The 72,089-nt window shown below is 41.9% G+C and overlaps 1 protein-coding gene across 2 annotated transcripts; it reads left to right on the top strand.

Moving 5' to 3' along the window:
• The first annotated feature begins 14,969 nt into the window (after nt 1-14,969).
• On the top strand, nt 14,970-64,001 carry scamp3 (secretory carrier membrane protein 3). Of its 2 annotated transcripts, none has more exons than XM_060904930.1 (9): nt 14,970-15,419; nt 15,530-15,607; nt 22,835-22,951; nt 39,705-39,828; nt 54,244-54,372; nt 56,345-56,504; nt 57,293-57,394; nt 57,509-57,626; nt 62,232-64,001. In XM_060904930.1, exons 1-9 carry the CDS (start codon nt 15,366-15,368, stop codon nt 62,379-62,381), a joined length of 1,032 nt encoding a protein of 343 aa, XP_060760913.1. In that variant the 5' UTR covers nt 14,970-15,365; the 3' UTR covers nt 62,382-64,001. The 2 variants fall into 2 exon arrangements, with proteins under 2 accessions (XP_060760913.1, XP_060760912.1); XM_060904929.1 differs by having other exon boundaries at nt 15,530-15,616.
• Nucleotides 64,002-72,089: the final 8,088 nt, after the last annotated feature.

The following is a 72,089-nucleotide window of genomic DNA, read 5'->3' as shown; positions in this document are numbered from 1 at the left end:
AGCACGCGTAGAAACTTGTCCATGTTGTCATAAAGTCGCCGTCTGATGTTTTGTTCTGAATCTCAAAATAGGGACCTGTTTTATACAGTTTGTATTCACAGGAGGAGGGTTTGCTAACAACAATATCAGAGCAATCCAACAGATTGGAGGGCGGGGAGCGATTATGGAGTGAAAGGGGGTGATTGGGTTCTATTGAGGTATTTCACCTGATGTCACAGGGTCACGTGACGCCCCGGTGTCTGCCATTTTGGATGTCAAGCTAGCTAATGTCAACAACAGTAGCTGGTATGTTACTGTAGCAATGTTTAAGTTCAGTCATTTGGATGACTGTTAAAACCTTTCAGTCTCAAGTTTTTCCTTTACTGGATTTACTAGTTTACTGAGCTAGCGCGCTAGCTCGGGCAGGCTGGGAGCGAGCGCGCTAGCTCGGGCAGGCTGGGAGCTAGGGTGCACCGGCCGGCGAGCGCGCTAGCTCCCAGCCTGCCCAAGCTAGCGTGCTAGCTCCCAGCCGGCCCGAGCTAGCGCGCTAGCTCCCAGCCTGCCCAAGCTAGCGCGCTAGCTCAGTAAACTAGTAAATACAGTAAAGGAAAAACTTGAGACTGAAAGGTTTTATCAGTCATCCAAATGACTGAACGTAAACATTGCTACAGTAACATACCAGCTACTGTTGTTGACATTAGCTAGTGCTAACAGTGCACTGCTAGTGCACTGCTGCAACTACACCGACCCTAATAATACAGTTCTTAGTCATTGCCTGGTAACAGCAAATTTATAACGGGCCATGTCTCAACAGACTAAGAAGTTATTTCAATGACATTTAATAACATTTTGTTTATCCTGAAGACCGAAAGTAAATGAAAATGTGAACAAACCTTAGCTGTAATCAGATGGCGACCACCGGCTCCAGGGACGACCCGCTGATGTAGGCATGTTACCCAGCCTGACACAAAATATTTGTAGGTATCCAAACTCGTATACGCTTTCAGATCAATACCTGTGTATGGCGACGGGTTTTTAACGACATAGGTATACAGATCATGTGGGCCGAAGTCAGGTAAAGACGAGGGCTTCGTGTACTTCCGTACGTCAGTGAACAATCCTGGTGGAAGCAGGTAAACGTCGTTCTCTAAGCCTGCTAACCTCAATTTTTGCAAATACCTCTCCCTCTGCTCGCCCTGTAAATGCCCTACGTCGCTGGATAGTGAAGGTGTTTTCTGCATCTCGCTCCTTTTTCTTTTATGTTTTTCGTTTGTCGCCTTCCTCGCATTCAAACTGATTCGAGCCGTGCCGTCCAAAATGGCAGCATCACATGACTTGGTCACGTGAGTGAAATACCGGCTGATGCATTACCAACATTCCGACGCCATTCAAAACATTCCAATGCCCGTTTTTTTTTTCTGTGTTATGCAAACAGTCCCGTCTCTCCGCGACCCCCCTGGAGTCCCTCCGCGACCCCCAAAGGGGTCGCAACCCCCACTTTGGGAACCGCTGATAGATGAAGATAAAATTCAGCTCTATTATCTCTTTATTCGTCTTTTTTTTATTTCAATACCAATGTCGTTTAGTGTATCGCAAAAACAAAAGAATTGGCCTAGCCATTCCAGTACTTTTGGAGGGGAATGCGTCAGCCCAAAACATGGTTGCTTCTGCCAGGAGATTCAGACTTGTTCAAAGATAGAGGTTTCAAACATGATGTTGAGCCAAACATAGTGCTTCAGGAGGAACCCCAAGCATAGGAAAGGAAGTTTGGGGTCCACCTGGGGATGGTTTACGTTACTAAGAAGTGAGATGTTGGAAAATTGAGCTTTTACATGGCTCTCAGAGTGAGGTCCAGAGACTCCCAGGGCTGCAAGAAACATATATATGGAAGTTGCTACATACCTCAATAATTTATGTGAACTGCAATTTTATTAAACCCAAGAAATCTGCTGTTCATATTATATAAAAGGTTTAAAGTTGGCTAACTAGGTTAGGTTGTGTGGCTATAAAGTACAGGAATAAAAAAAAATTCTGATAAGTACAACAGTACATGGGCAGCACGGTGGTGTAGTGCTTAGCGCTGTCGCCTCACAACAAGAAGGTCCGGGTTCGAGCCCCGTGGCCGGTGAGGGCCTTTCTGTGCGGAGTTTGCATGTTCTCCCCGTGTCTGCGTGGGTTTCCTCCGGGTGCTCCGGTTTCCCCCACAGTCCAAAGACATGCAGGTTAGGTTAATTGGTGACTCTAAATTGACGGTAGGTGTGAATGTGAGTGTGAATGGTTGTCTGTGTCTATGTGTCAGCCCTGTGATGACCTGGCGACTTGTCCAGGGTGTACCCCGCCTTTTGCGCATAGTCAGCTGGGATAGGCTCCAGCTTGCCTGCGACCCTGTAGAAGGATAAAGCGGCTAGAGATAATGAGATGAGATGAGACAACAGTACATATGTCCCTTATGCGCCTAAGGCAGATTATGGTCAGAAAATAATAAGAGATTGTAATGAAGTTTGTGAGTGGAAATGTTTCCTAACTGCAGTCTGAAAAAAAAAACCCACCCACAATCATTATGATACTACTCCGAGAAACTGTAAAATGGCATGCATACACTCAGAAGACTCAGAATATTTTTTGAGCAAGACATTCAGTGTAAAGATGTCTCCAGTGAATTTGAACCCATATGTCAGATGAGGTGACTCTTATATGATCAGAAAAAAAACAATGCATCTCAAAAAAGAGAACATGATAAAGTGATACAGCAGATTTTTTTTTTGCAATTGCTTTTCATTGAAATTATATCTGAGAAATATGCCACTTGTGTTTCTCATACAGACATCGAGAATTACAACCGTGACATATCCTCACTCATGAGGATATTGATGAATTGTTTTGATAGATTTGGATACTGGGTGACACGGTGGTGTAGTGGTTAGCGCTGTCGCCTCACAGCAAGAAGGTCCGGGTTCGATCCCAGCGGCCGGCGAGGGCCTTTCTGTGTGGAGTTTGCATGTTCTCCCTGTGTAAGCGTGGGTTTCCTCCGGGTGCTCCAGTTTCCCCCACAGTCCAAAGATATGCAGTTAGGTTGACGTGGGGCAGCCTTGGGCTGAGGTGCCCTTGAGCAAGGTACCTGACCCCTGACTGCTCCCTGGGCGCTGTGTGTGGCTGCCCACTGCTCTGGGTGTGTGTGCATGTGTTCACTACTTCAGATGGGTTAAATGCAGAGGATGAATTTCACTGTGCTTGAAGTGTGCATCTCATCTCATTATCTCTAGCCGCTTTATCCTGTTCGACAGGGTCGCAGGCAAGCTGGAGCCTATTCCAGCTGACTACGGGCGAAAGGCGGGGTACACCCTGGACAAGTCGCCAAGTCATCACAGGGCTGACACATAGACACAGACAACCATTCACACATCTGTTTGTCAGTCTGGAAGCTGAAGTCCCACAGAACCTTGGCCCTGTTGTTCTCAGCCACCTTCTGTGGTATGGCCCATTGGGACTTGGGTACTTCTATTCCATACTGGTTGCAGATGTTCCTGTATACTTGGTTGTGCCTCTCCATGTACGCTGATCCAGCTAGCATCTTACACCCTGCTACTATGTGCTGGACTGTTTCAGGGGCTTCTTTGCACAGTCTGCATCTTGGGTCTGATCTACTCTGGTAGATCCTGGCCTCTATGGCTCTTGTGCTTATGGCCTGTTCTTGTGCTGCCATGATTAGTGCCTCTGTGCTGTCTGTCAGTCCTGCATTATCCAGCCACTGGTAGGATTTCTTGATATCAGCCACTTCCTCTATCTGACGGTGGTACATGCCATGTAGGGGTTTGTCCCTCTAGGTTGTCTGTTCCTCCTCCTCCTCTGCACTCTCATCAGGGTTCTGCTGCCTGAGACATTCACTTAGCAGTTCATCCTTTGGGGCCATCTTTCTGATGTATTCTCGGATTTTCGATGTTTCATCCTGGACCATGGTCTTGATGCTCACTAGCCCTTGGCCTCCCTCTTTCCGCTTAGTGTATAGTCTCAGGGTGCTGGACTTGGGGTGGAACCCTCCATGCATGGTGAGGAGCTTTCTAGTCTTGATATCTGTGGCTTCTATCTCCTCCTTTGGCCAGTTTATGATACCAGCGGGGTATCTGATGACTGGTAGTGCGTACATGTTGATGGCTCGGACCTTGTTCTTACCATTCAGCTGACTTTTCAGGACCTGCCTTACTCTCTGGAGGTATTTGGCTGTGGTTGACTTCCTTGTGGCCTCTTCATGGTTTCCATTAGCCTGTGGGATGCCAAGGTACTTGTAGCTGTCTTGGATATCACCTATGTTGCCCTCTGGTAGGTCAATCCCCTCAGTCCGGATCATCTTGCCTCTCTTTGAGACCATCCGGCCACACTTGTCCAATCCGAATGACATCCCTATGTCATCGCTGTAGATCCGGGTGGTGTGGATCAGTGAGTCTATTTCTCGCTCGTTCCTGGCATACAGCTTGATGTCATCCATGTAGAGCAGGTGGCTGATTGTCGCCCCACTACGGAATCGGTACCCGTAGCCGCTCTTCGTGATGATCTGACTGAGGGTGTTCAGGCCTATACAGAACAGCAGTGGTGATAGCGCATCTCCTTGGTATATGCCGCACTTGATGTTGACTTGGGCAATGGGTTTTTTTGAGTTGGCCTCTAGGGTTGTCTTCCACATTTCCATTGAGTTCTGGATGAAGGTCCTTGGTAGGTCCTATACAGTTCCAGATATTCCAGTATCCATGTGTGTGGCATTGAGTCGTAGGCTTTCTTGTAGTCAATCCAGGCAGTGCACAGGTTGGTCTGTCTCTTCTTACAGTCTCGGGCGACTGTTCTATCAACCAGTAGCTGGTGCTTGGCTCCTTTGGTGTTACTGCCAATTCCTTTCTGTGCCTTGCTCATGTATTGAGCCACATGCTTACTCATTTTTGCCACAATGATGCCTGACAGGGCCTTCCATGTTGTGCAGAGACAGGTAATTGGCCGGTAGTTGGATGGGATGGGTCCCTTCTGGGGGTCCTTCATGATTAGGACTGTCCTGCCTTGGGTTAGCCATTCTGGGTGGGTCCCATCCCTCAGCAGCTGGTAGGTCAATCCCCTCAGTCCGGATCATCTTGCCTCTCTACCGGCCAATCCCATAGGTAATTGGCCGGTAGTTGGATGGGATGGGTCCCTTCTGGGGGTCCTTCATGATTAGGACTGTCCTGCCTTGGGTTAGCCATTCTGGGTGGGTCCCATCCCTCAGCAGCTGGTTCATCTGTGCTGCTAGGCATTCATGGAGTGCAGTTAGCTTCTTCAGCCAGTACGTATGGATCATATCGGGGCCTGGTGCTGTTCAGCTCTTCATCTTTGACACTCTTTCTTGGACGTCTGCCATTGAGATGGTTACTGGTTCTTGTTCTGGGAGGTTGCTGTGGTCAGCTCTTAGGTCCACTAACCATTGGGCATCGGTGTTGTGTGATGCCTTTCTTTCCCATATATCTTTCCAGTATTTTTCCACCTCAGCTCTTGGTGGGTCTGACTGGTTGTCATCTACTAGTAGATCTTCTGAAGGTACTTGGCAACTCAGCTTCGGTATTCATCGGGGGCTCCAGGTTTCCAGTTGGGTCACGATCTTCCTTCTGTTGTTGTATTTCATTAATCTCTAGTTGTGATAGTAGATTTCGATTACGGATGTTGGATCTTGTTGGAAGGGGTCTTGTTGGAACACTGGGCAAATAGCTGTTTCTTTGTTAGCCTTGATTGTGGGTTTCGAAGTATCCAATGCATGTATCCTCTCTCTGGGATTGCATTCCAGCAAATCCGTATTTTCTGTCCTCGTCCATCGATGTCCTTGTCCATCGATTTCTCATCACCTGGTTCCCTAGCAACAGACCTTGTTGACCCAGGCGACGTCTGAGCCAGTATGACTCTATCAGTTATGTCTTCACTCATTCCTGAGGTAGGCTGATATATCATGAGGGGTCTTGCCTAAGAACCCTTACTGGATGATGTTTTGCCCCAACCGGGATTCGAACCCCAATCTCCTGCGTCGTAGTCAGTGAGCATTACCACTGTACTATCCAGCTGATAACCCTAACCATATATATATATATATATATATATATTCTCCCCATTTGTTAAACTGCCAATTCCCACCCACCATCAGCTTATCGCTACCAATCAAGGAGGGCAAAAGCTAACAGATGCTTCCTCTGAGAAATGTGAAGCCAGTCAACTGCCAACAGTGTAACACATTTGGAAGAAAGCACCATCTGGATGATACCCATGATCAGCTAGTGTCACTGTGACTGACAGATGAGAGGAGCACCATCCCTCCCAGCCAGACAGCACAGGCAATTTTGCTCCCTTCACATGACTGTGGTATTGTCTGGACTTGTGATCTTTCGTCAATAGGCCAAATGCTTTTTTTCTGCCAATTGGGAGCCAACTGGCATTGAGGGATTTTTTTTTTTTACTCAATTTGATCTGACGTCATCACTTTGGCATTGTAATGATAGACATGGTGTTGATTTAGCCAACATCCACAGAGTTAAGTTGGAGTTGCCTCTCCTGCCCTGGCCTTAATTGTCCTCTTTTGAATCCTGCATTTGAATGCAAACCTTGAATCTCTTTCCAACAGCCTTATTGAAATGTTTTATCTCTTATTTGTCTCCTTTTGTGCTGGAGGAAGTGGTTGGCAGTCAGCTGTGGGATCATCTCAATCTGAACAAACTGTATGAAAAGTTCAAGTTAGCCTTTTGTTCTGTACATAGCACAGCCTTTGACACAATAGATAATGGTCAAGTCAAGTTTATTTGTATAGCGCTTTAAACAATAAACATTGTCACAAAGCAGCTTTACAGAATGTGAACGACTTAAAACATGAGCTAATTTTATCCCTAATCTATCCCGAATGAGCAAACCTGTGGCGACGGTGGCAAGGAAAAACTCCCTCAGACGACATGAGGAAGAAACCTCGAGAGGAACCAGACTCAAAAGGGAACCCATCCTCATTTGGGCAACAACAGACAGCATGACTATAACATTAACAGTTTTAACATGAAGTCAGTTTTGTTGATGTTATAACTCTTCATTGATGGAAACTTGAGTGCAAAACTGTTCATGACAACTGCAGTCCTAAAGTTAGCAAGTCAACTGTAGTCCTCAGCCATAAAAGCATTACTGTAAGTGTCCAGAGCATCTTCCAAGTGTGACTTTCAACTGTCCATATGGGGCCGTCCTCCACAGGAGCGATGCGATGAGACTCCAACCAGACACAGGGCACCAGGATGGATCAGGCAGGTCCGAAGAGCAGAAGAGGTCAGCATCTCGATCCCAGGACCGACATGTAACTCAGAGGGACAGATTTGGGGGGGGGGGGAAGAGAGAGAGAAAACACAGGTTGTTAGGTATGCCCAATGTCACCTGAATAAGTAGGAACAGTATACATATTGCACTGAGTACAAGCAGGGACTCCGGCAAAACTAACTATGACAGCATAACTAAAAGGGGAGAGCCAGAAGGTAACACAGGCATGAGGGAGCCCTGGGACATAAAGCAGCCAGCCACTACACTGTCAAAAAACTCGAGTGAGCAAGTGAGTGGGGGACTGACAGCATCCATACATCCCAGTTTACCAAAACACACTATGTCTGAGGACCCTCCAGATCTACTCCTTTACCTCATAAACACCATTAACAAAAGGCTTGACTAAACAGATATGTTTTCAGCCCAGACTTAAATGCTGAGACTGTGTCTGATTCCCGAACATTACTTGGATGGCTGTTCCATAACTGTGGGGCTTTGTAAGAAAAGGCTCTGCCCCCTGATGTAGCCTTCACTATACGAGGTACCAGCAGATAGCCTGCACCTTTTGATCTAAGTAGGTGTGGCGGGTCAAAGAGGAGCAGAAGTTCACTCAGGTACTGTGCTGCGAGACCATTTAGTGCTTTAAAGGTCAATAGTAGTATTTTATAATCAATACAAAATTTGATTGGGAGCCAATGCAGTGTGGATAAGACAGGGGTGATGTGGTCATATTTTCTAGTTCTAGTAAGGACTCTTGCTGCTGCATTTTGAACTAAGTGGAGCTTGTTTATGCACTTATTGGAACATCCAGACAGTAAGGCATTACAATAATCCAACCTGGAGGTAACGAAAGAATGAACTAGTTTTTCCGCATCATGTAGTAACATTGAATGTCTTATCTTAGCAATATTTCTGAGATGAAAGAAAGCTATCCGGGTAATGTTATCAATGTGAGTTTCGAATGAAAGACTGGGGTCAATAATCACTCCGAGGTCTTTTACTGCTGCACGTGAAGGAACAGAAAGGCCATCCAGAGTTACTGTGTAATCAGAAAATTTACTTCTAGCTGCATGTGGTCCTAGTACAAGTACTTCAGTCTTGTCAGAGTTAAGCAGAAGGAAGTTAATAAGCATCCAATGTCTAATGTCCTTCACACATTCCTCAATTCTATTAAGCTGGTGTCGCTCATCAGGTTTTGCAGAAACATACAACTGTGTGACATCAGCATAACAGTGGAAACTAATACAATGTTTATGAATAATATCACCCAGAGGTAACATTAATAATGTAGCTATATAGATGATATTACACAGTTACACGAAGATATGAAGTCTTCGAGTGGTGAATATATTCACGAGTGAGTGAAGCAAATGAGTGAAAATATTTTCAACACGAGAAGATGTACTTCATATCTTCGTGCCACCATATAATGTTCTTTATATTATATAGACACATCCACAAAAAAATATGCAAGTTAATCAGAAGAATTTTGAACCTGTTTGCCATTTAGAAAACGTGCGTCCAGTCAGCGGGAAAACACTGGGAGTGAAACATCGGGAAATATGTCACTCAGATCCGCAATGTGAAATGTGAATATGAAAAATACGAGTTTTTCAACATGATAAACTTCATATCTTCAAGCCAATGTGTGATTTTCTTTTATTATATCGACACATTCACAAACAAAAAAGTACCCAAATTTATCAAAGCAATTCATCAATTTCCTCACAAGTGACATATAGAGATTAATGTCATGGTTTTGGTTCTCCATGTCCCCGATGGAGCTCGTATGAAAAATACGAGTGGCATATTTCCCAGTAAAACACTTGTCTCCATATAATAATATATTAAAATGAGCGCATTAATATTAACCAAGGATGAGCGTATCAATACCAAAGTATCAATACTTCTAATCCTGATTGTTCAGCTTGAGAATCAATCCTCATATTAACCCCTTCAGACACAAGGAAAATGCTATGGAACTTCATACTATGGAATTTCATGTGTACAGTTATGTACATTATGTCCGAAGGGGTTAAAAACCTATAACAGGTACTGTCTTTAGGTCACCTTTTTATTAACTTCATTTTATTTCATGTCCAACTCCATGTTAAAAAAATTTTTGTTGGACATTCTTGAACCTGATTGAACATGTTTTATAATTGCTGTTATTAAAATTAAAACAAAATAGAGAAGTCTGCCCTGCAATGACCCAGCGACTTGTCCAGGGTGTACCCTGCCTCTCGCCCATAGTCATCTGGGATAGGCTCCAGCTTGCCTGCGACCCTGTAGAACAAGATAAGTGGCTACAGATAATGGATGGATGGATGGATGGATGGATGGATGGACAGAGAAGTCTTATGTTTTATTAGCCTGGGCCCGCCCATCCTAAGCGTGACGCAACACGAGGGCCTGTTGCGAGCTTAGTCTGGCCAGGCAAGCTATCTACAGCTCTTCCAAGCTCCCGAAAAATCAGGAGCCAGTCAACTTTGAGCATCTCCAACGGCCCTGGGTAGAGGCGTGTTCAAGGCACTGACGTAGTAGAACTGCGACCGGAAGCCATAGATTGTTTACAGAATCTATGCCGGAAGCGCTTCATTCACTAGAAACATTACGAACATGGAGCAAGTTCTCATTGAAAACGGAGCAAAGAGCAGCCCTGGAGGTACAACCCCGATTCCAAAAAAGTTGGGACAAAGTACAAATTGTAAATAAAAACGGAATGCAATAATTTACGAATCGCAAAACCTGATATTGTATTCACAATAGAACATAGACAACATATCAAATGTCGAAAGTGAGACATTTTGAAATTTCATGCCAAATATTGGCCTCCGTAGCGTAACATCAGCTGATAAGGCACGTCACCACTCGACATCTGGTGACTGTTTTGAAGAAGGCGGAAGATTCTCGCTGAAACTGTCAACAAGGTAACATCTTAAAAAATCCTTGTCTTAAGAAACGAACTTAAAATAGTTAAAATCACCTCATTTTTCCCTTTAAATGATACATTTTCTCAGTTTAAACATTTGATATGTCATCTATGTTCTATTCTGAATAAAATATGGAATTTTGAAACTTCCACATCATTGCATTCCGTTTTTATTTACAATTTGTACTCTGTCCCAACTTTTTTGGAATCGGTGTTGTATTTATCGAAAGGAAGGACGTTTTCGCCTTGCTCCCGACCGGCTTCAGTAAGAGTTTAATCTACCAGTTAGCCCCGTCGCGTCACATACGTCAGAGGAAAGAGTGATGTGATTGGTTTAAGCTTCGTCACAGCCTTTTCTGGCTTCGACCAGTAGCAAACTGAGGCATTTCAGGGAGGCGGGTCAACCACGCACTTTGGGAAACGGTTGGGCTTAATATCTTTGCCAGACCAAATGCTCGCAGAGCTTTGAAGTCGCGTTAGCCAGACTAATGTTTTATAGTTTTTCATACTACTTCTAAAGCTTAAAGTACAACTTTTGATGTCTGAATGTACCAGTTTTCACTGTAGAAATCCTGTTTTTGTGTATACTGAAAGACTTTTTAAAGTATCAGTATTGATACTTGGTATCGGATCGGGGAAAAAAAAAAATCAGCGGTATCGTGCATCCATAGAAACGTTATAGCAGGCACTACTTTCCTAGTCGTGCTGTTCTACAAAAATAACGCACACATTCTGACCAATCAGATTCGAGAATTCTACCGCGCCGTAACAACGTTATAGCAGGCACTACTTTCCTAGTCGTGCTGTTCTACAAAAATAACGCACACATTCTGACCAATCAGATTCGAGAATTCTACCGTGCCGTAACAACACGAGATACGCCCAGCTAAGTTTTAGTATTACTTGGTATCGGATCGGGGAAAAAAAATCAGCGGTATCGTGCATCCATAGAAACGTTATAGCAGGCACTACTTTCCTAGTCGTGCTGTTCTACAAAAATAACGCACACATTCTGACCAATCAGATTCGAGAATTCTACCGCGCCGTAACAACACGAGATACTTTTAGCATCACGATACTTTTAGTAACACGAGATACGTTTTAGTATTACTTGGTATCGGATCGGGGAAAAAAAATCAGCGGAATCGTGCATCCATAGAAACGTTATAGCAGGCACTACTTTCCTAGTCGTGCTGTTCTACAGAAATAACGCACACATTCTGACCAATCAGATTCGAGAATTCTACCGCGCCGTAACAACACGAGATACTTTTAGTATCACGATACTTTTAGTAACACGAGATACGTTTTAGTATTACTTGGTATCGGATCGAGGAAAAAAAATCAGCGGTATCGTGCATCCATAGAAACGTTATAGCAGGCACTACTTTCCTAGTCGTGCTGTTCTACAAAAATAACGCACACATTCTGACCAATCAGATTCGAGAATTCTACCGCGCCGTAACAACACGAGATACTTTTAGTATCACGATACTTTTAGTAACACGAGATACGTTTTAGTATTACTTGGTATCGGATCGAGGAAAAAAAATCAGCGGTATCATGCATCCATAGAAACGTTATAGCAGGCACTACTTTCCTAGTCGTGCTGTTCTACAAAAATAACGCACACATTCTGACCAATCAGATTCGAGAATTCTACCGCGCCGTAACAACACGAGATACTTTTAGTATCACGATACTTTTAGTAACACGAGATACGTTTTAGTATTACTTGGTATCGGATCGAGGAAAAAAAATCAGCGGTATCGTGCATCCATAGAAACGTTATAGCAGGCACTACTTTCCTAGTCGTGCTGTTCTACAAAAATAACGCACACATTCTGACCAGTCAGATTCGAGAATTCTACCGCGCCGTAACAACACGAGATACTTTTAGTATCACGATACTTTTAGTAACACGAGATACGTTTTAGTATTACTTGGTATCGGATCGAGGAAAAAAAATCAGCGGTATCGTGCATCCATAGAAACGTTATAGCAGGCACTACTTTCCTAGTCGTGCTGTTCTACAAAAATAACGCACACATTCTGACCAATCAGATTCGAGAATTCTACCGCGCCGTAACAACACGAGATACTTTTAGTATCACGATACTTTTAGTAACACGAGATACGTTTTAGTATTACTTGGTATCGGATCGAGGAAAAAAAATCAGCGGTATCGTGCATCCATAGAAACGTTATAGCAGGCACTACTTTCCTAGTCGTGCTGTTCTACAAAAATAACGCACACATTCTGACCAATCAGATTCGAGAATTCTACCGCGCCGTAACAACGTTATAGCAGGCACTACTTTCCTAGTCGTGCTGTTCTACAAAAATAACGCACACATTCTGACCAATCAGATTCGAGAATTCTACCGCGCCGTAACAACACGAGATACGCCCAGCTAAGTTTTAGTATTACTTGGTATCGGATCGGGGAAAAAAAATCAGCGGTATCGTGCATCCATAGAAACGTTATAGCAGGCACTACTTTCCTAGTCGTGCTGTTCTACAAAAATAACGCACACATTCTGACCAATCAGATTCGAGAATTCTACCGTGCCGTAACAACACGAGATACTTTTAGTATCACTATACTTTTAGTAACACGAGATACGTTTTAGTATTACTTGGTATCGGATCGGGGAAAAAAATCAGCAGTATCGTGCATCCATAGAACCGTTATAGCAGGCACTACTTTCCTAGTCGTGCTGTTCTACAAAAATAACGCACACATTCTGACCAATCAGATTCGAGAATTCTACCGCGCCGTAACAACACGAGATACTTTTAGTATCACGATACTTTTAGTAACACGAGATACGTTTTAGTATTACTTGGTATCGGATCGGGGAAAAAAAATCAGCGGTATCGTGCATCCATAGAAACGTTATAGCAGGCACTACTTTCCTAGTCGTGCTGTTCTACAGAAATAACGCACACATTCTGACCAATCAGATTCGAGAATTCTACTGCGCCGTAACAACGTTATAGCAGGCACTACTTTCCTAGTCGTGCTGTTCTACAAAAATAACGCACACATTCTGACCAATCAGATTCGAGAATTCTACCGCGCCGTAACAACACGAGATACGCCCAGCTAAGTTTTAGTATTACTTGGTATCGGATCGGGGGAAAAAAATCAGCGGTATCGTGCATCCATAGAAACGTTATAGCAGGCACTACTTTCCTAGTCGTGCTGTTCTACAAAAATAACGCACACATTCTGACCAATCAGATTCGAGAATTCTACCGCGCCGTAACAACACGAGATACTTTTAGTATCACGATACTTTTAGTAACACGAGATACGTTTTAGTATTACTTGGTATCGGATCGGGGAAAAAAAATCAGCGGTATCGTGCATCCATAGAAACGTTATAGCAGGCACTACTTTCCTAGTCGTGCTGTTCTACAAAAATAACGCACACATTCTGACCAATCAGATTCGAGAATTCTACCGCGCCGTAACAACACAAGATACTTTTAGTATCACGATACTTTTAGTAACACGAGATACGTTTTAGTATTACTTGGTATTGGATCGGGGAAAAAAAATCAGCGGTATCGTGCATCCATAGAAACGTTATAGCAGGCACTACTTTCCTAGTCGTGCTGTTCTACAAAAATAACGCACACATTCTGACCAATCAGATTCGAGAATTCTACCGCGCCGTAACAACATGAGATACTTTTAGTATCACGATACTTTTAGTAACCCGAGATACGTTTTAGTATTACTTGGTATCGGATCGGGGAAAAAAAATCAGCGGTATCGTGCATCCATAGAAACGTTATAGCAGGCACTACTTTCCTAGTCGTGCTGTTCTACAAAAATAACGCACACATTCTGACCAATCAGATTCGAGAATTCTACCGCGCCGTAACAACACGAGATACTTTTAGTATCACGATACTTTTAGTAACACGAGATACGTTTTAGTATTACTTGGTATCGGATCGAGGAAAAAAAATCAGCGGTATCGTGCATCCATAGAAACGTTATAGCAGGCACTACTTTCCTAGTCGTGCTGTTCTACAAAAATAACGCACACATTCTGACCAATCAGATTCGAGAATTCTACCGCGCCGTAACAACACGAGATACTTTTAGTATCACGATACTTTTAGTAACACGAGATACGTTTTAGTATTACTTGGTATCGGATCGAGGAAAAAAAATCAGCGGTATCGTGCATCCATAGAAACGTTATAGCAGGCACTACTTTCCTAGTCGTGCTGTTCTACAAAAATAACGCACACATTCTGACCAATCAGATTCGAGAATTCTACCGCGCCGTAACAACACGAGATACTTTTAGTATCACGATACTTTTAGTAACACGAGATACGTTTTAGTATTACTTGGTATCGGATCGAGGAAAAAAAATCAGCGGTATCATGCATCCATAGAAACGTTATAGCAGGCAGTACTTTCCTAGTCGTGCTGTTCTACAAAAATAACGCACACATTCTGACCAATCAGATTCGAGAATTCTACCGCGCCGTAACAACACGAGATACTTTTAGTATCACGATACTTTTAGTAACACGAGATACGTTTTAGTATTACTTGGTATCGGATCGGGGAAAAAAAATCAGCGGTATCGTGCATCCATAGAAACGTTATAGCAGGCACTACTTTCCTAGTCGTGCTGTTCTACAAAAACAACGCACACATTCTGACCAATCAGATTGGAGAATTCTACCGCGCCGTAACAACACGAGATACGCCCAGCTCTCGTCACTGCCCACGTGCTTTGCAGCTGCAGTCACATGACTGTGTTTCCTTATTCTGTTCTTTTCTGCGAGACGATTAAAAAGATTCTAATGTTCGTCAGGTTTAACAGGATAGTATGATCCGGCACATGGGATTAATTACACCCCCGGGGCAAACAGGAGGATTTCTGGATCTGTGAGATTTATTAGTTTTCTTGATGAGGAGTAAACAGGGCGGTGTGATTTGACGCATCCTTGGTGGGTTAGCTAGCTTAGCTCAGCTCAGCTCAACTCAGTTCTCCGAATCAAAAGCAGGTATCAATCTGGTAAAGAAAGAGATCAGATAATGACCCAGAGATCCTTGTAGGCGTTTCTGTTCTCACTGAAATCCCCTTCAACAAGTTCACTCTGCCCGCCTGTGAGAAAGTAATCAGACATGTCTAAGTACACAAGTTTTCCCGAACCCACTGAGGATCACAATCCATTCCAGGTGATCTGATTATTTATTTTTTAATTTGTGGATGATCTGTTGGTCGTGTTTTTTTTAATAAGGTTGATCCTGTAACTGTGTGTGTGCTTTTTTTTTTTTAATGTTTACAGGATCCTTCAGTGACCCAACACAGCAGCAGCAGTACAGATTACCCCACACTGGACCTGTACAACCCCTTCGACACCAGGGCGAGTAGGGTAAAGGAGAAAGCACACGCATTTCTTGCACACAAATCACACATCTGATCTACACTGATTTAGCCCGTGCATTGATTTCTAAAATAATATTCCTTCCATTCATTCAGTCTCGAACCAGTGGCGGCTGGTAGTCTTTCAAACAGGGGAGGCTGGTCGGTTACGATATTTCCAGATTTTAAAAGAAAAAACATCAATTTTGCCCATACTCTTGCCTCTGATCTGGCTGATTGTTGGCAGCGTCACAAACTGTGAAATAACAGGTTCTTTTGGCCCATTAGCCTACTGTCCAATATACATGATGGTGGTGTTGGGGGGGAGGGGTATATTTTAACATTTTATATTTTAAAATTGTGGCATGTTGTTTAAAAATTGATCATTATTGAAAGCAGCTCTTTGGCTACGTTCACACTGCAGGCTGAAGTGACTCGAATCCGATCTTTTCGCCCATATGTGACCTGTATCCGATCTTTTATTGACAATATGAACGACACAGATCCGATTTTTTCAAATCCGACCCAGGCCGTTTGGATATGTGGTCCTAATTCCGATTCCTATCCGCTCTTTTCATATGCGACTTCAGTCTGAACCGCCAGGTCGCATTCATCCGACTTACACGTCATCAACAAGCCACAAACGTCACTATTCTGCGCTGAAGTAGGCGGCGGGTCTCTCAAAAAAAGTTACAACAACATGGCGCATAATCACGGGCGCAGATAGAGGGTGGGACGAGTCATATTTAAATTCACCTCGTTCGGTCCCCCCCACTTATAGGGAGGAAAAAACGTCTATGCTGTCTTTCTTTGCATAAGGCAAACCTCACGGAAAAATCAAAAGACTAATTACCATTTGGTTTATTGAGGTGCACAGCAGTGTATACATAGTTGCAACAACTCACATAAAACAAAACAAAGACTGATATTCGGTTGGTTGAGCTGCGCAGACTGCACAGATTGCGAGCTCGAGCTTGGTTGCTATGGTTACTAACAAGAAGTTTGACAGGCATATCGGGGTTGGGGTTGGTTTGCTGGCAGCTTTGTCCCCCCCAGTTTTTTGTCCCCCCCAGTTCAAAAAACGTATCTGCGCCCCTGCGCATGACATCAATGCGAGGGACGCTTCGGGCTGTGAAGGTTCTGAATCTTCTCAATGGAAGGACGCAGAGGTTAGGGAGCTGATTTCCATTTGGGGGGATACAGCTATTCAAGCTAGATTGGATGAGTCATACCGCAACCGGGCAGTTTTACTTCCGTAAACACTGGCCATGCTCACTGCGTGTGACGTCGTCGTATCCTGCAATGCGCATGCAGAACACTTTTAGGTCGCTTTTCGTTCATACTGAGGATCACATACAAGTCGCATATATTTGTTAATGTGAACGACCTCACAAAAAAATCGGATTTCACAAAAAAATCGGAATTGAGCATTAAGCCTTGCAGTGTGAACGTAGCGTTTGTCAGGAACCTCAGCAGTAGAGCTGGGTGCCACACATTTCATTCAATGACACTTTCCCTATATTTTACTTATTTTGACTGAGAAATGTTTTATTGACAATTTTGATAACCCTTCACTTTTAATCCAGGTCTGTAGTGTGAAATGTTCTCGGCTGTGTTTTTGTTTAAAAATGTTTTCCAAATTGTAGCTGTGTTTAATTCATATCCAGAAAAATATATATTCCAATATGATATACTCAGCATAAACATTTTAAATAGATTCTATATTTTTGGTCCATCCATGACATATTACTAAAGTAGCCTATTTACTGTTGTTGATGTGGGTCACTTGCTGTTAGCCAATTCACTTTCTCGTACCAGGAGAGCTGAAAGGAACGAGTATTATTCCCTACCTTTTTCACCAAGTCAATTTGAGGCGTTGGTCTACCCTGCTCTTTAATTTTAATTTTTTCCTCGAAAGGAAGACTGGCAAATGGCTTCGCCAAAATTAAATCAGCAATGCTTGGCATCCGTGCGCAGCTTTCTTGCTAGCTGACTAGCCCCCTCAAGTTCAAGTTCAGTCACTCAAATAAATGAAATTTCTGGAACTAAGATAGCAAACTTGACAACACTATATTTACACTTTATTTACAATGAAAATATATACAAACTAAAAAAGCTGGTAGAAACCGTATGTAATTAATGAAATCGAAATGTAAGCTGATCTCTTACAATACACCACAGCACTCGCGAATCTGCATGGGACTGAACTGATGTTGCCAGATACTGCTGATGTTATCCAGCCCAAAATATGTTCAAAACCCGCCAATATGCACTTAAAACCGCTCAATTGAGCGGGAAACCCCCCAATCTGGCAACACTGTACCGCTGCCTGTCTATAGTTGAAACGAGCTGTCAATCAAAGAAAATATCCGGCCGCTTTCACCAATCACCAGTCTCCTCGCGGAAACTGCCATGTCCCTCCCATGTGAGGCTCAGAGTCCGTGGGCGGGCGTTTTCGCAGTATTTGTCCAATAACCGTCTTGCATTTTGAGATTGAAAAGCGCAGAGCTCCCAAATGCCATTGAAGTCCACTGAGGCTGGGAGTCCGTGGGAGTCCGTAGGCAGGCATTTTCGCAGTATTTGTCCAATAATCGTCTTGCATTTTGAGATTGAAAAGCGCAGAGCTCCCAATGCCATTGAAGCCCACTGAGGCTGCGCTGCATCGCGCTGTCACGAGGGGGAGAAACTCACGCACACATTAAAGTTATAAGGGCATTTTTAGAGGAGGCTGAGCCTCCCTCGTTGTCTTAGAGCAATTGCCCGTGTCTCGAACCTATTACCAACTTTAAGCTCCTGAAGTATTCCTTTTCAACCAGTTCTTTCAGTTCTTGTTCCTTCACTTTGTCAAACTCCAATATTCCTAGATATTTATATCCCATATCCTCAACATCTCAACAACTTTTCCATCTGGAAGGGTTATTCCTTATCATACTCTGTTTATATACTATGGATGTCCAGAAAGGCCATGAGTTGGGTTTGTGGGTTTTTTTCCCCTACAGTATTTTTAGATTTTTTTTTTTCTTGAGATAAAAACACATTTTCCTCATGATCCCAAGAAAATAAATGTTTTCTTGAGAACTTACTTTCATCATGATCACAGAAAATAAGCTGTTTTCCCAGGAGTTCAACTTATTTTTCTCATGATGTCAAAATGTATAATTAGGCATATGAGATGTCATGGAGTAGCTAACACAAGAGGAAACAGCTGGTAGTGTTTCTGTCTCACAGCTCAAAAGTTTTGTGTTTTGATTCAAGTTTAAGTGACTGTGTGATGTGCAGCCTTCCCAAATTTTCCTTTCAGGATCAGTGAAATCTATCCATCTATCTATCTATCTATCCATCAATGCTAGATCATTTCCAAATTAGTGTCCGTCAGTTGAAAAGGTGACTTTGCAACTGTATACGGTCATGGACACTACAGTGATTTCTGAACAATTGATCATTTTCATTTCCAGACAGTTTGAGATACTGGGCTGTCTCCATGGTTATGGCATGATGTTTGAGATACCATCTAAATGCTTTGCATCTCCCAAAACAAATGGTGATAACCTGTGAAAATAGGATGTAATTACTACAGAATCTCCATAAGTCTAATACAACCCCGATTCCAAAAAAGTTGGGACAAAGTACAAATTGTAAATAAAAACGGAATGCAATAATTTACAAATCTCAAAAACTGATATTGTATTCACAATAGAACATAGGCAACATATCAAATGTCAAAAGTGAGACATTTTGAAATTTCATGCCAAATATTGGCTTATCTGAAATTTCATGACAGCAACACATCTCAAAAAAAGTTGGGACAGGGGCAATAAGAGGCTGGAAAAGGTACAAAAAAAGAACAGCTGGAGGACCAAATTGCAACTCATTAGGTCAATAGGTCATTAACATGACTGGGTATAAAAAGAGCATCTTGGAGTGGCAGCGGCTCTCAGAAGTAAGGACGGGAAGAGGATCACCAATCCCCCTAATTCTGCACCGACAAATAGTGGAGCAATATCAGAAAGGAGTTCGACAGTGTAAAATTGCAAAGGGTTTGAACATATCATCATCTACAGTGCATAATATCATCAAAAGATTCAGAGAATCTGGAAGAATCTCTGTGCGTAAGGGTCAAGGCCGGAAAACCATACTGGGTGCCCGTGATCTTCGGGCCCTTAGACGACACTGCATCACATGCAAGCATGCTTCTGTATTGGAAAATCACAAAATGGGCTCAGGAATATTTCCAGAGAACATTGTCTGTGAACACAATTCACCGTGCCATCCGCCGTTGCCAGCTAAAACTCTATAGTTCAAAGAAGAAGCCGTATCTAAACATGATCCAGAAGCGCAGACATCTTCTCTGGGCCAAGGCTCATTTAAAATGGACTGTGGCAAAGTGGAAAACTGTTCTGTGGTCAGACGAATCAAAATTTGAAGTTCTTTATGGAAATCAGGGACGCCGTGTCATTCGGACTAAAGAGGAGAAGGACGACCCAAGTTGTTATCAGCGCTCAGGTCAGAAGCCTGCATCTCTGATGGTATGGGGTTGCATTAGTGCGTGTGGCATGGGCAGCTTACACATCTGGAAAGACACCATCAATGCTGAAAGGTATATCCAGGTTCTCGAGAAACATATGCTCCCATCCAGACGACGTCTCTTTCAGGGAAGACCTTGTATTTTCCAACATGACAATGCCAAACCAAATACTGCATCAATTACAGCATCATGGCTGCGTAGAAGAAGGGTCCGGGTACTGAACTGGCCAGCCTGCAGTCCAGATCTTTCACCCATAGAAAACATTTGGCGCATCATAAAACAGAAGATACGACAAAAAAGACCTAAGACAGTTGAGCAACTAGAATCCTACATTAAACAAGAATGGGTTAACATTCCTATCCCTAAACTTGAGCAACTTGTCTCCTCAGTCCCCAGATGTTTACAGACTGTTGTAAAGAGAAAAGGGTAACATGTGGTAAACATGGCCTTGTCCCAACTTTTTTGAGATGTGGTGTTGTCATGAAATTTAAAATCACCTAATTTTTCTCTTTGAATGATACATTTTCTCAGTTTAAACATTTGATATGTCATCTATGTTCTGAATAAAATATGGAATTTTGAAACTTCCACATCATTGCATTCTGTTTTTATTTACAATTTGTACTTTGTCCCAACTTTTTTGGAATCGGGGTTGTATATGACCGTGTGCCACTGGGTAGAATGGAACTGCTACGTGACCTTGGAAAGTAATTTTGGTTATCATGGGATTGCAAGAAAAATAATCTTTGAGATAACCGTGTAAGGAAAATTTAAACTCCTGGCCATTCTGGTCTTCTGTGGGAGACACCTACAAAAGTCTTAGGCACCCTATGTTTTCATACAAACTTTTATTATAGAGTTCTATTTTATAACATCTACATTATTGAGCCAGTACAAAAACATTTTAGAGTTCCAAACGTTTGTTTTCCAGCACAAAATTAAATGTTACAGAGAAAAAAGTTTGTATCTGAGCAGCATATTACATAAGCGAGCACTTCAGATTAAAAAAGAAAACATAATGAAGGCTACTGGGATTTGCTGCAAAATGAAGCAGCAAGTGTGACAGTCAGTGTCCAGAAGAACTGTGGCTGGTTCTGCAAGATGTTCGGTAAAACCTACAGCTCATTTCCTTATAAAACTGCACTCACTGTACCTGAGATTACTATTTTATTTTTTAAAGCAAAGGGTCACCTCACACCAAATATTGACTTTTTCATTTATTATGGCTTACTGCTGTATATAGTAGTATCTTTTTAATGTTGAAACATATTTAATTTCATTATTTTTAAGCCATTTTTGGTCAACAACATTTCTTTACATGTGCCTAAGACTTTTGCACATAACTGTATAACACTGCGTATATGAGGAATTGAAGGCCATAGAGAGCCTTTTTTTTTTTTTTTTTTAATACAAAGCTGACCTGATTATGGAGTCCAGTAAAGGTTGTGTTAGAGATGCTCTGATCATGTCGAACAGGATCATACGATTAGACATGACAAACCACATCAATGCTCAACATTAATTACCAGCAACATTAAACTTTCTCGAATTCCACATTTGTATTGCAAAACACGAGCTAATTCCCAGACAGCCAAACTGGGAATGCCATGTGAATAGGAATAAGGAGCTATTGATCATGTAGGATGATGAGCATTCTCAGGACATCAGTATAACTAATTGAACCATTGAACCTATTAGTCATTATTAAAGACGATTATTTATTACACTATCACACTTGTATTCAGAGTAAGGAGTAATTTTGCAGCTTGTTTGTCTTATTCACCTAATGTCTCAGGGTGAGCATTACCACATGGTGAGCCTGACATGGTTCTGTATTGACCATGAGCTCATTGAGTGTAGAGTGTATTATTTCATGACCCATAGTTTCAGAGCTCGACTTTATGGGTTGTTGTGTGTCCTATTTGTGTGACGTAACGTTCTTTTGAAATATGTCATTCACACGATGACCAACAATATATTAGAAACACTTCTCATTAGTTGGGGCATTCCCGAGGAAAAAAAAACCCCATCGGAGCAGTGCTACTGATGTGGCCTGGCCTGGAGGGCCCTGAAGACTGCTGGGGGGGGGGTCTGGGGGCATGGTCCCCTGGACAAGTTTGAAATTAGAGACTTCAAATGGTGCATTCTGGTGGCATCTAGGGGGCTGATTTAGGCACAATTCAACATTTATTAAATTTGCTGTTTTTTACCTTGTCAAATATGCAAGAGGCAAAATTAGATTTGAAATGAAAACACTTCATAGCATGTCTCTTCATTTTCCAATCCCAGGATGCCAGGAACAGAATCGAGGTCAAATCATGCAACACCGCCATCTAGCGACCAGTGCCTAGAACTTTGGTTTTATAGATGGTTGTGAATAGCAGTCAGTGCACGCAGTCAAACCCTTTATTTTCACTTCTGGGTTGAGTACCAGTATAGTCTAGACCCATATATTACAATATATTTCTATAGTTATTACTCCTTTTCAGAAGGGAATAGGAGATATTTAGTTGTGGAAAGTACTCTGCATTGTTTTGTTTTGTTTTTGTGTGTGTGTGCAAGTGACAGCGCGGCGCAGACGTTGCACAGCACGGTAGAATGCCACGTATCCGTGCTTTGGGGAAAGCCCTGTGAGTCACGATATTGACCTGATGTTGCGCTTTGTAATAATAGTGATTGATTTATTTTTCTTTCATATCATAGCTTCCGCCTCCTTATGAGGCTGTGTCACCAACGGCACCACCCACCATCCCACCTCAGATGCTGCCTGCCAGGACCACGCCCACAGAACCCAGGAATTATGGATCCTACAGCACACAGGTGTGTTTCTTCGCTACCTTGATATTAATGCCGTATTTGACTAAACTTGTAATTTCCAACCTCCGAATAAGATGGCACTTACAAGGAGGTTGGAATTACCTCAACTTGGAAGTCCTACTCGGGTCTCCTGAACCCTGAGTTCAAAACAAATCAACATGGTGGCTCACAGCATGAACAGTAAACACAGAAGCACTTTTCACCTTTAAATGAATTACAGTGTTGTTTGCAAGTTTGTGAACCCTTTAGAATTTTCTATATTTCTGCATAAATATGACCTAAAACATCAGATTTTCACACAAGTCCTAAAAATAAAGAGAACCCAGTTACGCAAATGAGACAAAAATATTATACTTGGTCATTTATTTATTGAGGAAAATGATCCAATATTACATATCTGTGAGTGGCAAAAGTATGTGAACCTCTAGCAGTTAATTTGAAGGTGAAATTAGAGTCGGGTGTTTTCAATCAATGGGATGACAATCAGGTGTGAGTGGGCACCCTGTTTTATTTAAAGAACAGGGATCTATCAAAGTCTGATCTTCACAACACGTTTGTGGAAGTGTATCATGTCACGAACAAAGGAGATTTCTGAGGACCTCAGAAAAAGTGTTGTTGATGCTCATCAGGCTGGAAAAGGTTACAAAACCATCTCTAAAGGAGTTTGAACTCCACCAGTCCACAGTCAGACAGATTGTGTACAAATGGAGGAAATTCAAGACCATTGTTACCCTCCCCAGGAGTGGTTGACCAACAAAGATCACTCCAAGAGCAAGGCATGTAATAGTCGGTGAGGTCACAAAGGACCCTAGGGTAACTTCTAAGCAACTGAAGGCCTCTCTCACATTGGCTAATGTTCATGAGTCCACCATCAGGAGAACACTGAACAACAATGGTGTGCATGGCAGGGTTGCAAGGAGAAAGCCACTGATCTCCAAAAAGAATATTGCTGCTCGTCTTCAGTTTACTAAAGATCACGTGGACAAGCCAAAAGCCTACTGGGGAAAATGTTTTGTGGACGGATGAGACCAAAATAGAACTTTTTGGTTTAAATGAGAAGCCTTATGTTTGGAGAAAGGAAAACACTGCATTCCAGCATAAGAACCTTATCCCATCTCAGTGTTTTCCCCAGAAAAAAATTAAAGCCCTAAATTCTGGCATGATAATACACAGACAGTTGAGTGCCAAAGGCACTAGGGGGGTGTGGGGGCATGCCCTCCCAGAAAATTTTTTTGAAAATAGATGCTCTCAGGTGCATTTTCAGGGTCTCTGAGAGGTTTTAGATGCATGATTATAGGATAGATTTTACCAGTGTGTTAGGGCCAATTTATTCTTAGTTTTATTTTATTGAAATTACCTCCCCCTGCTGGCACTTTTACTTTGACTCATGACCCCACCAGGAACTCTTAATAGGTAGACAGGAAGTGAGGCCTGCCAGGTGAGCGCATTTGAGTAGAAATGCTAGCCACAGTCGGGAGCGATATAGTTTTTTGACCACGATAACACAGGATAACACATTAGAACACACCAGAACATACAAATTAATATAGAAGTTTTTCGTTTACATTGACACACGCATACACCATTGAACAGGATATTTAAGTTGTTGCATATTTAGAAGAATAGAAGATCCTATTTTCTTTGCAATTTATTTTAAGTTTATTGAACGTGCGTCCGAAATCCCCCTGGCCTGGCTTGCGCGGCGGCTTGATGGATGGTAAGACAAGTTGCTGAAATAAAGTCAAAAAACTTCGTCAAGGATGACGAAAGTATTCTGTATTGGATTAACCACACCAGAGGATAAACCACACAGATTCAACGCTGTTATCAGGACACCTGCTGCCTTGGAGAAAGCGGCAGACGGTGAAAACTTTTGTCGGGTCGTGAGTAACGCAATAACCCACCCAAACTCAGACTGTTTTATTTGGACAAGCATAACGTTGACTCTGAGTGCTTGATAAACGTCGAGAAAGTTTGATACAGTGTAGTGTGCTTTGACTTGAAACGTTTGAACGCTGAGACTGCAATAATATAGCATTGTGCTCTTACGTTATTTTCTGTTTTGTCACGACAGTGAAGTGCTTGGTTGTAGCGCTTAAATATAGCCTTTGAAGCTCGTGTGTCCGAGCATGAATGAAACAAACCCGTTTATTGAGTGAGGAATAGTTGATTTAATAGCCTACGGTTTAAAAGAAATGTTTAGGCTCAGTGGAACTTTTGATTTGTTTGAATTGTGTGAATCACACTGCATTTAAAAGGCCTATTAAACAGGGTCATTCAAGCCTTCAATTATTAATGGCCACTATGGATGGTACTCAATCTGCTGAAATGGATGAGCATGTTAAGGAACTAAAGAAGGTCAGAAAAGGCAAATTAGCAACATGTACACGCAAAATGAATGAACTTAAAAGGACAATGCAGGAAAAGGATATTGATGCTGTGAAACAACATTTTGTTATTTTCCAATCACTTTGTGAAGAATTTAAGAATGCTCATGATGCCGTGCAAAATGTATTACCTGAAGAGGAAAAGAAAAAAGACAAAGCTGAATGGTATAAACCTAGGATGGAACCATTTCAGGATTTCTTAGTAGAGGAACAGGATTGGGAGGAATTAATGGCACAGCAAGGTGAATTATGCCGCTTTTCCACTACCAACGCGGCTGAGTTGGGCTGAGCCGTGCCGTGCTGAGTTGGGCTGAGTCGAGCTGAGTGGGGCTGTTGGGGTTGCATTTCGACTACAACCGTGCTGAACCGTGCTGGCTGGAAGTGGGTGGACACATTGGGTGGAGTTAGCGAAAGTGGACATGGAGTCGTTAGTGTTGCTGGTCTTGGTGCTGTGGCTTGTTGTCGGTGACAACGCCAACAGATACTGGCAAGAGCGTATAGATGAGGCGAGGCGCATAAGGCTTCATAATTCTCGTAATTCATAATTATTCTTCTTCCGGGTTTACGGTGTTTACAGATCCCAACATGCTCGCGGGGCGTGTGTGGGCATGTGAGGACACTCCTCCTCACCAATCAGTGCACAGGGGAGTGTCTCCTCACGCCCCTAGCCCCACTCAGCTCGGTTTGGCTCGCTTCAGCCCTACTCCAAAACCGTGCGAGTTTTGGGTGCTGAGTAGGGCTGAAGTGAGCTGAGTCATGCTGCTCTGAGGTAGTCGAAACTCGAGCCGTTTCGGGCTGAAGTGAGCTGAAAAAGGGTAGTGGAAAAGGGCCATTAGAGGAACAGGAATTGCCTGCAGAAGAACAAGAGTCTGTTGAACCAGAGGTTGCATTAGATCCACCAGAGTCAACAGATCCACAAGATTTGATCCATCCAAATGATAGCATTTCTAATGTTAGTAGATCTAAATCATCTTCAGTGAGCTCTGCGCATAGGAAGGCTTTTGCTGAACAAGCTGCACTGTTGTCACGTAGGGAAGCATTGCACGCTAAGCATGCACTTGAGCAACAGAGATTGCTTTTAGACTCAAAGATTGAAAACACCCAACTCGAAGCAGAAATTGCAGCATCAGATGCCAAGATAAAGGTCCTGGAAAGCTTTGATGTGCAGTCAGGAACGTCTGAAGATGGCATGAACTCCTACTTAGAAAGCCATAGACCATCTTTATAGACATCAAGACTACAGCAGTCACCTGTGGGGTTTGCTAGAATATCTACAGTTCCTAAAACACCACTGCAAACAATTCTGCAACAGCCTAGACTTGCTAGAGTTGTTACAATCACAAAGCAACCGCAGGTAATTCCAAAGCGTCCAGTCTCAACTCCAAAGCAGTCTGTCACAGCCACAAAGACACCAATCTCTTTAAAGTTCAAGCAGGAGAAGATCCCTCCAAGGGAAAGTGGTCCAAAGCCCATTTATACTGAGTCAAGACCAGACTATGACGGTTTATCTTCTGTCATGCAAAGACAGAATGACATTGTTGATTTACTTGTACTACAACATAAGCAAGCACTATTACCTGTTAGAGAAATACCAGCCTTTCATGGTGATCCATTAAGTTTCAAAATATTCATGCATGCCTTTGAATACAGCATTGAAGACAAAACAGCAAACACTCAAGATCGCCTGTATTATCTCGAGCAGTATACGACAGGCCAACCCAGAGAACTCGTCCAAAGCTGCTTCCATATGGATCCTTCAAGAGGATATCATGAGGCTAAACGACTCCTACAGGAGAACTTTGGAGATGACTTAAAAATTACAATGGCATACATGGATAAAGCCCTGAAGTGGACAAGCATCAAGTCCAATGATGGTAAGGCACTACAGAGCTATGCACTGTATCTTATGGCCCTTTTCCACTACCCTTTTTCAGCTCACTTCAGCTCGCTTCAGCTCACTTCAGCCCGACACGGCTCGCGTTTCGACTACCAAAAAACAGCACGACTCAGCTCGCTTCAGCCCTGCTTAGCCCCTAAAACTCGCACCGTTTTGGAGTGGGGCTGAAGCGAGCCAAACCGTGCCAAGTGAGGCTGGGGGCGTGAGCAGACACTCCCCTGTGCACTGATTGGTGAGGAGGAGTGTCCTCACATGCCCACACACGCCCCGCGAGCACGCTGGGATCTGTAAACACCGTAAACCCGGGAGGAGAAGAATTACGAGAATTATGAAGCCTTATGCGCCTCGCCTCATCTATACGCTCTTGCCAGTATCTGTTGGCGTTGTCGGTGACAACAAGCCACAGCACCAAGACCAGCAACACTAACGACTCCATGTCCTCCATGTTTATTGTTTACTATCCGGGTCGTGAGACTACCGCTTAAAAGCTCACTGATGTCACTGTTTGCGCTGCTTAACGACATCACGTGACGTCCACCCACTTTCGCTAACTCCACCCAATGTGTCCACCCACTTCCAGCCAGCACGGTTCAGCGTGCTTGTAGTCGAAATGCAACTCCAACAGCCCCGCTCAGCTCGACTCAGCACGGCACGGCTCAGCCCGACTCAGCTGCGTTTGTAGTGGAAAAGCAGCATTAGAGGCTGCTGCAATACAATGCAAGACCTAAAGATCATGGAAGAGTTAGATCTACCATCCAACATGAAACTGATTATTAATAAATTGCCCTACAAGCTGAAAGAGAAGTGGAGATCCACTGCATGTGATATCTTAGAAAGAACAGGTCACAGAGCCCGTTTCCATAACCTTGTAGTCTTTATGGAAAAGCAGGCCAAGATTCTCCTGGACCCTCTGTTTGGTGACATTCAAGACTTCAACAAGACCAAGACCGCAGCCATTTCCAAACAGCCAAACTCACTTAGGAGCAAGGGCAGTAGCTTTGCTACAACAGTAGCAGTATTGACTGATTGCAACATTAGAACATGTTCAAAAGATCCCATATTTAAATGTCAAATTATATCTGACTCCTGTGTCATCTGCACATTCTGTGAAGGCAAACATCACCTAAAGGATTGCCAGAAGTTGAAGACACAGCCACATGTTGCCACAGTAGAGTTTCTGAAAAACAAAGACTTCTGTTTTGGATGTCTTTTGAGAGGACACATGAGCAAAGATTGCAAAAGGAGGATGACTTGTGAGAAATGTCAAGGTAGACACCCCACCATCTTGCATTTAGACAAAGTGAAGCCGATTGAACCAGTAAAACAGAAGGAGACCTCCATCAACAGTGGTCATGTTACCCTCAAAGCTGGTGGAGTAACTGGGGCCGGCAAAGACTGTGCTCTGTCAATTGTGCCAGTGCAAGTAAAAGCCACAAAGGGAAGCAAGTCTGTGCTGACCTACGCCTTTCTGGATCTAGGCAGCTCAGGGATGTTCTGTACGGAGAGACTGAGAAGACAGTTGAACGCTAGAGGCCGCAAGACTGAGATTCTCTTATGGACGATGGGGCAGATCAAGACTGTCTCAAGTTATGAGCTTTCTGGACTGGAAGTAGGCAACCTGGAAGGGAACACCTTCGTAAAACTCCCTAAGGTCTACACGCAAGATGCCATCCCAGTGACCAAAGAGAACGTTGCTACTCAGAAGGACATCTCAAACTGGCCATACTTGAAAGAAGTCAAGCTGAATGAAATTGACACAGACATTGACCTCCTTATAGGATCGAATGCTCCAAGATCCCTTGAACCATGGCAGATTATCAATGCCGAAGACAGCAGACCTTATGCAGTCAAGACAGTGTTTGGATGGGTGATCAATGGACCACTCAACTCTTGCACTGCTGAAGAGTTCCCAAGATTGCCAACTTTAACCGCAAACCACATCTCTGTGACAGAGTTGAAGGATTTACTGGTACAGCAGTACAATCATAACTTTCCTGAGAGGAAATTCGACGAAAAGAAAGAGATGTCTGCTGAAGATCACAAGTTCATGCAGAGTGCCAAAAGCTCAGTAATGCTCAAGAACGGACATTACTATATGTCACTTCCACTGCATGACCGAGACGTGATGATGCCGAACAACTGTGACGTTGCCAAGCAACGAGCCCTGAACCTGATCAGAAAGTTCAAATCAGATCCAACTTATGCTTCGGAATACAGGAACTTTATGACTGACGTCATCCATAAAGGCTATGCTGAGACGGTGCCACAGGACAGGCTTCAGAGGCAAGATGGAAAAGTGTGGTACATCCCACATCATGCAGTGTATCACAAAAGGAAGAAACCCCTTAGAGTGGTATTTGATTGTTCATCGACATTCCAACAAGCATCCCTCAATGATAAACTACTTCAAGGACCTGACCTGACAAATCCTCTCCTCACCGTCCTGCTAAGGTTCTGCCAAGAACCCATTGCTATGATGGCAGACATAGAGGGGATGTATCCATGAGGATGACCGAGACCTGTTGAGATTTCTGTGGTGGCCAGATGGTGACCCATCAAAGAACCTCGAGGAGTACCGGATGACAGTTCACCTATTTGGAGCAATATCCTCTCCAACATGTGCCAACTTCGCACTGCCAAGACTGCAGATGACCATGGTCATGGGTATGCTGAAGAGGTGAGCAGGACCATCAAATGTAACTTTGATTGTCTTAAGTCTGTGGCAACAGAAGACCAGGTCATTACCCTTTGCAAAGACCTCAGAGACCTCTGCTCTCAGGGTGGATTCAAGCTCACCAAGTGGATTTGCAACAGCCGCTCTAGCTTGCTTCCATTCCTGATGAATGTAAAGCAGATCGAAGAACTGGACCTGGACAGAGAGAAGCTGCCATTAGAGAGAGCTCTCGGAATTCAATGGAACATCGAAAAGGACACCATATTCCGTGTCGCTCTCCAGGATAGACCCCTGACACATCGGGGGATACTATCAGTCGTCAGCTCTATTTATGATCCTTTAGGATTCTTGGCACCATTCATCCTAAAAGCAAAGCAGATCCTCCAAGACCTCTGCAAACTGAAGTGCGGATGGGATGATGGCATATCAGAGACTTACCTCACTCCTTGGAAAAAGTGGCTTGCTGAACTGGAACAACTGTCCAAAGTTAAAATTGACAGATGCATAAAGTCCAAGAACTTTAGCCAAGTTGAAAAGGCACAGATGCATCACTTTTGTGATGCAAGCGAACATGGCTATGACAGTGTCATCTACCTTAGACTGACCAACAGAGCAGATGAAATCCATGTGACGCTTGTTCTGGGGAAATCCAGAGTGACACAGCTGAAGCAAATATCTATCCCTAGATTAGAGCTATCCTCAGCAACACTTGCAGCCAAGATGGATCGACTGCTGAGGTCAGAACTGGAATTGGAGTTAGAGCCCTCAGCCTTTTGGACAGACAGTGAATCTGTGCTGAAATACATAAAGAATGAGAACAGAAGATTCAAAACTTACGTGGCCAACAGGATTTCAGACATCTGTGAGCTTTCAGACAAAGACCAGTGGCGGCATATCAGCTCAAAGGAAAATCCAGCTGATGACGTTTCACGTGGTCTGAGTATCGAGGCTTTCCTCAAGTCCAAAAGATGGTTCCAAGGACCAGAGTTTCTTGCGAAACCAGACACAGAATGGCCAAATGCGCTAAAGGATTTTCCACCCATCGAGTCAAATGATCCCGAGGTGAAAAAAGAAACGATAGTGAACAGTCTGATTGTAGAAGCAAAGAGCCCACTAAGCAAGCTTATTGAGTATTACTCAAACTGGAATAGACTCAAAAGTGCCATAGCTTGGATGCTGAAGTTTCGGGCACTCCTGCAAAAATGGAGACTATGTAGAGTCACTAGAAACACTCAGACTGACTTAAAGTTCAAAGCAAAAGTTGGACAAAAGTAGAAGACCTGCAGGAGGCGGAAGGGTGCATTATTTACTATGAACAAAGAAAAGCCTTCCAGTAGGAAATCAACTCGCTCAAGCGAGGACAGTCGTGTGCCAAAACCAGCACACTTTGCAAACTGGACCCAATCTTGGACCAGAGTATCTTGAGAGTAGGAGGTAGGCTCAACAAAATGGCCTTACCAAGTGAATTAAAGAACCCAGTAATTCTGTCAAAGAACTAGCACACCTCTAGACTGATCCTACAGCAAGTGGGTCACTCAGGATGAGGTCACATGCTAGCCAAGCTGAGAGAACGATTCTGGCTACCTTGTGCTAATGCCATGGCTAGGAAAATCATCAAAAGGTGCGTCTTCTGCCGAAGATATCAAGTCAAGGTGGAACAGCAGAAGATGGCAGATTTGCCACAGGACTGCATAACCCCAGATGAACCTCCATTCACCCATGTGGGGGTAGATTACTTTGGGCCTATCGAGGTAAAGCGGGGCCGGTCGCAGGTAAAACACTATGTCTTTACTTGTCTTGTTTGCCGAGCAGTGCACCTTGAAGTGGCGAGCTACCTGAACACGGACTCGTGCATCAATGCTTTGCGCAGATTCATTTGCCGCAGAGGGCCAGTGTCAAGCATCAGATCAGATTGCGGCACAAACTTCATTGGTGCAAACAGAGTTACAAGAGGCCTTGAAGGAAATTGATCACTCCAAAATCCAACATGCACTACTAAAGGAAAGGGTGAAGTGGTCTCTCAATCCACCCTCTGGAGCACATCATGGAGGAGTATGGGAAAGGTTAATTCGTCTCATCAAAAAGATTCTTTATTCTGTTCTGAAAGAACAATTCTTGGATGACGAGGCTCTCCAAACAGCACTGTGTGAAGTTGAGGCCATCATGAATGACCGACCCATCACCACAGTGACTAGTGACCCAAATGATCTGAAACCTCTTACCCCGAACCATGTTCTCCAGTTGAAATCGAAACCAGTCATGCCACCAGGACTCTTCCAAAAAGGAGACTTGTACTCCCAGCGAAGATGGAGACAAGTGCAATACATATCGGACCTTTTCTGGCGGAGATGGATAAAAGAATACTTACCGCTCATGCAGGAAAGAATCAAATGGAATAGACCCAGGAGAAACCTAACCACCGGAGACCTGGTGGTCTTCTGGGTCTGCTGCTGATCTCATCTTATTTAAGTCATTGAAAAATCGGGTCATGTATTTACTAAACGAAGCTAAATCATCTTTCCTTGTTGATTTTATTGATTCTAATGCTGATAACCAAAGCAAGCTATTTAGAGCAGTGAAAAGTTTTCTGGTTGAAAATGATACTTTATCTTTCCCGGGCCATCTTGATAAATCGACACTCGTAAATGAAATTGGTAAATACTTCATGCAAAAAGTTACACGTATTTGTGATTAGTCTGACTGTGTCTCTACAGCAGAGGTAGAAAACGTGGATATTGATTTTTCAACTGACATGTTGCCGGCACCATGGTTTGACTCGTTTAATTTGCTGACTGAGGATGATGTTCGCATGTTGATAGCTAATTCTAAAACTGCATCCTGCTGCCTTGATCCGATACCCACTTCTCTTTTGAAGTCATGTGTTGGTCCTTTGATCCCAGTGATCGCAAAGATTATTAACGTCTCTCTGGAATCAGGGACTTTTCCTGAAGATTGGAAAGAGGCTATGGTTCGACCTTTACTGAAAAAAGCTGGTCTAGAATCGGAGTTCAAGAACTTGCGTCCTGTGAGTAATCTGGCATATATATATATATATATATATATATCAAAGCTCATAGAATGTGCAGTATTCAATCAGATCCATGATCATTTGATATCCTCAGGCCTTTATTGCAGTCTGCTTATCGTCAATACCACAGTACTGAAACAGCTTTATTAAAAGTTGCTAATGATATTTTTCTAAATATGAACTCTCAGCGTGTCATACTACTTGTTTTTGTTGGACTTAAGTGCTGCGTTTGATACAGTAGATCACCAAATTTTGCTGAGGCACTTAAATTTGAGTTTTGGAATATGTGGGAAGGCGCTGGATTGGTTCACCTCGTGCTTGTCAGGGCGTAGTCAGCGTATCTTGTTTGAAAGTGCTATATCAGATAGTTTCGACCTGCGTTTTGGTGTTCCTCAAGGAAGCTGCCTTGGCCCATTACTATGCGTGATCTATGCGTCCAAGCTATTCCATATTGTGCAAGCTCACCTTCCAGATGTTCATTGCTTTGCTGATGATTCACAATTGTATCTTTCTTTCAAGCCTAATAGTCCTTTGGACCAAGCTGAGGCGGTACGTGCCATGGAGAACTGTATTTACGATTTAAGAAAATGGATGTTCCAGGACAAGTTAAAGATAAACGATGATAAAACTGAATTTCTAATTATAGTTCTAAACAACAACTTTTGAAAATTAATCCTTGTACAATTTGTATTGGTACTACTGATATTAAGCCTGCTTCTGCAGTACGTAATTTAGGATTCTGGTTTGATACTAACTTTACTATGTCTACCCAAATATCTAAGTCTTGCGGCGCAGCTTTCTTTTGGTTGCATAATATTAGGCGCGTAAGCAAATTTCTACCTAAGGATAAACTGGAAATGGTTCTGCATGCATTTGTTACAACTAGAATTGATTATTGTAATAGTCTTCTTTATGGTTTACCTGATTGTGAGATAGTTAAGTTTCAAACAGTACAGAACGCTGCAGCAAGGTTATTGACATCCACTAGCAAATAATGATCACATAACGCCCGTTCTTCGGGACCTACGTTGGCTTCCCGTTAGATTTAGAATACATTTTAAGATATTACTTTTAACTTTTAAGGCTTTACGTGGTATGGCGCCACCTTATATTACTGATCTAATTAATATTAGACAACATGCGCATTATTCATTGCGCTCAGGTGCTAGCACTGTTTTATTATTTCCCAAAGGAAAAATGCTGCGCACTTTTGGTGATCGTTCTTTTAGCATGGCGGCACCAAAATTATGGAATGAGATTCCTGGCGAACTTCGCAATGTTTCATCCCTTGTTACTTTTAAATCGCGCCTTAAAACGTATCTTTTTACATTAGCTTTTAGTTCTTAGGAAATTTTATAGTCATTAGAATAGCATTATTCCATTGCTATCTTTTATTATTGTTATATGTACATTCATGATTGTTGTTGGTGGAGCTAGTGCATCGTAGCCGTGAGGGAGATGCAGTGTTGTGGATGCGTGTGTGTTTCTTTCATGGTCATGATGCGTTCGCTCTGTCATCATCTTTTCTATGTGGTTTATTTTTGGTTTGTATGACATTGGTGTGACTTAGTTTGGATATGATTTATTGTTTTTGTTTTTGATTTGTTATACGCTTTTGATCATTTTATGTAAAAAAAGTGCACTATAAGTTAATTTTTTATTATTATTATTATTATTATTATTATTATTGATGAAACTGCTCCTAGAAGCTCCTGGCAGCTGGGCAGAGTGGTCAAACCTCTGCCTGGATCAAAAGGTCTTGTGCGAAGTGTTTTAGTGAAGACCAAAGTGAACATCCTTGAAAAGCCAGTGAGCAAACTATGCCTACTTATGGAGGCAGAAGATGGAAGCAGATCACCACAGATAACATGAGACTTGCACCATAATAATGTACTTAGATTTATACTTAGACTAATGTATTTGGACATTAGATTTAGAACTTTAATTGGCCTCCTTTTGATAATTGTTCCCCAAGATGGCTAACAATTAGGGGTCGGTATGTTAGGGCCAATTTTATTCTTAGTTTTATTTTATTGAAATTACCTCCCCCTGCTGGCACTTTTACTTTGACTCATGACCCCACCAGGAACTCTTAATAGGTAGACAGGAAGTGAGGCCTGCCAGGTGAGCGCATTTGAGTAGAAACGCTAGCCACAGTCGGGAGCGATTATAGTTTTTTGACCACGATAACACATTAGAACACACCAGAACATACAAATTAATATAGAAGTTTTTCGTTTACATTGACATACGCATACACCATTGAACAGGATATTTAAGTTGTTGCATATTTAGAAGGATAGAAGATCCTATTTTCTTTGCAATTTAGTTTAAGTTTATTGAACGTGCGTCCGAAATCCCCCTGGCCTGGCTTGCGCGGCGGCTTGATGTAAGACAAGTTGCTGAAATACAGTGTTTCAATGATTTCTGACCTAAACAGTATTAATGTATACACATTTGAAATTTCACCTTAAAGTTCAACATGCAAGTTAAACTGTTTTGTTATAGATTGAAAATCTATGGAGATACCTTTAATTATCTATGATCAAGTAGTGTTGTAACAAAAATGTGCATGAAAATATGAACAGTGGGTTGCTCCATCTTATGCAGTCTAATGAAGGGAATCGATCATCATGACTTCCTGTTGATCACAAAGGTATCTGAACCTAGGAACTGCGACCTTAAAATAAGTTGCTGTATTACTATAACTGTAATGATTTAGAATGTTTCTGATGCAATTACCATAATATTTGTATAACTAAGATACACTGAAATGAAAAGTAAGGCAACTGCATATTATGAAGTTTAAATTTTGGCACTTTATTAAGTGGAATGGATTAAAATTAAAACATATATTTAAAGGAAAAGAAAACTTAATTCATACATTTAAGTTTGCAGAAAGATTATGTACTTTATAAACACATTCGTGAAGAGAATTTGTTAAGTGTCAAATGGAGCATAATTTCAAATAATAATGATGAGCATATTTGGCAGTGTGATGTCATTGTGACCCTTTAACAAAAGAATAATCCAGAGCCGCCTTTTGTTAAAGGGATCCCAGTGACATCACACTGCCAAAAATGCTTATGATTATTATTTGAAATTATGGGATATTTGACACATTTGGACAACTTCACTTCGTGAGAGTGTTTATAAGTACATAACCTTTCTGCAAACTCAAACTAATGAATTAAGTTTTCTACTCCTTTAAAGCAGATTAATTCAAATCAAATCAAGTTTATTTGTATAGCGCTTTTAACAATAAACATTGTCGCAAAGCAGCTTTACAGAATTTGAACGACTTAAAACATGAGCTAATTTTATCCCTAATCTATCCCCAATGAGCAAGCCTGTGGCAACGGTGGCAAGGAAAACTCCCTCAGACGACATGAGGAAGAAAACGAGAGGAACCAGACTCAAAAGGGAACCCATCCTCATTTGGGCAACAACAGACAGCCTGACTATAATATTAACAGTTTTAACAGGTATAACCCTCAACTGTCCTCATGGGGCCGTCCTTCACAGGAGCGGTGCGATAAAACTCCGACCAGACACAGGGCACCAGGATGGATCAAGCAGGTCCGAGGGGCAGAAGAGGCCAGCATCTCAATCCCAGGATCAACATGTAACTCAGAGGGACAGATTGGGGGGAAGAGAGAGAGAAAGAAAACACGTTGTTAGGTATGCCCTAAAAATGACAAGTATTAAATCTGTGTGGTAGGCTCGCAGAGACGAGAGTCTTTACATCAGGCATAACACACAACAATGGCATGTTAATATGGTTAAAAATATCATGACCTGCTCTGGCTGGATGCTTGATTGGGAGCACACTCCTCAGCAATGATGAGATGCAGATGGGACCCTTAGGGCTGGCCAAGACAATTCAGTTACATTTCACCGGGTCTGGGACATGCAACAGAATGTCTGACGGCCGATTCCCTGCAGGCTGCGATAGCCAGTCGAGGTCTCCACCCTCTCCACCAAAAGATTTCCTGTTGACTCCATGTAACTCAGAGGGACAGATTTGGGGTGGGGGGGAGGGAAAGAAAACACAGGTTGTTAGGTATGCCCAATGTCACCTGAATAAGTAGGAGCAGTATACATATTGCACTGAGTACAAGCAGGGACTCCGGCAACTAACTATGACAGCATAACTAAAAGGAGAGAGCCAGAAGGTAACACCGGCATGAGGGAGCCCCGGGACATAAAGCAGCCAGCCACTACACCGTCAACAAACTCGAGTGAGCAAGCGAGTGGGGACTGACAGCATCCATACATCCCAGTTTACCAAAACACTATGTCTGAGGACCCTCCAGATCTACTCCTTTACCTCATAAACACCATTAACAAAAGGCTTGACTAAACAGATATGTTTTCAGCCTAGACTTAAATGCTGAGACTGTGTCTGATTCCCGAACATTACTTGGAAGGCTGTTCCATAATTCTCCTTGGCTTTTGCTTGGCCCAATGTTGGGCAACCCTCTCATAGTCCATCTCGCTGCCATCCATGCTGATGTGGATCAAATTGTCCAGCGAGTCTTCTCCTAGCTTATTCCTCGCTGGAGTCTTTATTCTCTTTAGGCAGGAGAAGCCTCGTTCACAATCTAAACAGAATAGTCTATCAAATAAATCAGTCGGCTTTGTCTGTCTAGTGGGGGACAACATCGGCAGCCAATGAGATCACTTATAATGAATCGGAAAATTCCGGGATGTCTGACGTTTTCTTTCAATATTTTTATTGGACGGTTTGAACACACAGCCAACAGATTAGTTTGTTTACATCATACCATGCGGACATATTACTTTGACAGAATCAACACAAACATTGGAAAAAAAAAAAGACAGCTTGTTTAACACAAATATCAATCAATATGTAAATGGATCTGTTATTTGCTCTCCTATGTATCTAGTTACTTGTGGGTAGGAAATTTAATGTATTGGTATAAATCTAAGCGTATCAGATTTGAACTAAAGTGACTAAGCGTATCGGCAGGCAGAGCAAGCATATCGGGCCTGATTATGCTAAAATGCTTTGGGGAAGACCATGCCATCTGTGAAACATGGTGGTGGTAGTATCATGGTTTGGGCCTGTTTTGCTGCATCTGGGCTAGGACGGCTTGCCGTCATTGATGGAACAATGAATTCTGAATTACACCAGCGAGTTCTAAAGGAAAATGTCAGGACATTTGTCCATGAACTGAATCTCAAGAGAAGGTGGCTCATGCAGCAAGACAATAACCCTAAGCACACAAGTCGTTCTACCAAAGAATGGTTAAAGAAGAAGAAAGTTAATGTTTTGGAAAGGCCAAGTCAAAGTCCTGACGTTAATCCAACCGAAATGTTGTGGAAGGACCTGAAGTGAAGTTCATGTGAGGAAACCCACCAACATCCCAGAGTTGAAGCTGTTCTGTATGGAGGAATGGGCTAAAATTCCTCCAAGCCGGTGTGCAGGACTGATCAGCAGTTACCGGAAACGTTTAGTTGCAGTTATTGCTGCACAAGGGGGGGTCACACCAGATACTGAAAGCAAAGGTTCACATGCTTTTGCCACTCACAGATACCGTATGTAATGTTGGCTCATTTTCCTCAATAAATAAATGACCAAGTATAATATTTTTGTCTCATTTGTTTAACTCTTTATCTACTTTTAGGACTTGTGTGAAAATCTGATGATGTTTTAGGTCATATTTATGCAGAAACATAAATTCTAAAGGGTTCACAAAGTTTCAAGCACCACTGTATACAATATACAGTTGTTAGTTTTAGATCAATTAACATACAAACATGTTCTCTTGTTAAATCTATAACACTTACTATGGAGTTCGCTGTTATGAGAAGGGAAATGTACATCACATGAGCTTCATCTGAGCACACGCACGAAGATTTTAAATGCATGTGTCCGCTTTTGGTTACACTATATTACCCAGGCATGGGATCTTAAAACTAAAGAGGTACAAATGGCATGAAACAGTTTCCTGAGGAAAATGGTGTCTGGAGGGTGTGCTCACAAGAATGTTCCCCATAATGCAACAATATGAAGAAAGGAATAAACCCTGCAACTCAAGTCGAAGCCCAGCTAAACTGGGGTTTTAAGATATCAAACCAACAGTTGTATGAAATTGCTAACTCCCAGCCCATTCAAGATTTCTGCCATTTACAGTTCCTTAAATACTTGACTCACGTTTGCCGAATGGAAAATAACACACTACAGAAACAAGCATTGTTTGATAAACACGTCAAACAAGACATGGAGAAAAGTTGAAGACCTATTGGTAGATCAGCAGCAGGCGCAGAAGACAATGATGGACAAAAAGAACCTCAAGTGTCTATTGGAACATGGTTTTCCAATGGCATGCCCCAAGGCCGATCACGTGCCACATGGGAAGAAATTATAATAATGTATGGATGTTGCAAACAAAAGAACATGAAGGTGTCCATGTTTTGTTTTGTTTGTTTTTTTTACCCAACACTTTGTAGCTCAGACACAGTGTCAGTGTTGCAGATGTGCTGGGACTAATCCATCACCCAGATACTTTTTTTTTTTTTTTTAAATAAAAAAAAAAGAAAGAGATGATCCTTACAGTAAGTGGTAGGTGTACAGAGGAACAGAAGCTTTCCAAACTTCATAGATGAGATTAAAAGTATCCTAGCACCCTGCTGTATGGACATCAGCAGAACACTAGTGAAATCGAGTGGTGTGTATTAGGCAGCATTGTTTACAACACCTTGTACTCAGTTAAGTGACCCCTCTAATCTCACTTTCTCTGAAGCAATCTGCCGTGAACGCCACAACAGCTGACTTACTGAAGAAGCAGGAGGAGTTAGAGAGGAAAGCAAGGGAGCTGGAAAAGAGGGAGAGAGAGCTCGACTCCCAAAGCCGTAACGCAGGATCCTGTGAGTACACTCGTCAGGTGAACATGCAGTGGTCCTGATCAACCTCCAGCAGATTGGATCATTCCTTCGTAGTATGATGAATGAACCCTTTTATTATCACTAGTCACAAGTCCCAGCAAAATTGACCATCAACCTGTCCTTACATACACACATGCACACAATTGACAGAGGGGGAGTAGACAGGACAGGAAGACAGGGATGAAAAGAACAAAATACAGAGTAACATGAGGAGAGGGGAGGAGAAAAAAGCAACCCCCACATTATGCTCCTGTGAGGAGTACAGTGTGGGAACATTAAAAAAAACACCTCAGCACATAAGCACAAAATAACACAAGTACACTTTACAACATGAAGACTCGGGACTTGAGGGGGGTAGAGGGGTGGGGTGGGGGAGGTAACCCAGCGCAAGCAAGCAGCCGTCTGCTCCTGCAGCCATGATGGCACTGGTCACGCACCCGCTTGTCACACTGGGGGTAAAAGCAGAGACTGCGGGAAGAGGGAGGAGGAATATGAGAGCGTCTCACAGCAGTGACCTTCAGGGGGAGATGTTGTCCCAGCAACGGCCTTGGCTGAGGCCAGTGCTGTCTGAGGGAGCCGAAAGCAGATAAGATTGGGATTGTTTGGTCTTGAGGCGAGTAGACACATTCTTTTACACGACCACTCTGTCCATTCTGGTCTCTGAATCAATCCATTTCCTTTGCAAAGCCGAAAGCTTCTCCATGATGTTATCCATGTTGCGGTTCAAGTTCTGAATAGCCACAGTCTGAGTGCCGACAGCTCTGCCCACCGTTTCAATCATGTTGGGCAGCTTTATGGGGCTTTGAACAGCTGTCACCGTTTCCTGATTTCCTCGATAAACCAGGGCAATGCCTAATCCAATCAGCAAAAGTCCTGTAATCATGGTTCCAAATAGGTAGATGTCTTCAATGTCCTCCACAGAAAGAACCGCCAGGCACACGACCCACCACCGCTCTCACGCATCTATCGTGTAGCCAGCCGCGAACGTTCCGGCAGGACAAGCGGGTTCCCCCGAACCCAGGCTTCTCGTCGAGAAAACTGTGTCAATTTTGTTAGGAGACCAGTTTATCAGTTCCATGATTTTTAGTTTAGAGAGCAGTGCGGAGAGAGTCTCTCAAAAGTATAGATAGACGAAACAAAGGAGCACGAGCAGGGAAAATAAGGGAGAGAAGAGCAAAATGCGACCGCCTTCCGTGAGAGCACGGAGGGAAAAAAACCAAAGTTTCATAATGACTCGCTTTGTGAATCTGCCTGTTTTCAGTCCTAGTTATAGACAGAATACTATAGCTGTTAATTGTCAGTTAATACCTTGCCAGTGTTACCCAGTTTCAAGTTGTCTAACTTCAGTAGTAATTTTTCTTCACAGCTATTTTAGATTTATTTGCATCATCCACTGAGATGAGAAAACATCCCTGAAAGTGGAGTTAAGCCATTAAATGAATGGAAATGAGTACACTCAATGGCCAAAAGTATGTGGACACCTGACCATCTGTGGTTCTTCCTCAAACTGATGCCACAAAGTTATAAGCACACGAACCTGGCTATTCAACTGGCGGCCTTTTAAGTAGTGTGTGTTTTAAAAAAAAAAAGTCCAGATGCATGCACTGCTCTCGCGTCTCCGCTCTTCTAACTATCTGCCTCTTTCACGTATTTCACAATGCACTGCGCGGTTGGGAAATTCCGGTGGCCAGTCCCAGACTGCTGAGAACGGTACAAAAACCAATACTGGGCTATATAATCAGTTTTGATGTTCAAATATTATTACAGGTTTACATGATCTCACAGATTTTTTTTCAAGATTAATACTGCTCAAAATGATTGCACGTTTACAGTTTGTCAATGTAAATTTGTCATCAGTTTGGATGTTGAAATATTGGACGTAAGCTGAAATGTGATGTTATTAGATGGCTTTTTATATGTTCCATGGTATTTTTCATCAGCACAGCAGCTTTTAATCGGTCATCCTTATATAATCACCCCTGCAGCCCTTTTCCTTTCTGCATTGTTTACACAAAATACATGTTCCAGCTACTCAGCACTATAAACTCTGGCTAACAATATTAAGTGTACATTTACATTGCACATGTACAGTTTGTCATCAATCATTTCGAGCAGTATTAAGCTTGAAAAAATATGAGACCATGCAATCCTGTAATAATATTTGAACATCTGATATTAGAACATTGAAATTGATTATGTAGCCCGGTATTTAATTTTTGTACCATTAGCAGCAGCTTGGGCCTGGCTACCGGAAGTTCACAACAGCGCAGTGGATTGTGGGATATGGTAATGGGACGAATGATCCTGTTTTTGCTAGCATGTTAGTTAGACAAAATGTCTCTTTCTACTTTTAAAAAAGCGAAAAGTTGATGCAGAAAACAGGCAATTCAACAGTCAATGCAGAGAGGACCCTTTCTGTGTGAATGTTGACTGAGCGTTTGCACTAAAAGCAAAGGAACTGATAACATCATTAAATAAAGCATCTTTACACTCATTGACATTCAGTCATCAGATGACGTGCGACAGTCATTACAGCTGGAAGGTTCTGAGAAGTTTTGGGCTCATGACATCAGCCATGAAAAATTCCCTCATTCAAGGGGTCTTGCTCTTTTTATCTTCACAATGTTTGGCATTACTTACACATGCAAATCGACATTCTCACACATGAATGCCATTAAAACTAATAATCACGCATCCCTCACTGCCCAGAATCTGCACCACTGTATGCATATAGCCCTGACCACATACACACCTGACTTCACTGCTCTTACTAAATCAAAAAAATTTAATTTCTCTCATTAAATGGCAGATGTTTTGAAATGTCTGATGCAATTTCATTTTTTGTCAAGTATGTTTTATTAGAGGTAGATTGCATAATGTAGGACAGGAAAAATGGTCTACATTTTCATTATGGAAAAAGAATTTAAAAACTGTATCCCACCTAAATAAACAAAAGTACATATGCCCTAACCCCACCCCCTTCTCAGAACATTTTATAAAGTGATAGCAGACAATCGCTTATGCAAGGAAAGTCGGTTACGGGTTATTTTTAAGGTAACAGACGAAGGGCAGCCAGATCTTGTTAAATTGCAGCTCTCTGTTCCTCAGAGTAAACTTTATTTTTTTCAAGGTGCAGGGTGTCGACCATTTCTTTGAGACCCATCTTAAAAGTGGGAGCCTCCTTCTTCCAGAATGTCAATCAGTTTTTTGGCTGTAATCAAACTGTAAGAAAGAAGCTGCCTTTGTGCTCTTCTCAGTACTAATGTGGAGTCTGAAGCTCCTAACACAAGACAGGGTCAGGATCAATGTGAATCATAAGAACATCAGAGTGTGTTTTGAAAATTTTTGTCCAGAATCTCTCTATCCTAGGACAGGGAGCAAAGCAGTGGAGGAGGTTTGCCTCTGTTATATTTCATTTATCACATTGTGAGGATATATCTGGAAACATTTTGTGGAGCTTTGATTTTGAGTAGTGAAATCTATGGATGATATGAAATGGAATGAGACAGTGTCTCAGGTTGATAGAGCAAGCATTAACCTCTTTAGGACTCTCTTCCTAGGTCTCATTGGGGATCTCTGTCCCCAGTTCATTTTCCCATGTGGTTTTGATTACGGTCATAGAGAGGGGAGTAATGGAGTCTAGTAGGTCATAGAAGTGTGACACCTTTCTGTCAGAACCAGTATTCTGAAGACACCTGTCTAAAGCTGAGGCACTTTCAAATGAGGGTAAGTGGGTACGGACATAGTTTCTGATCTGAAGAAACCTGAAAAAAATTAGTCCTAGGGAGTTTATATGTTTTCTTGCAACTGAGCAAAAGAGGCAAAAGTTCCATTCAAATAAAGGTCACCAATTGTGTAAATGCCCAGCATTCTCCATTGTAAGAATCCAGTGTCAAGCTGTGATGGTGGAAAAGGATTCCCAGCTAAAGGGAGCAGGAAAGAAAGTGAACTGATCCCAAAATGTGTCTTAATTTTATTCCAAATTTTAACCATATTGCTTATAATAATGCTTCCACCATAAACAGATTTGTCTAAGGCCACCGGAGACAGGATTACCATACCTAAGCTATATGGACAACACTGCTCCAGCCAATGGGGGGCTCAGCTGAATTATCTAACCACATTAAAATTATTTTAAGATTAAAAGACCAGAAGTAAAGACAAAAATCAGGGAGAGCTAGCTCACCAGATCATTTCGGTTTGAAGAGATGAGCTTTTTTAATTCTATGACTTTTATAGTTCCAAATAAAGGAGAGGACAATAGAATCTAAGATCTTAAAAAAAAAGATTTGGGCAAGAACACTAGGGGACACTGGAAGAGGTATCGTAGTTAAGGAAGGAATATCAATTTGATTGGCAAAATTAACACAATCACTGAAATGGGAAGTGATGTCCAAAACTGAATATTAGCCTGCAGTTTGGCCAAAAAAAAAGTGTGGGGGGGGATGATTGGCTTTAAAAAGAGAGGAGAATTCTTTTGTGACCTGAATTCCAAAATAAGTGAATGACTGACTGGTTAGCAATTTTAAATGGAAGGTGCTGTATTGGGGAAAGGTCCCTTAACCCCACAGACATCAACTCAGTTTTGGTCCAATTAAGCCTGTAACCAGAGAAGGCTCCAAATAGGTTAATTTTATCTAGAATCACAGGGAGACTGAGTTGGGGTTTGGTAATAAACAACAGAACGTCATCCACATACAGAGAAATTTTCTCAGATGTATCTATGGTATTAAAGCCATGAATGTTGAGATTTGAGCAAACTGAATTGGTGAAAGGTTCAATAGACAGCATGAAAATGAGGAGAGAGAGGGGACAGCCCTGTCTTGTGCCTCTAAACAGGCTGAAGTGGGAGGACAGCATTCCGTTTGTTAAATTTTGGGCCTTGGGATTTCTGTACAGCAGTTTAAATGTATCCTCCCAGATTAAATTTATCCAACACTTTAATTACATAAGACCATTCCACCTGATCAAACACCTTTTCATTGTCACGAGAGATGACCATGAGATTGCTCAGACTACATTTGGGTTGATTAAAAAGACATCTAAGGTTGGAGACAGAGTTTCTACCTGGAATAAATCCAGACTGATCCAGGTGAACCAGTGTGCCAGCACTGTGGAGTCTGTTTGCCAGGAGTTTGGCTAGTATTTTCTGATCCATGTTCAGGAGAGAGATAGGCCTGTATCCTCCAACTTCCTCCAGGTCTCTGCCCTTTTTCGGAATAAAAGTTATGACAGCCTCATTAAACGTTTGTGGCTGAGATCCCTTTTCAAGAGCTTGAGAGGACATATTAAAGTGCATATCCTGGACCAAATTCCTTTTTTTTTTTTTTTTTTTTTTTTTTTAAATATGAATGTCCCTTTACACACTCATCCAGAAGGGTAATTTTGCACAAGGCCATCTGTCTACAGCAGAGAAAAATAAAGTAACAAAATGCGTCTGGAAAAATCCCAAGGGAGTCTGGAGCCAGATTCGTGACGTCACCTGCGGAAGCGCCAGCAGGCTGTGAGAGCTTGCACAGTTTCAGTGCACAGCCTGTGCAGGCCAAGTTTAGCAGCTAGCGATTTTGCATTGAAATATAGAATTGTCACCTGAGCGCAATGTGGGAAACGATGAGTACTAATCCCATCAAGATTGGTGTTGCTACACCCTCCTACGATACATCTGTTAACCATTTTAATAATTACGTGATAACGTTGAAGAAATTTGCAAAAAAACACCAGGTCGTTTTCTCATAAACAAACCAGCGCTGACGTAGGATTCAGAGGGAGGCGTCCCGCACATGACGTCACGAACATCAATGTTTCCCGGGAAATCCAAATGGCAAGTTCTTTCAGAGGTGGACCAATTCTCCTCAAATGGCTTGATTTCAACTGAATTTTTCTGGTATTGCGCAAGGTAAATTGCACAACATGCAAAATGTGACAGATATTTGACCAAAGTTTAATATAAAATAGGAGAATTACATTAATCTTGCTCCTGAATTTACCCGTGATATGCACTTTAAGCATATAAGGTGTGAGTGTGTCAGTAAATGTTTTGTACAGCTCAGAAGGCAGTCCGTCAGGGCCAAGAGTTTTGTCTCCTTTCAGAGTTTTAACTGTATCTTTCAACTCTTGAAGAGTGATGTCTTTTGTTTAGGAAGGCATAATCCTGTGAGAGAGAGGGAAGATCGATTACTTTCAATAAATCTTTCCATATCGTGGGGTCCCACACTTGTTTTAGAAGTATAAAGGGTTTCAAAGAATTCCTGACACCGCTTATTGTCTTTCACTGAGGTAAGAGGAGCTCCATATTTGGACCTGAGTTGATGAATTGCGTGGTCATTTTCTAATTTGCGCAGTTGTCTGACAAGCAGTTTTTGGGGTTTCTCGCCAAATTCAAAGTAATTCTGCTTTAAATAAAGAAATTATTTTGAAATCTTACCTGAAACGATCTGATTATACTGAAGCCTCAACTCCAAGATTTGTTTATATTTGTCCAATGAGGGGTGACGCGCATTCTCCTTATTGAACTGATGAATTAGTTCTTCCAGCTCTAGAAGCTTAGCTTTATTCAGTTTGTTGTTCTGCCCCAGATAGGAAATAATACAGCCCCTCAGATATGCCTTTGGAGTTTTCCACAGTACAACCCCTGGCAAAAAATATGGAATCATTACTCTCAGAGGATGTTCATTCAGCTGTTTTACTTTGTAGCAAAAAACCAAAAACAAAATCACAGATATGACACAATTTATTTTATTTAACAGCTGAACATTCTGGCTTTGTAAAATATACCTCAAAAATATTATATGAAATTGCTGTAATTAATGGCACATTTTTAAGATCAAGTAGAGGAAACAATTATGGACTCACCCTATAACTTGCATTTCTAAGGCCCTGTCCACACGGCAACGGATTCAGGTGACTCCAATACAATTGCTTATCGTTTAGGCCTGGCGTCCCACACGGAACCGGCGTTTTGGGTGCCCAAAACGCAATCTTTTTGAGAACGGGTTCCAGAGTGGAAAGATCTAGCAACGTTGCCGTTGCGAAGTTGTCTGGATGAGTAGAACGGATTTGTTTACGATGACGTCACAACCACGTGACTGTCAGTGCTTCACGCCGGGTAGAAGTGTAACGAACTCGATGAGAGTTGTCAACAAATCCTATAACTTGGTTCATGAAACGCGCTTACAAAATATTTTCACTGTGAATATTTATTGTGTAATGGTGCAAAGTGAGAGAGAGAGAGAGAGAGAAAATAGCCCTTAGGGCAGAGTCAATCCCGCCAGCAAAAATAGGGAAAAAAAGGAGTGATCTCACCTTTTCAGATGTTGGTTTAAGTCCTACAATACATTCCTCAAAAAGGGCATAGAACAACAAATTAATCCATCAACGTGTAGCATTCAATTTATTCCGGACCATTAAAGACGCCGCCTTCCGCGTAGAATCATGTGTCATCCTCACCGCCATATTGGATAGGTCAAAGCGGAGAATAAAGATGCCTCATTCATGTGCTGCGTTTAACTGTACCAACAGGTTTACCGTCCAAACGAGATCACATGGGATTACCTTTCACAGGTGAGACTGGAAAAATACTTTTCATTGTATTTGGTCATTATAACGTAATTTTACGAACATATTTTCCTGACTTTGTGGCTAATATGAAGTCTCGCGCATAATAGTTTATGCGCATGCGTCCTTACTTCTATTGTTCTGGTGTCTCTGAAGGGACCGTCTTACAGCGCCCCTAGAGGTGTGGCATGTGTATTGCATCGTTTTCAGCAAGCGTTGCGTTGCCATATGGACCTGATATTTTACTGATCGTTGCCCAATTGGATGCGATATTTTTTTAAATAACATCTCGTTGCCGTTGTCGTGTGGATGTAGCCTAAAACAAATACCTGCACAAGCCTAAATATGCAAATTAGTCTGCAGTTAAGAGTGCTTGTAGACCTTGGCGAGCTGTTGCACCTGGCTGATTGACAGGAAACATGGCCCCAACAAGAGAACCATCAGTTGAAACAATGGAAAGGATTATAAAACTCCTTAAAGAAGGTAATTCAACACGGAATATGGCAAAAGATGTTGGTTGTTCCCAATCAGCTGTGTCTAAAATTTGGAGCAAGTACAAACAAAATGGGAAGGCTGTAAAAGGAAAACATACAGGTAGACCAAGGAAGATATCAAAGCATCAGGACCGGAAACTCAAGGCAATATGCCTTGAAAATAGAAAATGCACAATAAAAGAAATTAAAAACAAATGGGCAGAAACAGGAGTCAGTGTTTGTGACTGAACTGGAAGAAATCGGCTGAAAGAAATGGGGTTTACATACAGAAAAGCCAAACATAAGCCATCATTAACACCTAAACAGCAGAAAACACGGTTACAGTGGGCTAAAGAGAAACAGTCATGGACTGTGGATGATTGGATGAAGGTGATATTCACTGATGAATCATGAATCTGCATTGGCCAAGGAGATGATGCTGGAACTTTTGCTTGGTGCTGTTCCAATGAAACGTGTATAAAAATGACTGACTGCCTGAAGAAAACAAGCAAATTTCCAGAGTCATTGATGATACAGGGTTGTATGTTCGGTAAAGGACCTGGGGAGATGGCAGTCATTACCTCTACAGTAAATGCACAGGTGTACATTGAAATTTTGGACACTTTTCTCATTCCATCAATTGAAAGTACTTTTAGTGATGAAGTCATTTTTTAGAATGATGCTGCATCTTGCCACAGAGCAAAGAGCATTAAAACTCTTCAGGAAAGGCAGGTCAACTCAATGACATGGCCAACAAACAGTCTGGATCTCAAGCCAATTGAAAATTTATGGTGGAAACTGGAAAAAAAAAAAATGGTCCATGACAAGGCTCTGTCCTGCAAAGCTGATCTGTCAACTGCTATACGAGAAAGTTGGAACCTGATTGATAAAGAATATTGTTTATTAGTGAAGTCCATGTCTCAAAGACTTCAAGCGGTCATAAAAGCCAGAGGAGGTGCAACAAAGTACTAATTGATTTTTTTTTTTGTTCATGATTCCATAATTTTGTCCTCATAATTGAGTGACTTCCATAATTTTTTTTTCTCTACTTGATCTTAAAAAAATGTGCCATTAATTACAACAATTTCATTGATGTTTTTAAGGTATACTTTACAAAGCCAGAATCTTCAACTAGTAAATAATTTTGTCTCATATCTGTTTTTTTTTTTTTTTTGCTACAAAGTAAAACAGCTGAAGGAACATCCTCCAAGAGTAGTGAATTCCATATTTTTTTGCCAGGGGTTGTAAACAAGGAGAAATCTCTGGAGTGTTATTAAATCCAAAATATTTTCATGTGCCCATTTAAATATTCACAGAATTTGGGGTTGTTAAGTTGAGGATCCATCCTCCACAATGGCCAAGAGGAACGTGGACCACTTAAGGGTAAATGTAAGGGGGCTATGATCGGAATAGAGCCCTGCACTCCCGCGGGAGTCCCGCGGGACCCGACGCAAAGCAGTGCGGTGCAGGACAAATTTTGAAAGCTCATTGCGGGCGGGAGGGGGAGTGCACAATGTGGGCGGGAGAGGTGATAAGCTGCAGTCCCGCTAACTTAAAAACGTGTTTAAAATACAATTTATAAATTATTAATTTATGTCTATCATATATAATTTGTGCTGGATATTTTATTTGGCATTAATAAAACCATTTTAAGATGCCTAAATTTGCGGATGTGGTCTAATCTCGCGTACGTTTCCGATTCCTTTCCGCTGTTCCGTGTTTGAGATCTCTGATCATGGCAGAAGAGCAGAGCTCCTCTAGTGAAGCTCACAGTGCTTCAGAAGTAAGTGCTGCTTTAAAGGGCTGATGACACGAACATGACTCTATGCAATTTCTTAAATAAACTATACAACATGGCAAACATGTTAGATTTCTGTTATAATTACGTGAAAAGAAGCTGTTGTTACGCGAATATCCAACTTTTAATTGCACAGCGCAAGAAAACTGGGTCCGTGGCTCGCGGCCATGTTGTGACGTCAGCGGAAAAACACGCTGCGGTTCACTGGCTGTTCTACTCTGGTTCTACTCAATGGAAATGGCGCATGAAAACGCCGGTGAACACTCTAGTGCTAGCTCTTCCTCTTCTGGGAGTCTAGAATTGTGTTGATCTCTTCCGAATAGAATCTGTGATAGCCTACCCTCTTTACCCTTTGCCTCTCGTTGCTAGGCGGCAGTTACATGAAAGCCGCAAGCTTTCACAAGCAAATACATGACTGATATCACGCCGACTTTATGATTACATTTATGATTATCATGTAGAATCTATAGCTCTACGTACCTTTTATCTTATGTCGTTTCACAACACATGTTCTGACAGGAGGACTGTCTTTGGATCCGGCATAGCTACTAGTAGACCCCCTCCGGAATACTGGCAGTGTTGCCAGATTGGGAGGAATCCTGCCCAGTTGAGCGGTTTCAAGTGCATTTTGGTGGGTTTTGAACATATTTTGGGCTGGAAAACTTCAGCAGTATCTGTTGCCAGATACTGCTGACATTTTCCAGCCCAAAATATGTTCAAAATGCACTTGAAACCGCTCAACTGGGCGGGAAACCTCCCAATCTGGCAACACTGTGTAGGCACTGCTGATGGTAGTAACACACGTTTGTGCTGAACTGAACACCCAAGAGATTCTTTTAAGCTGGGAAGGGTGTCAAAACAATCCAAATCGAAGTGTTCAGAGCACAGGACGGATGTTGGTGAGGGATTCCACTTGTCACGAGTGCGCCTGACTTGCTTCACCCACTTCGCATGCAGCTCAGGATCTCTGGGAAACTTGAATAAACTTACCCCATCCTTGTGGGTTTTAGAGCAAAAGCCGGCAACACAATGCGAAGGCATAATAACTAATATATAATGTATAATAATAATACTAATAATGACAAACTGAACACCTGTCGCATCAACAACAAACTGGTAAGTTAGGAGGAAGGTTCTTTCGCTGACATCATATAGCTCCTCCTCCTCTTTCGTCTCCTGGGTGCTGCAGCCCTGTCAAATTTGCCCAAATAGCCACGTTTTTTATCATAACTTGTAAAATAGGCGCCTTCGTGAATTAATATATGGATCATCGGGAATTACTTTTTATGTTATAAAACATCGCCAAAGATGTCAAAAACGTGTCATCAGCACTTTAAAAAGAGGTACATTTACCGTTAAAAAGTCAAGAGTATTAGTCCTAAGTATTAAAAAGTATTTAAAAAAGTATTAAGTATTAACTAATATTAAAAAGGACTGTGTATCGCACAGATTGTTCAATTTAAAGCTAGAAATAGTGTATAATCTAAGGAGCTGGTTGTGGTTGCGCAGCACTTCATATGAGAGGAGAATGAAATCGCGGTTGGAATCATAACGCCACAGACTCGGAAGTGGGAGTGCGAGTGTGCAAAGCGAGAGCTGTCAATCATGAGCGCATGCAGCGCTCAACTTGGAATGTGTCAGCAGAATGTCAGAGTCTAAACAATAAACTTACAATAAATGAAGGATCGGTCAGTGGAGAGCTCAGCTAAGCTCAGCATGTTTAATTCCCTAAGCCAATGACAAGAACTTTTGTGAGAAATAACACAAACGTCTGCATCATGCGGGATTTGCGGGCGGGAGCGGGACAAAATATGGCAGGCGGGAGCGGGACTGAAAATCATAATTCTTTGCGGGAGGGAGCGGGACTGCACAATGCGGGAGCGGGACTGAAAATTCTGTCCCGCGCAGACCTCTAGATCGGAAATCAATATCTCATGGTATTTAGGGTTATGAATGTGAGACAGTAACTTGGAATGAACCAGGAAGTCGTTAGTATGGGTATAAACGTTATGTACATGTGAGTGAAAAGAGTAGTCTCTTTCTGTGGGGTGGAAGAATCTCCACACATCAGATATGTTTGGGTTGTTAATATTATGCTTTTAAAAAGTCCCTGGAATTAGAATGCGGGGCCTGCTTCTTCGAGGAGCTATCCATATAAGGGTCTAGAACACAATTTAAGTCTCCTCCAACAATGAGGTTGGTTTGAGATGTCAGTTATTAGGGAAAACATTATCTTCCTAAAAGAGGCAGGATGGTCAAAATTAGGCCCATAAATATTAACCACGGTTATCGGAACCGAGTGAATTTCCCCAGTGACAGTAAGGTCGCGACCCTCCACATCGGTTTTTGTTGATCAGTGTTTAAATGGAACCCCTTTTGCAAATTAAAATAGATATGCCTCTGACTTCTGCAGAGAAGGATGAGTGAGAAGTTTGCCCAATCCACCTACTCCTTAGCTTAATGAGAGAACTGTTCTTTAAGTGGGTTTCTTGAAGAAACATGATGTCTGAAGACAGAGATTTCAGGTGAGCTAGTACTTTACCTCTCTTTACTGGGTGGTTCAGCCCTTTCACATTCCATTTAGTACAAGTAAGACCCCCTCGTCCGTCACCATGAATTACGCCGTTGTTCTGCATCAGGAAAAGGAAACCTGACAAGATCTTTAAATCTCCATCACAACACAAAAATTATTTATCACAGAGCACCCACCCCACCAACATGAACATGAAACCCCCTAATGTCTGGTTGTTGCTAAAACAGAACATACAGCACGACTTGATAAGGGAGGCTACAGAACAATAAAACGATAGAAAGAAAATTAGAAAACAGTAGAAACGTACATTGAGAAAGTAACATAAAAGTAGAATCAGCAATTACACGAGAACCTCCGTATAATCTTAAGGGTTAACCTAATGTCAAACTTCAGGTATACACTGCAAAAGTAACTCCGCAGCTAGTTCAGGTTTTGAGAAACAAAATAATGTAAACCTGTCTCTTTCAACATTAGAATGTTGAAATAGACAAGATAACCTGTACTTCTTGAAATGGTCCACATCTACATTGTCACTGTAAACCCACGAATTAAAGTGCAGATGAATTATAAATTCGTAACCAGTTGAAGCTTTGTTAAAATTTTTTTTATATATCCATCCATCTTCTACCGCTTATCCGGATCCGGGTCATGGGGGTAGCAGCCTAAGCAGAGCAGCCCGGACTTCCCTCTCCCCGGCCACCTCCACCAGCTCTTCTGGGGGAATACAGAGGCGTTCCCAGGCCAGCCAAGAGATGTAATCTCTCTCCAGCGTATCCTGGGTCTGCCCCGGGGTCTCCTCCCGGTGGGGCATGCCCAGAAAACCTCCCTTGGGAGGTGTCCAGGGGGCATCCTAACAAGGTGCCCAAACCACCTCAACTGACTCCTTTTGATGTGGAGGAGCAGCAGTTCTACTCTGAATCTCTCCTAAATGACCAAGCTTCTCACCCTGTATCTAAGGGAGAGCCCAGCCACCCTGCAGAGAAAACTCATTTCTACTGCTTGTATCTGCAATCTTGTTCTTTCGGTCACTACCCATAGCTCGTGACCATAGGTGAGAGTGGGAATGGAGATGGACCAGTAAATTGAGAGCTTTGCCTTTTGGCTCAGCTCTCTCTTTACCACCACAGACGGGTTTAGCGTCCGCATCGCTGTTGATGCTGCACCAATCCGTCTGTCCAACTCCCACTCCCCCTTACCCTTACTCGTGAACAAAACCCCGAGATACCTCAACTCCTCTACTTTAGGTAGCAACTCCCCCTGACCCGGAGTAGGCACTCGTTATGTTTTTATTTATATTAAAACAAAGGTTTTTTTATTGTTGTAGTACTTTATTGTATCTGTTAATATGACCACTCATATTTCAAGCGGTATTTCTCAGGCCCCTCATTTGGGATGCTTTTCATGAACTGGCCCTCATTACGAACTAATTGAATTGCCCTGATATAGAATGTTTTTGTATGCTGTTGCATTATAATTTCCCTTTAGTGGAAATAAGAGGCCCAAACTTGTTCCAGCTTGACAGTGCTCCTGTGCACAAAGCAAACTCCTCCATGAGGACATGAATTGCTTAGAACTCAAGTGTCTTCTACAGAACCCTGACTGAAGTCAACTCCACTGAACGTGTTTGCAGTGAGTGTTGAAGAAAACAAAACACAAAAGTCTGTGATGACAGATGATTCGCTGATCGGCACAAGTGTGCGCTATTTTTAGCTCTGCCCGTTTGTCCTGGTTTGGTTCGTGTCATACCTGGGTAACCAAATCCACCAAATAAAGTACTAAGGTACTACTTGATTTTGATCATGGGGAATATGCCAAGCTGTACCACACCGTTTGTTGGGAAAATAGATTACATCAAGTGTAATAATGTCATGGTCTTTTAACAGTTCTATGCACAATGTATCACTTCATCACTTTGGATGAAAGCATTATTCTGGAATGTGTACTGTGAAGAAGAGGAAGATGCGGAGAGCTCACAAATCAGGAAGAAATAGAACGGGTGTGTGCTACATGGTTGAATGACGGAACTCTGTTTGTTTTAGCCTCTCTGAAGAATTGGCCTCCACTGCCGTCTTTCTGTCCCGTGGGTCCATGCTTCTATCATGACATCAACGTGGAGATCAGCCAGGGCTTCCAGCGCATCGTCACTACCATGTACTACTATTGGATGTGTAAGCTGTGTTTTATTTGTTGAATGATTTCTCTGAAGAAGAGGTGTGATGATTGATTAGTGTATTCACTGTGATACACTTAATATGATTTTGTGAGGTTGATGGTGGTATCTCTAAACAACATTTCAGATTGTACATTTCTCTGTTTCTGATCTGCATGATTTAAATGTGTGCCCATGATTGGAATAATGATTCACCTGGATGTTATTGAACTATTATAGAGAACAGGTTCCTTTTGAGTCTAGTTCCTCCCAGTTTGTTCTCAGGGAGTTTATTCTTGGTACCATCACCTTTTGGCTTGCTCGTTGGGGACGTAAATCTAAATCCACATCCAGATTTCTTTAAAGCTATTTCATGACCATGTGTTATTACCAGTGCTATATAAATAAGGGAATTGAATAGAATAATGTCATTCAGCCCGAAAAAAAAAAAAAAAACATTGTGTAGTCTGTCTGTCTGTCTGTCTGTCTGTCTGTCTGTCTCTATAAATAATAAAAAGAAGTCTCAGGTTGGTTATTTGAAACCCCCTCCCAAAATGTATTTATTGCTGGGTTTCACGTGACATCACATCTGCCTCATTAGTTATTCAAAACTTTAGCTGGTGGTCTACCAAAGCGTTTGTATGGAGAAGGTGCATTGCTCACATGAAAAATGCCTTACACTCACATTGTTTTAGGTTGTTTGAATCAGTCAAACCATGAAACTGAAAAATTTCTTCAGGGTTGCCCGTGAACATTAGTTCACGGGCAACCCTGAAGAAAAGGGTGAAAGGTGAACACAGGATTTCACAAAAAGACGTCGAGAAAGGTGGCTTTTGAACCTCTCAGTGAAATCAAAGGGAGCCGAGTCGAAGCATGCTCGAGTTTGCAGTGATCACTTCGTGAAAGGTTTGCATCCCCCTCTCGGCTATGTCCTTAGTGTTTTCCAAGTACTTTTCTTGCTACGTGTGAAATTTTATGGTAGTTTTTTTTTTTTTTGGGTCACGAAGCGCTAAAGTCCCCAGCTGTTTCTTTGTTTCCTCCTCACAAAGTCTATATGCATGAAGGTTGTGACAACATTCTTACCCAGCCATACAGTTACAATGCGCCGTGATCACTCCTCCATCTTGTTTAACCTTAGTTACAATGGTTTTCTGATGATACAATGGGTTTCTGATGATCTTTGTGAATGATTTACTTGAGAGATAAGAGCCATCACAAGTGAGAATCAAGCGAACTGTTATTTGTGTACACTTCAACTTCAGTGCTTCGTTGTAAAGATGCAAACGAAAAGCTTAAAAAAAAAAAACCTTACACGGGCAAAAACAATACAGGATTCATTCGGCAGTGACTTGATACCGAGGTCCTTTACCCAGCCTCATACAAAAAAGTTGTAAGCTTTCCATACTCTTCCATGCTTTCATCTGTTTTGCGGTGTAGAAGGACGTCTGCAACACCAGATAGTTCGAGATGTCAGGGAACTTGACTGAAGGGTAGTTTTCGAGATCATATGACAAATCCTCCTTTCCCAGACTGTAGGGGTCGATTCTGTTGCACATAGCAGTCTTCTGAATATATCTAAAGTGAGCAGTGGCTTCTAGATTACAAGCGTACTCTAAGTTACCGCTAGTTGTTTGCACTACGGCACCTGCTTAGACCACCAGCTTTTCACTTCCGGTAAAACCGCTAAGTAAAGTCACGTGACTGAAACTGAGCTATGTTCTTGGACCATGTCCATGGACCATGTCCAAGCTTGCAATAACCTGTTTGAGCCACTAGAGGTCAAAGTCATATTCAGTCATATTTAAATATTCTGTATACAGTCAGTCTTAGACATACATTAACATTTTGCACTTGAAGGTCATATTTAAGATGAGGATTAATGGTGAAAGACTGACTGCTTTAAAGTTTTTGTATCCACAAGTTTGCCTTGCTGTGGCTCTTCTTATCCTGTTCTACATTTTTATACTTTGTCTCGTTGGTCCTCCATAAAGGTTCAGTTTGCACTCTGGTCTTCAACTTCATCTCCTTCCTTGCTCGTTTTTTTGTGGATGTTAAGGGTGGTATAGACTTTGGGCTAGCCATCGTCTGGCTTCTGCTGTTCATCCCCTGCTCCTTCGTCTGCTGGTACAGGCCTGTGTATAAAGCATTCAGGTATGTACCACTGAATCTGTTTGCGTTACACCCATTTTTAATATGGTTTGAGTCAAGAGCAGTCTGCATCTCAAACAGGGAATACAACAGCAGGTGCAGTGCCTTGCACATTCTGTAGTGTTACCAAATCTGGTGGAAATATTTTTTTAAAGTAATTTACAAATGAAACACAAACCATTTGATTGTATTGCTGTGAAGCCCTTACATTAGTTCTGGTGCAAATCATCACAAAAAGGAGTCTCATAATTAGTGGAATGGAGTCCACTTTTGTGCAGTTAAAGTGTTTATCACTCAAAATACATCTGTTCCTGGAAGGTCCCAGAGTTTGTTAGAAAACAGACCTAAAAATCATGGAGGCCAAGGAACAATCGAAACAATTCCAGGACAAAGCCCCAAAAAACATCTATGAAGCAAAATCCACTTGTTGGAAACCCAACACTGTTCATCATACTCACCGTGAAGCATGGTGGTGATAGCATGGTGTTAAGCATTACCTTTTGCTTCTCTGACTTATGTGCTCCCTTCTTACTTGGGCCCTGACTTTTGTTGGATGGCTGTGAGTGTTCTGTCCTATTTTGTCCATTTCTTAACTGGTTGTAACAGTACAATACAATGTGGAAAAGTTTGGTGGTGGTGCGGGGAGTTCGTAAGGGGGTGTGAGTACTTACATTACACTACTATAATGGTTGACTTGAAGCATGCAGCTGCTATGCTATTGGATATTGTTATATATTTGCTGGAATTTATTTATGATAATGGCTGAATCTGTTCTCCATATATCTCAACAGGAGCGATAGTTCCTTCAACTTCTTTTTGTTCTTCTTCATCTTCTTCGTCCAAGTGGTGGTGTACGTGCTTATGACTATTGGCATTCCTGGCTGGGGCTTCAGGTGACATGAATAACTCCTTACAGTCCTGAACTTTTGTGCATTTTGCCACTCTCATTCACTTCACCTGCTGTTTTCTTTTTTTTTCTTTGCCTTTCTCACTCTATGCTTATGCAGTGGATGGATAGTGGGGCTGGCTGCATTAAAGACAAGTACACCAGTTGGGGTGATCATGCTTTTGAATGCATTGGTCTTTACAGCTCAGGCTGCCATGGGAGTGGTTCTGCTCAAGAAGGTAAACTCAAATCCTCGCTCATGTAGTAGTAAAGCACCATACATGTGCTCTCTGGCAAAACAGAATCTACAAGATGCTTGTTCCTCATGAGTAAGCATTTCTTAAGTAATCTTATAGCACACCTTGCTATTGGCCCTTTTCCACTACCCTTTTTCAGCTCACTTCAGCCCGACACGGCTCGCGTTTCGACTATCTCAAAACAGCACGACTCAGCTCGCTTCAGCCCTGCTTAGCACCCAAAACTCGCACGGTTTTGGAGTAGGGCTGAAGCGAGCCAAACCGAGCTGAGTGAGGCTGGGGGCGTGAGCAGACACTCCCCTGTGCACTGATTGGTGAGGAGGAGTGTCCTCACATGCCCACACACGCCCCGCGAGCACGCTGGTATCTGTAAACACCGTAAACCCGGAAGAAGAAGAATTACGAATTACGAGAATTTCTGAAGCCTTATGCGCCTCGCCTCATCTATACGCTCTTGCCAGTATCTGTTGGCGTTGTCGGTGACAACAAGCCACAGCACCAAGACCAGCAACACTAACGACTCCATGTCCTCCATGTTTATTGTTTACTATCCGGGTCGTGAGACTACCGCTTAAAAGATCACTGTCACTGTTTGCGCCGCTTAACGACATCACGTGACGTCCACCCACTTTCGCTAACTCCACCCAATGTGTCCACCCACTTCCAGCCAGCACGGTTCAGCGCGGTGATAGTCGAAATGCAACTCCAACAGCCCCGCTCAGCCCGACTCAGCACGGCACGGCTCAGCCCGACTCGGCCGCGTTTGTAGTGGAAAAGCGGCATATAGGAGTATAGAGCAAAAACCTATGTCTGTGGTACCTGCTAGATAAAAATACTTTCTTCTCTCAGAATACCAGTTTGGAGAATTACAAATATAATCAATCGACCAAATTGGCTTTATTGACGACCATATCAAGATGGATATAGTACTGTCAAAGCATGTCCTTGTATATCTCAAATTTTAATAATATTTTTGTATCCAAATATACATTAGTCAAACCCAAAAATAAACGCAGTTTGGAGCAATTCCAGCGTTATGGACGTGACACTTGAACTCAAAATGGCAACAAATGACCCAGTGCATGTTTTATTGTCTCCCAGTATTTAAACAGGTGTTGCATATTTTAAGGCTGTACCATACTGGAGAAGTGATAGAACAAGAACAATTCCCATAGTACATCTAGGGCATGCCAGAAAACGCCAATAAAAGATGCGTTATGGATGTGACAGAAAAAGTATCACTTTTCTTGGGTGACTGTACATTTTTATCAAACTCTGTGAAATTGTAAACCTAATGTCGAAATGGAGATATCCGTTTGATAGAGGGGTCCAAAGTGAATATTAAAAAATCTTTGTTTAAAATATTTTGTATTTCATGCAGAGTTTCGGAAGGAAAAGTCAGCGTTATGGATGTGACGAAATTCCGTTATGGATGTGACGCGTCTGAAATAGACATGGCGTATGTTTAGAAAATCAGCAATTTAACCACCATAACCCTTTGAAAAACTCTCTAAATATCAGCTAAAACTATCAAAGTTCTTAAATAATATTTAGGATGGCTATTGTTTTGTGGATTTTAGCATACATTTCTGTGGCTTGTGGGAATAATATAGAATTGTACATGATCAAAGTTGATTTTAGCTTGGGGTTTACATTATAAGAAAGAAAGACTGACAGTGACATATTAGGTTGGTTACAAATTGGTTCAACTTATTCACATCTGTAAAATACAGGCCTAGGTGAGATCTCTGGGAGTGGTTTTGATGTATTACATGTTGCTTTATTTTTGCATGGTGAGGTTGACATTTACATGGAATTGCCGTTTGCCGATCATGACAAATGCCCTGATGTGCCCTCCGCACACTGAAATTAAAAAGGAAACTTTTAACAGTTTATCTATTTTATAACTTAATTTGGATAAACTGTTCCAAATTTTATGATGTTGCTAAAAATAAGCTTACCTGGATGTAGTCATTTGCACTGAAACCAGATATCCACCTGTGACCTAACTGGCACACTAGAATGCTGTTTCCTTTTGTTACACAGAGCCATCAAATCAAGGCTTCTCATTCTTAAAAAAAAAAAAAATCCCCATGTGCAACTGCGCACGCTCTGTGTGCACATGCGTGCGTTTTCACTGTTTCAGCAGGGTTAAATGCAGAGGAAAAAAAAACCTTCACTGTGCAATGTTCAAGCCAATGTGTGATTTTTCTCTTTATTATATAGGCACATTCACAAACAAAGTACCCAAATTTTTCAAAACAATTAATTGATTTCCTCATGAGTGAAACATAGAGATTTTGTCACGGTTTTGGTTCTTCATGTCCCGGAGGGAGCTCGTATGAAAGATGAGTGGTGTATTTCCCCGTAAAACACTAGTGTCTGTATAATAAATAAATGATTTTTTAAAAATAGATATTCATTCTCAGTGTCTTGCATCTCCACACGTTTCCTGTGTTAAGTCAATTATGGCATCTACTTTGTTCACATCAGTGGTCAGTCAATTAAAGACAGATTTATTTCACCTTGGATTCACTAGATCAGAATTTCAATCTGAAAGATTGCAGAATTGATGTAATGACGTTAAGAAGCTTTTGATTGGCTAGTGGCATCCTTAGGAGTTAATTGGGTGTGCATCTGTGCATGTATTTAAGGACTGACCTTTTGAGCCAGTGCTTGCCCCTGCCATGTGAAATTCCTAGTAATTCAGCTAAGACCTCCAGGAAAAAAATTAAAAAACAAATAAATCGTGGACCTCCACAAGTCTGGTTCTTACTTAAGAGTTATTCGCAAATAACCCAAGGTACTAAAGAGCATCTTGGCAAACAATTCTATGCAAATATAAAAATCTTGGGAACACACACACTGCATCCTTCAGGAAAGAGGGACAAAATAACTCCAAGGGATGAACAACCTTAAAGGTGTAACTGAAACCCAAGACAACAACAAAGGAACTGATGAAGGAGTCGGGGGCATCAAGTACCAAAGTATGTACATCCGCTATTAAGAGAGCCCTTTAGCGGCATGGCTCTAAAGTCTGTCAAGCAAGGAACATGCCCCTACTCCAAGACCGACATAAAAAAGGTCAGACTGAAGTTTGAAAGTCATCACCAGAATTGTGGAGGAGTGTTCTCTGGTCAGATAAGTATAGAAGAAAAAGTGCGAGACTTTTAATCCTAAAGAACACCATCCCAACTGTGAAGCATGGGGTTGGCAGCATCATATTGGAGGGGGGACTGGTACACTTCAGGAAACAGATGGCACCATGAGAAAGGAGGATTATCCATAAATCCATAACACCACAAAGCTAAAGCTTGGTTCTAGCAGGACATGAAGCATACCTCCAAAGTTGTAACAAAATGGGTTAAAGACTGCAAAAAATATTGGAATGACCATCACAAATCCCTGACCTGAACTGAAAGAATGTTTGAACAAGGCGTCCCACAGGGGTTATATACCACTTGTGTTAGAAGGAATGGGTAAAAATTCCAGCAAAGTATTGTGAGAAGCTTGTGGAAGGCTACAACAAACATTGGATTCAAGTTAAAAAATGAAAAGGCAAAGCCACCAAAGACTAAAAACATACGTAAACTTTTGACCAACTGAAAATCAGATATACAGTCCCCTCTAAAAATACTGGAACAGCAAGGCCAATCATAATCATTGTTTTTGCTTTACAGTAAAGACGTTGATATCAGAATTTCAGTTTTCATTTCCTGATATAGGCGGCACGGTGGTGTAGTGGTTAGCGCTGTGGCCTTACAGCAAGAAGGTCCGGGTTCGAGCCCCGTGGCCGGCGAGGGCCTTTCTGTGCGGAGTTTGCATGTTCTCCCCGTGTCCGCGTGGGTTTCCTCCGGGTGCTCCGGTTTCCCCCACAGTCCAAAGACATGCAGGTTAGGTTAACTGGTGACTCTAAATTGACCGTAGGTGTGAAATGTGAGTGTGAATGGTTGTCTGTGTCAGCCCTGTGATGACCTGGCGACTTGTCCAGGGTGTACCCCGCCTTTCGCCCGTAGTCAGCTGGGATAGGCTCCAGCTTGCCTGCAACCCTGTAGAACAGGGTAAAGCGGCTAGAGATGAGATTTCCTGATATATACATGTACATCTCATTTTGTTACATTGAGTAGATCACACAAAACACCTATTATTAAATGAGTTGTACTTTTTTTTTAATGTTGACTGTTTTAATCAGTGGAAGCCTGAGGTGCACATTCAGTGTGGAACTGAAAATGCATTGTATCGAGAGATCGCTGTATGTCGTATCGAATTAGAATTTTGTGTGGTGTTAGGCACACGCGCACATACAAAAGATCCAGGATAATGTAATAACTGTGTAATCTCAGTGTGTAATGAGACGTGGAGCGCTAAAGGTGTGTGCACCTTTGATGTCCTCTGCAGTTAGGAAAAGCAGCTACAAAATAATTAGGCATGCAGTCTTGATTCATGCAAAGCAGTGTAACATTCTCATTTCCCTATCTTCTTTTATCGTTGAACACCAGGATTGAAGGACTCTCATTTGCATTGCTTCTTTGCTTGCAGACAATGTGGTAATTCCATCACTAAGCTCTTTTAATCTCCCTCGCCCAGGTCCACTCTCTCTACAGGCAGACTGGCGCCAGTTTCCAGAAGGCCCAGGCAGAGTTTGCTACTGGAGTGCTTTCAAACGAAGCTGTGCGCCAAGCAGCTGTGAACGCCACCGCCTCAGCAGCACAAGAGGCCTTCACTGGAGCACGTTAGCGTGAAGGGCACCAGGAAGTGGGTTGGGGAGAAACTGAGTATGAGCCCCCCCCCCCAAAAAAAAAAGTCTACAGGTGTAGAGAGAGTTGTGTAGACTTTGAGACTTGCAGTCCAACACTGTTTTGAACCAAACACTAGGCCTTTTGGCTTGTGTGGGGGGAGAAATGGATATAATGGATCAACGCAAAATTTAATAACTTGATTTTCTTAAATTAGCTTCATAATTAGCCTTGTTTATCATACCCTTGACCATTTGCTGTTATTTCTGATTGGTAGAACATGGTCTACGTGTTGGTGGCAGTTTTGGGGATTTGTTTCTTATTGATGATGGGACCGAAAAAAGTGTTAGGAAAGCACTGTTACATAGATTAAACTGCACCATGCAGGCGTCTTTCTCTCTCGTTAATATGTAAATGATGTGTAAATGTGAAAATGCAACTTATCCACAAATATCTAGTCACTCCATTCTCAAAAAAAAAAAAAAAAACATATCTGCAGGAAAAACAAATATTTATTTGATAGTCATAGGACAGTTACTTATTTTCTTTTGGAGGACATGGAATGGTTTGTTAAACTGCTTGAATAAAATGTAAAGCACTTCAGCGGCATCAGAAATTGAAGGATTCATAATTTAGACGAGGGCGTGCCTCCACCACGGTCATCCATGTGGATTTTTTTTTTTTTTTTAATCAAAAGAAAACTACATACAATATATAATGCTTCTGACGGGTGAGGAAACCTAAAACGAAACCTAAAAGAAAAGCGTATGCTAAAGGATAATACTGATAATCGCCTGTATTAAAGTTGCTTTATAATCTTGCTATGTAATCTATTATTGTGTGCCAAAATTCCCTCAGCTCTATGGGAAAACGGTCAGGAGAAAGCTTGATTATTTTCGTCTCTGATTACAAATCCCTTTATTTGTTAAAGATCAGTGGCTGCAATTGAACGTAAAGTTGTTGGCTTTGTGCTTTACTCATGCAATTGACACGGAGCCTTATGGTTTATTTTGACGAGTCATTCTGCATGGTGGATTTCCTTTTCTCAGTGTACCTTGGTGTTGTTTGAAATCGCTCGGTCTTAAAACATCTTTGCCCAAGAGATTTCATGATCCACCACCTGTTCATTACTTGCTGTCCTGAAAGTCTGCAAAATGTACATATTATATACACAACGATGAATAATTAACACACCATCAAATCACCAACCTTCATTGTCATTTTGTGAGTAAAACAGTTCCAGACTGTTGAGTAAACCAGACATCATGCAGGATCTTTTCATTCAGTGATTTGTATGAAAATGTATAAACGCTACCTAACTATCTTACCATCCACCTCCTTTGTTTTCCTGTGATGACCAATCTACATTTTTGCACAATGCCAAAGGTATTTATCCAAGTATGTGGCTTTTGTTTTTTCCTTCTCTCTCTCTGCACTGGAAGCAACTGAATTGTTTGTGTTTTTTTTGTGTTTTTATTATTTTTTAAACCTGTTCTAATGTACTTCATCCAAGCCATCCTGTTTTGATATCGGTGTGTCTGGTAAACACTGAAATGTGCTGTTTGTCATGTTGGTCTGTGTTCATTTATTTTAATAAAATTAATAAATTCAGCTCAAAGAATTGGACTTTGTCATGTTAGCTGTGTATATTATGGGTTTTTGAAATGAACTAGCTTCTTGTTAATTATCTTTTAGGATTTTCAATCAACATATTTGCATTTCCTTCAGCATAGATTGCATGCAGTGGTTTTTTTTTTTTTTTTGGGGGGGGGGTCTTTTTAACCTCTGCTAACTGTATTGGAGGTGGTTATGTTTTCGCCTCCATTTGTGTCTTTTTTTTTTTTCTTCTTCTGTTCACAAATTAAGTCAAAAAGTCGTGATTTTGGTGAGCCATGGGCCAAGGAACAATTGATTTAGATTTTGATGCAAATCCAGATATGTGGCTTGGTGGCAGTATGCACTTGACCAAGTGCCTTTCTTGGTGTTATGATGGGTTGTGTGGGGTGGGGTTTGTTTGTTTGTTTTTTGGGGGGGTACATGCTCATTAAATCTTGTTTCCTACAGCAAGAGTAACTGGTCCAAACAGTTTCCATTGGATGGTTATAAGCATTCAGTGAAGGGGGGGGAGAGTTATCTAATTAACACAATAGTGGTGGTTGTTTTGAATGATGATGATTATAATGTCACATTACAACCCCAATTCCAAAAAAAGTTGGGACAAAGTACAAATTGTAAATAAAAATGGAATGCAATGATGTGGAAGTTTCAAAATTCCATATTTTATTCAGAATAGAACATGGATGACATAAATGTTTAAACTGAGAAAAAGCATCATTTAAAGAGAAAAATTAGGTGGTTTTAAATTTTATGACAACACCACATCTCAAAAAAGTTGGGACAATTAAGGCCATGTTTACCACTGTGAGACATCCCCTTTTCTCTTTACAACAGTCTGTAAACGTCTGGGGACTGAGGAGACAAGTTGCTCAAGTTTAGGGATAGGAATGTTAACCCATTCTTGTCTAATGTAGGATTCTAGTTGCTCAACTGTCTTAGGTCTTTTTTGTCGTATCTTCTGTTTTATGATGCGCCAAATGTTTTCTATGGGTGAAAGATCTGGACTGCAGGCTGGCCAGTTCAGTACCCGGACCCTTCTTCTATGCAGCCATGATGCAGTATGTGGTTTGGCATTGTCATGTTGGAAAATGCAAGGTCTTCCCTGAAAGAGATGTCGTCTGGATGGGAGCATATGTTGCTCTAGAACCTGGATATACCTTTCAGCATTGATGGTGTCTTTCCAGATGTGTAAGCTGCCCATGCCACACGCACTAATGCAACCCCATACCATCAGAGATGCAGGCTTCTGAACTGAGCGCTGATAACAACTTGGGTCGTCCTTCTCTTTAGTCCAAATGACACGGCATCCCTGATTTCCATAAAGAACTTCAAATTTTGATTCATCTGACCACAGAACAGTTTTCCACTTTGCCACAGTCCATTTTAAATGAGCCTTGGCCCAGAGAAGACATCAGCGCTTCTGGATCATGTTTAGATACGACTTCTTCTTTGAACTATAGAGTTTTAGCTGGCAACGGCGGATGGCACGGTGAATTGTGTACACAGATAATGTTCTCTGGAAATATTCCTGAGCCCATTTTGTGATTTCCAATACAGAAGCATGCCTGTATGTGATGCAGTGCCGTCTAAGGGCCCGAAGAGCACGGGCACCCAGTATGGTTTTCCGGCCTTGACCCTTACGCACAGAGATTCTTCCAGATTCTCTGAATCTTTTGATGATATTATGCACTGTAGATGATGATATGTTCAAACTCTTTGCAATTTTACACTGTCGAACTCCTTTCTGATATTGCTCCACTATTTGCCGGTGCAGAATTAGGGGGATTGGTGATCCTCTTCCCGTCTTTACTTCTGAGAGCCGTTGCCACTCCAAGATGCTCTTTTTATACCCAGTCATGTTAATGACCTATTGCCAATTGACCTAATGAGTTGCAATTTGGTCCTCCAGCTGTTCCTTTTTTGTACCTTTAACTTTTCCAGCCTCTTATTGCCCCTGTCCCAACTTTGTTGAGATGTGTTGCTGTCATGAAATTTCAAATGAGCCAATATTTGGCATGAAATTTCAAAATGTCTCACTTTCGACATTTGATATGTTGTCTATGTTCTATTGTGAATACAATATCAGTTTGAGATTTGTAAATTATTGCATTGTTTTTATTTACAATTTGTACTTTGTCCCAACTTTTTTGGAATCGGGGTTGTCGTCGTATTTGGTGTTCATCATTAAAGGACCACAGTTTACACTAAGTGTTAGACATTTACAGGATGTAGTTACATAAAATTATTAAAATAGAAAGGCATACAGGTTCAGAAGAGCTTTGTGAGGCTGTCAGAGGCATCTGTGAAACTCATTGTGGCAATCCTCTCTTTACGGACAGTGATCTGCATTCTCAAGTTGGGGAAATAAAATAATTTGCTTCCTCTGTGTGCAGCCTTTTATTTTTATTATTAATCTGTTTAGTGCATTTGTCCTGTTATTTCCAGTCCAACATCGATCTACTGCTATTACCACTGCATGATCTCTCTTAAGGGCTATTAATTACATTTAGAGAGAGCATTTCAGAAGCACTTTAAATGTTACATTGCAACATAATATTCATACAAGAAATATTTTAATGTGATGGTTTTCACAGTACATACTGAATCTAAATCCATTTTGGTGGACAAAAAAAAAAAAGACTGGATTGCCTGAATAAATAACATGGGCTGTAAAGGACTGGAATGTATTCCTGCCTCACACCTCCAGTTTTCCCGGGATAGGCTCTGGATCCACAACATTGATGAGGATAAGGTGTCACTCATTGTAACAAATTATAAATAATACTCTTTCATGGTATATAAAAAAATATTACATAAGCTAATGGTCCTCATGGGTGGTGTAGTATTTAGCGCTGTCGCCTTACAGCAAGAAGGTCCGGGTTGGAGCCCCGTGGCCGGTGAAGGCCTTTCTGTGCGGAGTTTGCATGTTCTCCCCGTGTCCGCGTGGGTTGCCTCCAGGTGCTCCGGTTTCCCCCACAGTCCAAAGACATGCAGGTTAGGTTAAGTGGTGACTCTAAATTGACCGTAGGTGTGAATGGTTGTCTGTGCCAGCCCTGTGATGACATGGCGACTTGTCCAGGGTGTACCCCGCCTTTTGCCCGTAGTCAGCTGGGATAGGCTCTAGCTTGCCTGCGACCCTGTAGAACAGGATAAAATGGCTAGAGATAATGGTCCTCATGTAAAATGTCTATTACCCATTCTCACCTTGCCTTTTCAAGCTTCATTCTTTTCAGGTAGGTCTGCATGATCAGTAGTAGGCTCTAGATTCTGGACATGTAGATAAATTTGTAGTGAGAAGGGGTGGAAAAGGTATGGTGTCAGGCTCTGAAAGATGACTGCTAAGCCTCTTTTCATGAGCAATTTTTGTGTCCCAGTGTCCTCTTTGGCCCTTGGCATCATCCCCACCTTTATGGCAGTGGTTCTCAAACCAGTCCTCAGGCTCTTTCAGATGGTGCACAATTCTTGTTCTATCCCAATTCACTCAACATAGCAATAGTTCAAAGTTATGAACTGTCTGGGACACTGGTTTTGAGAGCCTGCTTTATGGCAGCCTTGAATTTGAAAGATCTCAACTGACTTGTTACTTATTTTTTAGACAGGTAAGTTTAACATGATGCCACTTGAGAACCAGAAATTTGGAAATGCTGTATACCTACAGTGGTGCTTGAAAGTTTGTGAACCCTTTCGAATGTTCTATATTTCTGCATGAATGTGACCTAAAACAACATCAGATTTTCACACAAGTCCTAAAAGTCGATAAAGAGAACCCAGTTAAACACATGAGACAAAAATATTATACTTGGTCATTTATTTATTGAGGAAAATGATCCAATATTACATATGTGTGTGGCAAAAGTGTATAAACCTCTAGGATTAGCAGTTAATTTGAAGGTGAAATTAGAGTCAGGTGTTTTATAATCAGTGGGATGACAATCAGGTGTGAGTGGGCACCCTGTTTTATTTTAAAAAACAGGGATCCATCAAAGTCTGAGCTTCACAACACATGTTTGTGGAAGTGTATCATGGCACGAACAAAGGAGATTTCTGAAGACCTCAGAAAAAGTGGTGTTGATGCTCATCAGGCTGGAAAAGGTCACAAAACCATTTCTAAAAAGTTTGGACTCCACCAATCCACAGTCAGATAGATTGTGTACAAATAGAGGAAATTCAAGACCATTGTTACCCTCTCCAGGAGTGGTCAACCAACAAAGATCACTCCAAGAGCAAGGCGTGTAACAATCGGCGAGGTCACAAAGGACCCCAGGGTAACTTCTAAGCAACTGAAGGTCTCTCTCACATTGGCTAATGTTCATGAGTCCACCATCAGGAGAACACTGAACAACAAATGGTGCGCATGGCAGGGTTGCAAGGAGAAAGCCACTGCTCTCCAAAAAGAATATTGCTGCTCGTCGAAAATGTTTTGTGGACGGATGAGACCAAAATAGAACTTTTTGGTTTAAATGAGAAGTATGTTTGGAGAAAGGAAAACACTGCATTCCAGCATAAGAACCTTATCCCATCTGTGAAACATGGTGGTGGTAGTATCATGGTTTGGGCCTGTTTTGCTGCATCTGGGCCAGGACAGCTTGCCATCATTGATGGAACAATGAATTCTGAATTATACCAGCGAATTCTAAAGGAAAATATCAGGACATCTGTCCATGAACTGAATCTCAAGAGAAGGTGGCTCATGCAGCAAGACAATAACCCTAAGCACACAAGTCGTTCTACCAAAGAATGGTTAAAGAATAAAATTAATGTTTTGGAATGGCCAAGTCAAAGTCCTGACCTTAATCCAATCTTAATGTTGTGGAAGGACCTGAAGTGAGCAGTTCATGTGAGGAAACCCACCAACATCCCAGAGTTGAAGCTGTTCTGTATGGAGGAATGGGTTAAAATTCCTCCAAGCCGGTGTGTAGGACTGATCAGCAGTTACTGGAAACGTTTAGTTGCAGTTATTGCTGCACAAGGGGGTCACACCAGATCAGTGGCAGCTGGTAGTCTTTCAAACAGGGGAGGCTGGTTGGTTACGATATTTCCAGATTTTAAAAGAAAAAAAAAAACAATTTTGCCCATACTCTTGCCTCTGATCTGGCTGATTGTTGGCAGGGTCACAAACTGTGAAATAACAGGTTCTTTTGGCCCATTAGCCTACTGTCCAATATACATGATGGTGGTGTTGGGGGGTATATTTTAACATTTTATATTTTAAAATTGTGGCATGCTGTTTAAAAATTGATCATTATTGAAAGCAGCTCTTTGTCAGGAACCTCAGCAGTAACAGCAGAGTGTTCTGGAATAGGCACAAGCACTGACCTTGGGGAGCCAAACATGGAGCTGGGTGCCACACATTTCATTCAATGACACTTTCCCTATATTTTACTTATTTTGACTGAGAAATGTTTTACTGACAATTTTGATAACCCTTCACTTTTAATCCAGGTCTGTAGTGTGAAATGTTCTCGGCTGTGTTTTTGTTTAAAAATGTTTTCCAAATTGTAGCTGTGTTTAATTCATATCCAGAGAAATATATATTCCAATATAATATACTCAGCATAAACATTTTAAATAGATTCTATATTTTTGGTCCATCCATGACATATTACTAAAGTAGCCTATTTATTGTTGTTGATGTGGGTCACTTGCTGTTAGCCAATTCACTTTCTCGTACCAGGAGAGCTGAAAGGAACGAGTATTATTCCCTACCTTTTTCACCAAGTCAATTTGAGGCGTTGGTCTACCCTGCTCTTTAATTTTAATTTTTTCCTCGAAAGGAAGACTGGCAAATGGCTTCGCCAAAATTAAATCAGCAATGCTTGGCATCTGTGCGCAGCTTTCTTGCTAGCTGACTAGCCCCCTCAAGTTCAAGTTCAGTCACTCAAACGAAATTTATGGAACTATGATAGCAAACTTGACAACACTATATTTACACTTTATTTACAATGAAAATATATACAAACTAAAAAAGCTGGTAGAAACCGTATGTAATGAATGAAATCGAAATGTAAGCTGATCTCTTACAATACACCACAGCACTTGCGAATCCGCATGGGACTGAACTGAAAATTCACCGCTGCCTGTCTATATTTGAAACGAGCTGTCAAAGAAAATATCCGGCCGCTTTCACCAATCAGCAGTCTCCTCGCGGAAAGCTTTGCCATGTCCCTCCCACTGTGAGGCTGGGAGTCCGTGGGGCAGGCATTTTCACAGTATTTGTCCAATAACTGTCTTGCATTTTGATATTGAAAAGCGCATAGCTCCCAAATGCCATTGAAGTCCACTGAGGCTGGGCTGCATCGCGTTGTCACGAGGGGGAAAAACTCACGCACACATTAGGCGAACTGGGGAAAGTTATAACGGAATGATTTCGCACTGTAGTTGGGTTGAGCACATATATTTCTATGATTCTGGATCTGAAATAGCAATGTTATAAGGTCGGCTATAACATAAGCCTAGCGCAATTCATCCTACACGATGTTCGTCATTTTTAGAGGAGGCTGAGCCTCCCTCTTTGTCTTAGAGCAATCACCCGTGCACCAGATACTGAAAGCAAAGGTTCACATACTTTTGCCACTCACAGATATGTAATATTGGCTCATTTTCCTCAATAAATAAATGACCAAGTATAATATTTTTGTCTCATTTGTTTAACTCTTTATCTACTTTTAGGACTTGTGTGAAAATCTGATGTTTTAGGTCATATTTATACAGAAATATAGAAAATTCTAAAGGGTTCACAAACTTTCAAGCACCACTGTATACAATATACAGTTGTTAGCTTTAGATCAATTAACATACAAACATGTCCTCTTGTTAAATCTATAACACTTACCATGGAGTTCGGGTTATGAGAAGGGAAATGTACATCACATGAGCTTCATCTGAGCACACACACGAAGATTTTAAATGCATGTGTCCTCTTTTGGTTACACTATATTACCCAGGCATGGGATCTTAAAACTAAAGAGGTACAAACGGCATGAAATGGTTTCCTGAGGAAAATGGTGTCTGGAGGGTGTGCTCACAAGAATGTTCCCCACAATGCAACAATATGAAGAAAGGAAAAAACCCCGCAACTCAAGTCGAAGGCCAGCTAAACTGGGCTTTTAAAAGATATCAAACCAATAGTTATAATGAAATTGCTAACTCGCAGCCCATTCAAGATTTCTGCCATTTACAGTTCCTTAAATACTTAACTCACGTTTGCCGAATGGAAAATAATGCACTACAGAAACAAGCATTGTTTGATAAACACATGTCAAACAAGACATGGAGAAAAGTTGAAGACCTATTGGTAGATCAGTAGCAGGCGCAGAAGACAATGATGGACAAAAAGAAGCACAAGTGTCTATTGGAACATGGTTTTCCAATGGCATGCCCCAAGGCTGATCACGTGCCACATGGGAAGAAATTATAATAATGTATGGATGTTGCTAACAAAAGAACATGAAGATGTCCATGTTTTTTTTTTTTACCCAACACTTTGTAGCTCAGACACAGTGTCAGTGTTGCAGATGTGCTGGGACTAATCCATCACCCAGATACTTTTTTTTTTTTTTAAATAAAAAAAAGAAAGATGATCCTTACAGTAAGTGGTAGGTGTACAGAGGAACAGAAGCTTTCCAAACTTCATAGATGAGATTAAAAGTATCCTAGCACCCTGCTGTATGGACATCAGCAGAACACTAGTGAAATCGGGTGGTGTGTATTAGGCAGCATTGTTTACAACACCTTGTACTCAGTTAAGTGACCCCTCTAATCTCACTCTCTCTGAAGCAATCTGCCGTGAACACCACAACAGCTGACTTACTGAAGCAGGAGGAGTTAGAGAGGAAAGCAAGGGAGCTGGAGAGGAAGGAGAGAGAGCTCGACTTCCAAAGCCGTAACACAGGATCCTGTGAGTACACTCGTCAGGTGAACACGCAGTGGTCCTGATCAACCTCCAGCAGATTGGATCATTCCTTCGTAGTATGAACAGCTGTGCTCATAATACTTTTTTCATAATGACTCGCGGGCAGCACGGTGGTGTAGTGGTTAGCGCTGTCGCCTCACAGCAAGAAGGTCCTGGGTTCGAGCCCCGGGGCCGGCGAGG

The sequence above is a fragment of the Neoarius graeffei genome, chromosome 22 (genome assembly GCF_027579695.1).
Source record: "Neoarius graeffei isolate fNeoGra1 chromosome 22, fNeoGra1.pri, whole genome shotgun sequence".
In the NCBI taxonomy this organism is placed as follows: domain Eukaryota; kingdom Metazoa; phylum Chordata; class Actinopteri; order Siluriformes; family Ariidae; genus Neoarius; species Neoarius graeffei.
Note: the sequence above shows the minus strand (reverse complement) of the source record. Positions and strands in the feature narration are given on the sequence as shown.

What these genes read in the sequence shown, in the direction of transcription:
- scamp3 (XM_060904929.1), top strand. Translation starts at nt 15,366, where the DNA reads ATGTCTAAGTACACAAGTTTTCCCGAACCCACTGAGGATCACAATCCA. An exon ending in TCGACACCAGGGCGAGTAGG is followed by an intron (nt 15,617 to 22,834) that starts GTAAAGGAGAAA and finishes TTCATATCATAG; the next exon opens with CTTCCGCCTCCTTATGAGGC. An exon ending in CCTGTGTATAAAGCATTCAG is followed by an intron (nt 56,505 to 57,292) that starts GTATGTACCACT and finishes ATATCTCAACAG; the next exon opens with GAGCGATAGTTCCTTCAACT.